The 71218-nt window shown below is 41.2% G+C and overlaps 4 protein-coding genes across 8 annotated transcripts; all 4 read right to left on the bottom strand.

The window, feature by feature from the left end:
• Positions 1–3652: 3652 nt before the first annotated feature.
• Positions 3653–4737, bottom strand: LOC131184084 (olfactory receptor 9G4-like). The gene has a single exon (XM_058155033.1). It carries the CDS (start codon positions 4601–4603, stop codon positions 3653–3655), a length of 951 nt encoding a protein of 316 aa, XP_058011016.1. The 5' UTR covers positions 4604–4737.
• A 13403-nt stretch (positions 4738–18140) lies between these two features.
• Positions 18141–31319, bottom strand: LOC131197227 (membrane-spanning 4-domains subfamily A member 15-like). The gene is made up of 7 exons (XM_058184950.1): positions 31263–31319; positions 26499–26738; positions 25495–25623; positions 24992–25048; positions 23080–23205; positions 21911–22024; positions 18141–19271 (listed from the first exon to the last, which is right to left on the bottom strand). Exons 2-7 carry the CDS (start codon positions 26712–26714, stop codon positions 19173–19175), a joined length of 741 nt encoding a protein of 246 aa, XP_058040933.1. The 5' UTR covers positions 26715–26738; positions 31263–31319; the 3' UTR covers positions 18141–19172.
• Positions 31320–34364: 3045 nt separating this feature from the next.
• LOC131185322 (membrane-spanning 4-domains subfamily A member 15-like) lies at positions 34365–52009 on the bottom strand. The gene is made up of 6 exons (XM_058157802.1): positions 51782–52009; positions 50679–50798; positions 48145–48201; positions 45765–45893; positions 34797–34913; positions 34365–34472 (listed from the first exon to the last, which is right to left on the bottom strand). Exons 1-6 carry the CDS (start codon positions 51992–51994, stop codon positions 34365–34367), a joined length of 744 nt encoding a protein of 247 aa, XP_058013785.1. The 5' UTR covers positions 51995–52009.
• A 9770-nt stretch (positions 52010–61779) lies between these two features.
• Positions 61780–70108, bottom strand: LOC131184060 (membrane-spanning 4-domains subfamily A member 12-like). Of its 5 annotated transcripts, none has more exons than XM_058154989.1 (7): positions 69495–69580; positions 68782–69023; positions 67561–67677; positions 66563–66619; positions 65151–65267; positions 63305–63418; positions 61780–62813 (listed from the first exon to the last, which is right to left on the bottom strand). In XM_058154989.1, the coding sequence occupies exons 1-7, from the start codon at positions 69508–69510 to the stop codon at positions 62703–62705; spliced, it is 774 nt and encodes a 257-aa protein (XP_058010972.1). In that variant the 5' UTR covers positions 69511–69580; the 3' UTR covers positions 61780–62702. The 5 variants fall into 5 exon arrangements, with proteins under 5 accessions (XP_058010972.1, XP_058010991.1, XP_058011000.1 ...); XM_058155008.1 differs by lacking the exon at positions 69495–69580 and adding an exon at positions 69651–70108 and having other exon boundaries at positions 61781–62813; XM_058155017.1 differs by lacking the exon at positions 69495–69580 and adding an exon at positions 69680–70108 and having other exon boundaries at positions 61781–62813.
• Positions 70109–71218: the final 1110 nt, after the last annotated feature.

Here is a 71218-nt window from a genome sequence, read left to right as displayed (position 1 = left end):
TTGTATCCTTATGATTTATATTGATATTGTTTCCTGATTGCTTATTTGTACCCCATGGCTATTATTAAGTGTTGTATCTTAGAATTGTTAATGAAGGTATCTTTTCTTTTATGTACACTGAGAGCATATGCACCAAGACAAAGTCCTTGTGTGTCCAATCACACTTGGCCAATAAAAAATTATATTATATTCTATTCTAAAAAAAACAGGTTCCAACTCAACCCTAGGAAGACAGAATGGCTATAAGTATTTGGACCATCTGGACACAAGGTTCTTCCACATTTAGTTCTGGATGAGGTTGTATTACCCTTGACAAACCCTGTGCACAATCTGGGGATCCTCTTAGATTTATGGTTCCTGCTCAACAAGCAAGTGACATTTGTGGCTAGGAGATCCTTTGCACACCTTTGGGTGGTACACCAATTGCGTCCATTCCTGGACTGGAAGGCCCTGCTTACAGGGACTCATACCATTGTAACCTCTCATTTAGACTATTATAACATGCTCTACATGAGGCTACCCCTGAAGAGCATTTAGAAACTTGAAGTGGTGCAGAATGTGCCTGTGGGGGTAATAAACGGTGCCAAATATACAGCATACATAACACCATGTCCATGTGAGCTGTATTGGTCACTGGTGTGTTTCCAGGTGCAATTCAAAGTGATAGTTAGCTTGGTAATTGATTACCTGAGCGATCACTTTTCTCCGAGAGACTTTACCCATCTAACTTAATGTAGCAGATCGGGCATGCCACAGATCCTGTCAGACAAAGAGTGTCAGCTGGTAGGGACTATAAGTCAGGTTTTTTCTGCAACGGCCCCTGTTCTATGGAAAATCCTCCCTTCAAAGATTAGAATGGCCGCAACCCTGTTAAGCCTTCATAAGGCCCTAAACATCCGGCTATGTTCTGTGCCCCGGGTGCTGAATGTATCAAGGCCCCCATTTCCTGGCTGAATTGCTAACTGGTCAAGTACAGTATCTCAGCTGCTATGCCATAGTTATTTTGGATGTTTTTTAAAACTGTTTAAAAATGTTTTAGTGTGTTAATTGGTCTGAGGACAGGGAGCCTAATTCCCCAGCAGGCCCAGCGGCTGGAGCTGGAGCAGTGGTGGGTTGCCCCCTGGTTCAGAGCAGTTTGCAAGAAGTAGTAAAGGTAAGTAGAACCCACCCCTGAGCTGGAGCTTCACTTGAACATCATGACAAAATCCTCATCAGTCAATTGCTTTATTTGGAACCATTTCTATCCTGCAACAACACCTTTAACCCCATCAAAGAATAACTTCTGCTATCCCAGAACTTTGGAAAAGACTTGGATAGGTGGACAAAAATGGCAAATCCAGTCTAAATATCTGGCTGACTGGATTTTGAACCATAATAATAATAATAACTAACATGATCCAAACAGAAATAAGTACCAAATGTCCAAATTAAATTCTAAAAAAAAATTCCAAATAGCAATATGGATCTTTTTATTCGTTTTGGCCTTTTTTGTGTATATGGGGTTTTTTTTAAATGAAAAATGAGGTATGAGGTATGCATATATATTAAATAAATACATAAATATAACAAATAAAAAAGAAGATAGTTTTTTAAAAAAACAATTTTTTTTTAGATTTTTAGAACAACAAGAGACAATATTTTAGACATGGTTTACTAGTGAAGCTGATATTGATTCAAACGTGGATTTGAAAAACAATAGGCTACAAAAAGGGAAAAAATTAAATATTGAATATCCAAATGAAAAAAGGGTTCATAGAAAAGGGGGAAAAAGCTCTTTTCTGCTTCAGTCAATGCAAAGAGTGCGACACCATGTTCAACAACAGACTGAATGACAGATTACTAGCACAGAGCACACCGTTGTCCTATCCTGCCATTCTGGTGAGTTAAAAGGTGGCTAATCCTGGTTCCCAGCTACCTGCCCCACTGCCTCCTTCAGTAAAGACAACCATTGCCTTTAAATTATCTCATATGCAATCAGTAAGGCCTATCCAGCCAGAATGCTGACGCAGGATAGGACTCAGTTTTGGGCAATGCAATTTAGGCTGGTACACTTTCTTAAATAATTAAATCAGTGGAGGAACACATTTGCGAACATGGCTGTGAGAAGGGCTCTAAGAGAAGACCCTTGAGGTCATTCCCAAATATTGGGTAGAGTTTGGGAGAGAATTAAGCACATGTTTCGTCCACACATGTCTATCATCATGCCTGCTGTGTTTCCATTCTATTTCCCTTATTGTAAACCATATTTTGGAATGCTTTCAGGTAGGAAAAGGGAAGGGGAAAGGAAAACTGGGAAGATCAGGGATGAAATGTTCCCGGTTTGGACCGGATCGACTGAACCAGTAGCGATGGCGGGTGGTGGTTCGGAGAACTGGTAGCAAAAATCTCTGGCCACCCACCCCTTGCCCATGCTCTGCTGAGCCACACAATCATCAGAGCCTTTTTTTAAACTTTTAAAAGCATTTTTTTACAACCTATTAAGCTGAATAGGTTGTAAAAATGCTTTTAAAAGTAAAAAAAAGAGGCTCTGAAGATCAGGCAACTCAGCTGGGATCGTCAGAGCCTTTTTTTACCTTTTAAAAGCCTTTTTTAAAAGGTAAAAAAGCTGAAGCCTGCTAGGCAAAAAATGGGGTGTGTAAGCAAAAAATGGGGGTGGGGGGTTCATTTTTGAGAGAGAGAGAGAGAGAAAGAGAAAGAAAGAGAAAAAGGGAGGGAGGGAGGGAGGGAGGGAGGAAGGGAGGAAGGAAGGAAGGAAGGAAGGAAGGAAGGAAGGAAGGAAGGAAGGAAGGAAGGAAGGACGGACGGACGGACTACAAACCTGGCACTAGACACAGCATTAGAGGATAATCCAGGGCTGGAAAAGACCTGGAGGTCATCTAGTCCAACCCTGCTCCAGTAGGACATTGTTAGTGAGTTTCTGTCTTTTGATTCCCAAGTCACATGGTTACATAGCCATCCAGTCACATGACCCCACCAAGCCACACCTACCAAGCCATGCCCACAGAACTGGTAGGAAAGAAATTTAGATTTCATCACTGGGGAAGATGCACACGTGGGAAACAATTCCCCACAAGAAAAATAAATACCGTATTTTTTGGGGTATAAGACACACTTTTTCCCTCCTAAAAGAGGCTGAAAATTTGGGTGTGTCTTATACTCCGAATGTAACCCCGTGCGGTGCCCCAAATGGCTACCTGCAATAGCTGCTGCCCTCTCTTACCCTTTCCGCGTTTTGCTTGCTTTAGCACTAGAGCTCTCTCCGATGATCAGCTGTGCTTTTGAAACTGTTTTTTAGCCCCAATGCGAGCAAAGCAATCTTCCGTTCCTTGCCTGCTTTTCTAATTGCTGCTCTCTCCAACAATCAGCTGTGCTTTAGAAGCACAGCCCTAACCAGCCCCAACCTCAAAACCAGCAAGCGAACTAATGTCCTGGAACTAGCCAGATGAATACCTGGTGGGCAGAATTTTTTCCCCCTATTTTCCACCCCAAAAACTAAGTCTTATACTCTGGTGCATCTTATACTCCGAAAAATACAGTAGATTTTAAAGATGGCTCCTTAGACCATCAAGGAAAGAAGGAAGGAAGGAAGACCCCAAAGGGAGAGGTTTAAAGTGTGTGAAGTACAATCTGGGAAAAGAGATGTTGATGGCCCTCATTTAGGTGCTGTGAATCTCCCCCAGACTTTCTTGAAGGCTGCCTTCACATCTTTGTTGCGTAAGCTGTAAATGAAAGGGTTGACCAGAGGGTTGACTACAGTATAAAACAATGCATTTGCCTTGTCCCAATTTGGAGTGTGATGAAAGTTGGGTGTGAGGTACATGATGAGAATGGAACCATAGAAGAGGGAAACAGAGATCAAGTGAGCTGAGCAAGTGAAGAAGGCTTTGCGTCTCCCTGCAGCTGACCGGATGTTAACTATGGCTGCTCCAATGCCAATGTATGAGCTTACAATGATAGCTGTGGTTACTAGCAAATTGGAACCCAATACAGCAGCCACAATGAGTTCATAGACACCTATGTCATTACAGGTCTTTTTAAGAAGTGGAGGCCCATCACAAAAGTAATGGTTGATCACATTATTGCCACAGAAATGTAGCCGAAAGGTGTTGCCAGTGTGTACAATTGCATTGGCAAAGCCAGCTGCATAAGCTCCTACAACCAGCTGGATGCAGAGTTTCTTGGGCATGGCAGTGTTGTAAAGGAGTGGGTTGCAGATGGCCACAAAGCGGTCATAGGCCATGAAGGCCAGTAAGAAGCATTCCGTGTAGGCCAAGCCAGCAGAGAAGAAGAACTGAGCTGCACAATCAGCTAGGGAAATGTGGTTGTTCTTAGACACACAGTCAAACAAGATCCGAGGAGTGTAGACTGAGGAATACCAGACATCCAGAAAAGAAAGGCTTCCCACAAAGAAGTACATGGGTGTGTGCAAACGGGAGTCTAGGTAGATCAGTGCTAGAAGGCCCAGATTCCCAGTCAGTGTTAGGATGTAGGAGACCAAAAACAGCACAAAGAAGATTATTCGTAGAAATGGATCTGTTGTGAATCCAACAAGGACAAAATCTGTAACAAGTGTTTGATTGCCTTCCACTCCTGTCATTTTCATAAGCACAATCTGTTTAGAAAAGAAAGAGAAGTCAAAAATTGGCACTTTTCAGAACTAAAGTAGAGAATAATTGCTAACATTTTGAATGATGTGTTGAACTCCCCCTTCTCTGACATATTTGGCATGAGTTTGACAATTTTGCCCCCGAATACTTTTACTTTTGCTTTTTTTAATATTCCAGTTACATTTACAGAATTTATCCTTTATAAGAAAAGGACAACATAAGGCCCTCATTGTTTAATAGCACTCCATGAGTCTGTTAATCCTTTCTGGAGGTAGACTCAGACTGTTAACAAGATTGGGGCTGATGAAAACTGGGTGGAAAATAGTGGTGGGCTGCAATTTTTTTAACAACCGGTTCTCTGCCCTAATGACTGGGTGGGCATGGCTGGATGGGCATGGCCAACTAGATGTCACTTACATTGAGGGGCGCTTCGCCTCGCCTGCCCTCTCATGACTGTAGGGATGCTGCAATGGTTCTAAGTGTGAAAAACTGTATAAGTCACTTTTTTCAGTGCCCTTGTAACTTTGAATGGTCACTAAATGAACTGTACAAAAATACAAAAAGCATCTTTGCCCTAAATAACAATCATTAGATTAGAAATGGGGGAATACACACTGAAAATCAATGAGTCACAGTGTCATGGAAAGCTAAACCATTCTGTCCGAATACCTTCCTTTTCCTCAGCAATACCTGCAACCCAGAGTTACAAATCAGGCAGATGCCAGAGCACATTGAGGAATTAAAATAGTTAAAATACAGCCAACTCTTGCTCATAAAGTGAAACCCTTTAGCAGAGAAGTCATTTAAGCTCTCCAGAAAGTGGGTGGCCAAAAAAATAGACAAATTAAAAAAATTAACATCTTGAGTGAGGGCTAATCCCATTCTGTTTTTGTTCAGGTAATGTTTGCCTATGAATTTATCTATTTATCTATCTATCTATCTATCTATTTATCTATCTATTTATCTATCTATCTCTTTATCGCTTAAGTGCTGACATCTGCTGTGGGCTATTAAGGAAGGTGGGGGCTGCTTTCTCCCTCTAAGAAAACATGTTTCTCCATTTCTCATCCAAAGAAATATATTCTTCTTTTTTAATATTTCTCAAAATATTTCATTCTTCTAGGAGAGGGGTAGGTGCTAACTTTCTACAATTGGTGCCATGTTACTATGCCATATTATCATGAGAGCAAACTATAACAAATTGGAAGGAGGATCCACTTATTATCAGTGAACAATCATATAGCTTGGCCACTCTGAAGCAATGCAAGAGACTCCTGTCCCAAAGGTGCTTTTTCAAGAGGCAACTGGACTTTCTGGAAACCAAGAAAGTCCAGTTGCCTCTTGAAAAAAAGCACCTTTGGGACAAAGAAGATGGGATGAGAAAACCTGTTAAATGCAAGGACCAGTCCAACAATTGCATTACCAGCATCACTCTATTTCAAGGACAGTTATATTAAGAGGTAACTGATCACATATGCAAGATTATACATAGGAACAAGAAACAAATTAAAATGCACTAAGAATTGGATAATGAAGTAGGAATCTACGCTAATTAATATGTTTGTTTTTAAAAATGGAAAATAAAGAGAAATCTCACAGCAGAAGAAAGGTTCTTGTGGAAAATGTCAGAGTTTGAAAGATTTATATAAAAAAATAAATAAATCAAGAACCTTGATCTCAAGCTACAATTTGTGGGAAAATTGATTCAACATGTTTGATAGTTGCTTTATAACTCTTTTACAGATTGCCAGGGATGAACAAATTGTACAACAATAAATATTGGAATTGTCACAACAAAAAATTGAACATTTAAATATGTGCAAAAAGGCTTAATAGTATGGGAAAGAAATACATCAATATATCGAGAAAATTCTGATAATAAAATTTTGAATTAAAACCACAAATATTTTTATTAGATATGCTCTTAGGCAATATCTCTCACAGTTTATGAAAAGATGTGCTGACAGTGGCAAGAGTCCCTCAGGGACAACACTGGAAAAGAGAAACCTTGCAGAGCAAATATGATTGGAAGACTAATATTGGAGAATACAGAGCAATGGAAAAAATGATAGTATATATTCATAGCAGAAGCTTAACCAAGTTTGACAAGGAATCTATATATCTGATTAATATATTTGTTTTAAAAAATGAAAAATAAAGAGAAATCTCACAGCAGAAGAAAGGACCTTTTTTCCATTCTGTGGAGCAGCAGGTAAGATCTGTCCTCCCTCCCCGTGTGCAACAGCACATTTGTTAGCCAAGGTTCTTCCTGAGACTCATCTCATCAGGAGGTTGCCATCTTCTGCTTAGATCTCCTTTCCTCCAAAGTGTGAATAGCTCCCTTTTCACTTCATGGAAATCAACAGTTTAGATAATTAAACTTTTTAAAGATGTACTGTGAACAGCTTTTCCTGTTGTTTCTCAGAGCTCTACCTGGACTTCATCTTTCAACTCCCATTCTAAGACTGATCACATATGCAAGATTATACATAGGAACAAGAAACAAATTAAAATGCACTAAGAATTGGATAATGAAGTAGGAATCATCAAGAGGCATGGTTGATTCCAACCTTCCTTTAGAGGAAGGGTTGGAAAAAGTGACTGCCATGGACATGACTGGTTCTGGAGGGAAGCAGAAAGTGAGCCACTTTTGAACACCTTTCTGTATTCACAGATAGAGAATGGATGGGTTGATGTATGGCTCTGAGACCCTTGACCATCAGAGGCAACACAAAAGGCCTTGTGAGCATTGGTCAAGACCTAATTGCGATAAGCATAGAATCCTGTTAGACATCTACCTAAATTATTCCCAGATATGCCAAACTTACCTGGATGCAGCTGAGTATTTTCCTGCTATGTCTCTTGGTCAAGCCAACAGATCAACTTATCTGGGAACATTGTGCTTTCGTGAACCAAGTGCTCACATTTCTCCTTCAAATTAGGCAGCCTCAATTCCCTATGGAAGCACTTAGATTAAATTATCCCTCTTGATGATATGAAGTAGGAATATTATAGTTACTACCAAAGGTGAGGGTTTTTTTGTTTTGTTTTTTGCTAAATCTTCCATAGGGTATTTCACCTAAGAAAAAAAAGTGAAAAACATCCCGAGGCTTCCTGAATTCTCCAGGTAAACAATCATCTTCCACCTTGAGGGCACTTAGCTGCAATCATCACTTGTCTCAGGGCCATTTTTGAGGGGGAAAAAAACCCTCCGAAAAGTACATTTGATCACAGTGAATCCTTTTAAATTATTATCATTATTTATTTACTTATAGAATGTTTACAAAAAAGCAAGAAAAGGAAAACAAACAGAATAAATAATTTTTGCATTAATGGGTATGCCATATCTTTTGGAGTATAAGACGCACCTTCCCCCCCCCAAAAAAGGGAGTGAAAGTTTGAGTGTGTCTTATACACCGAATATAGCCCCACCCACCCACTGGCCTCTGCTCCCAGCAATTTACCTCCTTGCAGCAAGATGCAAGAAGAAACAGCCCATTTCAGCTTTGGCACAGCACAAATTGATTGTCCCTTGGATTGGCCTCCCGACTCTCAGCTGTTTCAGACTGCATTGCCTTTTGCTGCACGGGCCTCTGCTGCTTGCTGCAAGGAGGTAAATTGCTGGGAGCAGATTTTTTTTTTCTTGTGCTAATCAAACTATGCTGAAAACAAAAATGAAAGTAAAGCAGGCTGTTTGCTGTTTGCTGCAAGGAGGCAAAATTGCTGGGAGGCAGAGGCAGATTTCTTCTTGTTGTTTTCCTCACCAAAAGAGGTAGGTGCATCTTATACTCTGAAAAATACGGTACTTGTCTTTTCAAAAACAAATAAGTTATATATCTCTTAAATCCTGCCCTTCATAATGAAATAATACCCGTTTTCCCGTTTTTCAAAATAATTCCCTCAGGAACAATCCAGGGCAAATAAACTATATCTCTTGAAAATAATTCTATCCCAAAATTTCGAGTTATAATTTAATATAACATATAATACATTTATCTATACTGTATATGTTAAAATATTTTTTTCCAAACATACGTGAATTATTCATAAGACCATAGGACTTGATGACGCCCACCAATATTTTTTATATTGCCAATTTTAAAAATCTGATGGTTATCCTTTAAAATGTATTCTTTTGATTGTCCCATATATTCAGAATATAATCTTTGATCCCAGAAGGAAAGGAGAAGCCTCACAGTTTATGAAGGTGTGTGCCAACAGTGTCAAGAATCCATATGGCTTGGGACCAGGTTCCATGAGGGACCTCTTTCTCCAAGACTTTCTATCCTTCCAGTAAGATCCAACAGATTGTGCCTGCTGCAGATCCCATCAGCCAAAGAGTACTGACCGGCAGGAACTAGATGTGGGCCTTTTTCTGCCTTACGGAATATCCCCTCAGAGATCAGAATGGCCCCAACCCTGTTAGCTTCTCACAAAGCTCTAAAAACTTGGCTATGTACTTAGAATGTGAGAAGAGCCTTGTTAGTTGGCTTCACTATTAGCAGACTAATCATCATGACTGCTGTTTATATTTGTATATATTTTGTGGCTGTTTTTATTGTTTTAATGTTTTTTTTAAAAAAAATAGTTATTAAATTTGTTTGCCACCCATTCCCACAATGCAACGACACTTGGAGATTTACAGCATTATTTGTTTTAATTGTTTTAAAGTTGTAGACTTGTAAGCTGCCCAGGGCCACTTGGTTGAATTGGGTGGGCATAAAAATTGAATAAGGAAATAAATGAATAAAAATAACATTTGAAAAGAGAACCCTGCTGAGTAGTACAGGATTGGGAGACTAAAATTGGAGACGATGCAGCAATACAAAACTAGTAGTATACATTCACAGCAGAAGTCTGTGTTGTAAATTCAAGCAGGAGTGCATCCAATAAGTACAACGTGTATCATATAACAAGGCAATCTTTGAAGCTGAGAATATGGTGGGGTTTTTTGAAGAAAGAGAGAAATTATTTTTTAAAATAATAATAGCAATAATAGCAATTAAAAGGATCCAAACTAAAATGAGTAACAATATCCACATTAAATGTTTTTTAACATTCAAACAGCAATATGTGTCTTTATTTTTGTTTTTGTCCTGTTTAATGTACCTTTTATTGAATGAATACTGAAATGGGACACATATACAGTACATATAATGAATAAATAATTAAATTTAACAACAAAAAACAATTTTTTTAAAAAATATTTCAATATATTTTAGATCTCATACCTTTCATGAGAAGAAATTAAGTGATATAGGTCTTTTATATAAATAAATATTTCTTTATTTTGATAGAAATACAATGTGGATTTCGATTCAGATACGGACTCCATCAAAGATGAGAACATTTCAGGTTTCTTGGAAGCAGCCAAAGCATGCAATCCACACTGAGCCATCAAAGGTTGTTTCCAGTGATTTTACTGCCAATATTGTGAATTAGGGTGGCAAAATTCTGTTTCTGGTAAAATAACGTAATAAGTATTAATAATGGTAATAACAAGAAATAATCATTGCACAATAATTGAGCTCAAATATGTATTCCACATTTCACCAACAATTTGCAGAAGAACAATTTGCAGATTCCTACTTAGAACTGAAGTTTTCTGATAAAGTTAAATATTCATGAACCTGAATACCAGCTATGAGCCAGCAGAGCTTAAAATGTCTAATGGCTCACAATCCATGACTAATGGCAATAACAATAATAAAAATAAAAACAGTAAGAACAAGAGAACAAAATTAAAAACTGCTAAAATAATTTTAAAGATCTGAATTGACTCAGATTCAAGATTCTTCATTATTCCTTTATTACTGAAGGTCTGAAAGAAGGAGAAAGGTTCAATGAAAAGGGAAATATAGTTCTTTTAAATTATCCCATGTGAAACCAGTAACGGCTGTCCAGCCAGATTGCTGAGGCAGGATAGGACTTGGTTTTAGGGCAATGTGATTAAGGCTGTATACTTTTTAAAATAATCACAAGTGTGGGAACATTTATATGCATGTGACTATGAGGAGGGCTTTAAGAGAAGAGCCCTTAGGTAAATTTTCAAATATTGGGTAATGTTTGGGAAAGAATTAAGCACACCTATAATCAATACATTTTCATTTTTCCCAAGGCTGAAACTGTGTGCCTAGTCTATCATTGTCCAATATTTTCATTCTGATCTTGCCTTCTCTGCTTCATTCTATTTACCTCCTAGGACCATATTTTGAAGATGCTTTTGGATAGGGAAAGGACTGCAAAGATATGTGTGGGAAACAATTGCCCCTCAAGAACAACAAATATGGAGATTTTGAAGATGGCTCTCTTGACCACCAGGAGAGAGGGGGAGAGGGAGGGAGGGAGGGAAGGAGGAAGGAAGGAAAGTTGATATTCTAAAGCAGGGGTCTCCAACCTTGGCAACTTTAAGACTTGTGGACTTCAGCTCCCAGAGTTCCTCAGCCAGCTTTGCTGGCTGAGGAACTTTAGGAGTTGAAGTCCACAAGTCTTAAAGTTCCCAAAGTTGGAGACCCCTGCTCTAAAATAAGGCTTAACTTGTTTGAAATTTGTCTGGAGAAAGAGAGTTTCAATGGCCTTCATTTGGGAGCTATGAATCTCCTACCAACTTTTTTTTAGGGCTGCCTTTACATTCTTGTTGCGTAAACTATAAATGAAAGGGTTGACCAGAGGGTTGACTACAGCAGGGTTCTCCAACCTTGGCAACTTTAAGACTTGTGGACTTCAGCTCCCAGAGTTCCTCAGCCAGCTTTGCTGGCTGGGGAACTTTAGGAGTTGAAGTCCACAAGTCTTAAAGTTCCCAAAGTTGGAGACCCCTGCTCTAAAATAAGGCTTAACTTGTTTGAAATTTGTCTGGAGAAAGAGAGTTTCAATGGCCTTCATTTGGGAGCTATGAATCTCCTACCAACTTTTTTTTAGGGCTGCCTTTACATTCTTGTTGTGTAAACTATAAATGAAAGGGTTGACCAGAGGGTTGACTACAGCAGGGTTCTCCAACCTTTGCAACTTTAAGACTTGTGAACTACAACTCCCAGAGTTCCTCAGCCAGCAATTTTAATTGGGGTATTTTTATGAATTTTATGGATCAAATTTGACGGTTTTAAATTTTCAGCCATTTATAGAATATGTTATTTTAATTTCGTTTTAATTTGTATATTGTACTGTTTTTAATTTGGCTGTATAAAAATCTAAATAATAAATAAATAAATAAAAATCATCCAGTACAGCTGATCAGGGTGGGATGGAGAAGAAGGTCTCTTGCTGACTTGGGAAACAGCAAAGCCTAAGAACTACTCAGGCTGCAACACCATGTAGGTGAGGGGTGGAATTCATGGCTGGGAGCATAAAACTAGGTTAAATCCACTGTCTTGTGGGATGTGATGAGGAATCGGGGTTTGGCAGGGTCTTCCACGGCTGACACAAAAAGAGATCATGCCAAAATACCTGATGAGTTCCAAAGGGCCCATTTGGCAAATAGGAATTTTACAACGATGGATGGAATTTCAGTCTGAAAGAAACAAAGAAGGGAAATGTTGTGTAGTGACCATTCAAAGTTATAACTGCACTGAAAAGAATGACTTACAACCATTTTTTACACTTATGACCATTGCAGAGTCCCCAGATCATGTGATCAAAATTCAGATGCTTGACAACTGACTCATATTTATGACGGTTCCTACTGTCCTGGGGTCACGTGATCACATTTTGTGATCTTCTAACAAGTAAAATCAACGAAGAAGCCAGATTCACTTAACAACCATGTTACTAACTTAATAGTGGAGTGATTCGCTTAACAACCATGGCAAGGAAGATCATAAAATGGGAAAAACTCACTTAACAAATGTCTCACTTAGCAAAAAATATTTTGGACTGAATTTTTTTTTTTTTTTTTTTTTGTTTACATTTATACCCCGCCCTTCTCCGAAGACTCAGGGCGGCTTACAATGTATAGGGCAATAGTCTCATTCTATTTGTATATATTTACAAAGTCAACTTATTGCCCCCCCAACAATCTGGGTCCTCATTTTACCTACCTTATAAAGGATGGAAGGCTGAGTCAACCTTGGGCCGGGCTCGAACCTGCAGTAATTGCAGGCTTTGTGTTCTTAATAACAGGCCTTACCAGGCAGAGCTAAACCGGCCCCTGATTTTGAATTATGGTCAAAAGTCGAGGACTACCTGTACAACTCTTTGTTTTTAAATATACTTATATCAGCACCTCACAAGACAAGTCAAAATTAGACTTTATACTAGAATAATATGCAATTTCTAACAAGGGAAGTAAAGTGCACTTGTTCAGACTTATAACTTTAGCCTTTAGGAGAAGAGCAAAAATGCTTCAAAATTGGCCCAACTGTTTTAAATTTTGCAAAAGCAACTGAACGCCATGCACTGTGACAACTGACCACCAGACCATTGTCCTAGAATTGACAAGACAACGATATGAATATTTTTTTAAACAGGGAGGCTTATCGTCCTAAAAATATTTTTGCCAGCAATTCATGTTTAGATTCCTAAAGAACTTGCAATGCATTCTGATGCGTTGGGATCTGCATAAATGAATCTGCATTTACCAGATTCTTACTTCATTTTATCTGTTGAGTTAAATTCTTTCCAATAGGGTCAAAGCAGTGCAGCTGGTTCCTCTCAATATATTTTCACTCCAGCATTGTAAAATAGGACAGATTAAGAGAAAGTGACAAGAAAAAAAAAGTGAAAGAGAAAATACCTTATGCCACCAGACTTGAAATCCTGGGTTTAGAAAATTTAGAACTCTGCCACCTTCGACATGACCTGAGTTTAACTCATAGAATCATCTGTTATAATGTCCTTCCTGTTGAAGACTACTTCAGCTTCAATCGCAACAATACACGAGCACACAATAGATTTATGCTCAATGTAAACCGCTCCAATCTTGATTGCAGAAAATATGACTTCAGTAACAGAGTTGTTAATGCCTGGAATGCACTACCAGACTCTGTGGTCTCTTCCCAAAATCCCCAAAGCTTTAACCAAAAACTTTCTACTATTGACCTCACCCCATTCCTAAGAGGTCTGTAAGGGGAGTGCATAAGAGCACAAACGTGCCTACCGTTCCTGTCCTTTTGTTTCCTTCAATTGTATCCAATTCGTATAGTTATTACATACTTATATATATGCTTATATATCGTATGGTTATTTCATGCTTATGCTTATATATAATGTTGTGACAAATAAATAAAATAAAATAAATAAATAAAATAAAAGTAAATCAGTGACTTTAAAACTGAGTAAAATCTGAAAGTGGCAACTTATTCCATGTCATGTACATTCAACTGAACTCTCAGATTGGAAGGATCCAACATCTTCATTGAGAGGGGATTTTCTCCCCTATACAGGGGATTTTTATTTATTTATTTATTTATTTTGTCACAACATCATACAAAAAGATTATATAGTATATAAACATATATATGAGTAAATGTTAGGAGGTATAAGCATATATATATATATAGGAAGAAGAAAAGAAAAACAATAGGACAGGAACGGTAGGCACGTTTGTGCGCTTATGCACGCCCCTTATGGTCCTCTTAGGAATGGGGTGAGGTCAATAGTAGAAAGTTTTTGGTTAAAGCTTTTAGGATTATGGGAAGAGACCACAGAGTCAGGTAAAGTATTCCAAGCACTGATGATTCTGTTACAGAAGTCATATTTTCTGCAATCTAGATTAAAGCGGTTGACATTAAGTTTAAATCTATTGGTTGCCCTTGTATTATTGCAATTAAAGCTGAAGTAGTCTTTGACAGGAAGGACATTACAATAGATGATTCTGTGAGTTAAACTTAGGTCTTATCGAAGGCGACGGAGTTCCAAGTTTTCTAAGCCTAGGATTTCAAGTCTGGTGGGATAAGGTATTTTGTTGTTTTCAGAGGAGTGGAAAACTCTTCTTGTAAAATATTTCTGGACACGTTCAATTGTATTGATGTCAGAGATCTGGTGAGGGTTCCAGACAGGCGAGCTGTATTCTAGAATTTTTTTTTCTATCTATCTATCTATCTATCTATCTATCTATCTATCTATCTATCTATCTATCTATCTATCTAATATTTTCTCCCCATTCACAAAACTGCGAACTTGCATCTAATTTGAATGTGAAGATGCTCCCAGACTTCAGTTTCAGCCTTGCTTTTTGGTTCAGGACTCTCCTCATCAAATCTGCTTGCAAAAGTTTAATATTGAATTCAGCGGGTTCAACCATATCACCACTGTTTTGTCATCAAAGTCCTCCATTTCATTCACTACATTACCATTATTACTGACATTTGTTTCTTCATGTTTAGCTACTTCCTAAGCAATAAATATATTCAGTTAAAATTCTGTTCTTCTACTCTTAGTTTTGTGTTATTGGAGAAGCAAATACTTCAACCAAACATTCTTAACCTGGTTTCCCCCTTCCCCAATATATTGGAGCCAGTTCCCATCATCTCATCCAGATCAGTCTAGCAGCCAAAGTGATCAAATGTGCAACACATATCTTATATATGATTGACAAAATAAATAAAATAAATAAATAAATAAACATCTGGAAGGCAGCTGGATGGGAACGGCAGACTTCATCAATTTGCTCCCTGGAATGGCTCCATCTGCTGGTTTTGGGGGGAAATTAAAAGTGTATCTAAACTGGTTTGTTTCTTTTGTTCGTTTGTTATCCTTTTATCTTCTTTCTTTTATCTTCTTATTTAATCGTGCACTAAAGCTGGAATCTTTATAAGATAAGGAGATTAATACTAAAATAGTATTACAATAGCAGCAGTAATACAATAGAGTAATGAACCCATTTTTGCTGAAGTTAATTACTTTGTTCTGGGACACCTTCAGTTTTCAACCTTTTAAAGCTTAGTTGCTTAATGCATTCAAACTCCTCAATAAGTACAAACTTCCTCAAACCCAAATTCTTCCCTTCAGTACTGTGATGTCCATATTATCTAACACAAGGATGCACTTCTTTGTTGAAAATCCCATACTTCTGGACCCTTCAAATCCTTCTCCAGAAAACAAGAGCAATTCACTATTTTTGGTATCTTCTTTGAAGTTTCTGTTTGTCATATACCCTCTAGCTCGCAAGATCACACTGTTATAACTCAGTCTCACTATCAGGCATCACTCTGTACAGGAAATTATAGAGAACAACATTTAATCCAAATTTTATTTGATTATCCCCAAAGATAAAGGTTCAGAAGTCAGTTTCCACCATGCATGGATCTGCTTCTTGGGGAAATCAGAAATTGGAAAAGTGAACACCTTGGAACTTCTTCTATTCTATTCTTCTTCTATAATGGACCCATGTGAGCCAGCCTCTGACAGCCTTGACAATCAGCTGTGAGAAGAGGGGCCATGGGAGGACGAGTATAGACCTAGTTCCTAGAATGGTAGAAGCTTAGGAGACATCTCCCTAAATGATGCCTCATGATGCCAAACTTACCTGAATGAAGCCAAGTACATGTTCCTGCTAAGACCCTTTGAACAAATACTGTAGATCAGCCTATATGGAAATCTTATTTTTTCCCCAAGTAAAATAACCTTCCTGAGATTAGGCAGCCTCAGCTCCCTACAGAAGCAGTTGCAATAAATCTGTCCTCTTGACAATCTGAAATGGGAATATTATTATCACGCCAAAATATTTTTTCCTAATATGCTCCTAAGGGAGCTTTTTTCTTTTATAAGAAAAAAACACTGTCCCCTGTGCTAGCCGAGTTCTTCAGGTAAATAATCAACCTCTACCTTGAGAGCACTTGGAAATTCAGCTGTAAACATCACTTGCCTTAGAGCCTTATCTAGAAAAAATCTGATTATTGGTAATAACCAGCCTTCTAGTTTATGATTAATTGTTTATTTAGACAAATTTTACCAAACAAGCAGTATGATTGTCCAAAGGAAAGAGGGGCAACTCCAGTTGGATTACATATCTATTGATCTTTATATGGCTTAGTTAGCAATGAAAGGGATCTCATCAATGGTGGGATTCAAAAATTTTTTACTACTGGTTCTGTGGGTGTGGCTTGATGGATGAGGCATGGCTTCGTGGGCATGGCAGGGAAAGGATACTGTAAAATCTCCATTCCCACCCCACTCCAGGGGAAGGGAAATGCAAAATCCCCATTTCCTCCCAATCAGCTGGGACTCGGGAGGCAGAGAATATATGAGGGCGAGGTCAGTCAGAGGTGGTATTTGCCACTTCTCTGAACTACTCAAAATTTCTGCTACCAGTTTCTCCAGAACTGGTCAGAACCTGCTAAATACCACCTCTGACTATCGTATTCAGAACTGCCCTATTAATCTTGCACAAGTTACAGAGTGGAACCCTGAATCAAATGAAATTCTGTTCCTCCCATTCATTTGAGTCCACTCCAAAACATCTATAAGCATACTTCTCAACGTTTGTTCTCAGCTGCACCCGCTGAATCCACCCACAAAAGCATAAGAAAGGAAGTAGAGTGACATCAATTTAAGCTGTGGCTAGATTCAGGATGCACCTGCTGAATTTCTTTTCCTTACTAAGTTTATTTCTGAGCTGCAATTAAAATGAAAACAAGCAGTTGCATTGGACAGGCTACTTTCAAGGCCTGAGAACAGTGGAGAGCAAGGCGGCCAACAAAATCTTAAAATTCACAAGCTTAATAAAAGCATAAATGCTTTAATAACACATTTTAATACTATATTCTATAAAATGTTCTGACAGGCCCAGCAACCCAAGCCTCAAAAACAGCAAATGTGCTTTTTGCACACCTGCAGAACTCATTGCAGTCATCAAACTTTTCACCATGCTAGTAGTGAATCTTTCAGAATCTTCTAGAAAATGTCAAGCGGAAGAAAAAAATCAAGCTCTTTGTGGCTTTATAAGTTACTCCATGTAACTGAACCCAACATATTCCTATGCATTTCTTAATTCAATAACTTATATCAGTTGGGCTCCTCAAATGTTTCTGTTGCTGGTCTCTGTATAGTCCAAGGTCAGCCACAAGAACCTTAATTGCTGCAATCTGTCTACAGTTCCTAATTTAAGGTCTGGAGAAGCTGAGCTGTATGAGAATGATAAGACTATTCCAATGGCTGGTTTCTCAAGGAAAAGGATTTACACGACTTAAGTTAGCAATGGAAGGGGTATCTTTTGCTCATTTTCTGAAGCACATTCACACATTTCAAACGAAACCCTGTTCCTTCCATTCATTTGACGCCACTCCTCACACTTACAGCACAATTTTCAGTGTGTTGGTTCTCAGCTGCACCCAGTGAATCTTACCATGAACTCAGAAGAAAGAGTGACCTCATTTCAACTGTGGCTAGATTGCATTCAGGATGTTGCCTATCAACCTAAACCTCGAAAATTCTGCAAATGTACATTTTGAAACCCTGTAAAAATCATTGCAGGGGTCAAACTTTTCACCATGTAATTATTGATAAGCAAGCAACTAATCTTCTATACATTGTGAGAGTTCAGGTTCACAGGATATAAAGGGATCATAGTTGCCCCCCACACACATACTTTCTCTGAAAGTATGAATGGCTTTGATTTTGGAAATGCATGTTTACACAATTGTGAAATCTTCCAGAATGCAGAAAATGAATGTGCTTATCACTTCCCCTTTTGGAGGTGGGAGAACAGTAAAAAACATGGTTTTGATCAATTTAAGTACCCTAACAATATGGAATATTTTAGTTATATACAAACGTCTTCTAATCCGTTTTGCGACCACAGTGATTATGCAACTGCTACTACAGGTAGTTCTCAACTTACAACTGGTTGTTTAATGACCAAAGTTACAACAGAACTAAAAAAAGTGACTTATGACCAGTCCTCAAACGTAACAGCATCCCCGTGATCATGTGATCAAAACTCAAGATGCTTGGCAACCAGCATGTACATATGACAGTTCTGGCATGCCAGAGTCAGTAATTGCTATGTGTGACCTTCCCAGCTGGATTTTAAAGTGAGTGTGGGAAATCAGATTCACTTAAGCACCATGTGAGTCACTTAACAACCAGAATAATTCACTTAATAAGAATGGCAAAAATGGTCACAATTCACTTACACTGCCTCACTTAGCAATGGATATTTTGGTCCAAATTGCAGTCGTAAGTTGAGAACTATCTGTATTGTGTCAATGACATGTTTTATTAATAATTTGTGTTTTAATGTTAGTAGCTGTTTTTCTATCTGCATCACATCTCCTACTTAATTCCATATTTGACACCAAAAAAAAAACACCAAACATCATCTAGAGTATAAACAAAATAAACAGCCTCCATCATCCACTGTAGGGAGTGTACAGTACTTCCTCATAAATACACTGATGATTTCAAGCACAAATTCTTGCTTCTTTGGAAGCATTATAACTTAGATATCAAGTAAAATAGAAGAACTTCCAAAACTTTTCACCATTTAATTTGGTGTTTAAAGGCTTTAATTAAAAAATAAACAAGCAAGCTGGAGCACAAAGTAAAGTAATATAAAATGCAATGCTTCTCCTGAAACCTCTTTTGCCAATAATTCTCATATTTCCTTCTTGTTTTACTGAGATTTGGTAATCAGTTATCGTAAGTCGGTGGAGGAGAAGGAGGAGGATTTGGTTCAGCTGCAACTTCTTCACCTCCGATGACTTGGTAAGGCACAAAAAGCACCGCTGGCTGTAACAGAAAAGAATAGTCAATACAAAAAAATACTCAGGAACCATCTGTTACTCTAGGTAGGAGAAATAGATTTTCCAGTTGTGTGTTTTTAACTGAGATGCTGGCAGTCTCACCAACAGGCTGAAATCCTTGATAGCTCAAAGTCCTGATAGAGAATTCTTTAAAACTATAAATTAACAGGCAAAGGGTTTAGGGCCTGGGCTTTTAAGCGACTTTTCCTGATTGAATCTGCCAGCTTTCTGCACACATTCAGAGAATGTCTGCTCAGAATCTCCCACCTACCTATCAACAGGTGTGAGAGGAAAACAAAACCCCTCGACCCCACCCTGGTGAGTGTTCCCTGTATGGAACAGATGCCCTTCTGAAATAAAGATGGTACCAACTGGGATGGTCCTCTGGAAAGTGGTGAGTGGTAACAGAAGTCAACTGGCTTCTCCTGAGGACCTTTGAGGACTGATTTTATTTTGTGCTTTAGTTTTTATTGCAGTTTTATATTGCTTATATTTTATGTTGCTGTACGGTTACTCATAAGATCCAACTTAAGAAATAAATGAACGAATAAACAAATGAATAAACAAACAAACAAACAAACAAACAATATTCTTGTGATTTATTCACAAAATCTATCAGATTATTAACTGAAGAAGATGCATTTCCCTACACGGGAGGTTATTTTTTGATTTCTGAAATGGCTCCAACTGATAAGTGCTGTGAATTGATATGGGTACCAATAAAGGACAATATTTGTAGCTCAGGGTAAAAATGATGGTCTCTGAGCTTGCTTGTCTTTTGCAAATGTTTTACTACCCAAATAATAAACCAGCACTGATGATGTTACTTAGTTTGAGTAATGAAACATCACCATGAAAACAACCAAGCTAGAGACCACCAAGGACCCCAAGACAGGTATCTCTGTATGATGATTTAGCTGCTTACAGTATTTTTAGAGTTCTTCTCTTTTGTTAGATCCAATAATATTCACCCCCTTCAGTCTTTGTTCTGTCCCATTTTCTGCCTCTCCAATTAATCTATAGCATTTCTGAAAGGTTGAGAGTAGCTTTGTACAAAAGGAAGCCAATTGTCGTTACTGTAGAACAGGGGTGTCAAACTCAAATTTCATTGAGGGCCGCATCAGGGTTGTGTCTGACCTCGGAGGGACAGGGGCATGGCCGGGGTGGGCGTGGCCAGGGTACATGACAGCACTCAGCCTCCTGCAGTACTCTCCCAGCCAAAACAGGGCACGGAGGTTAATTACAAAATGTGGGCTTTGCTTTGTGACATCCAGATCCAGTGAGCGAGGGGTGTGAACTGCACAAAAAATACACTTTTGTTTGGCTATGAAGAAATATCCCCAAAGTCAGATGTAGACTGACTTTTAGCTACACACCTTCCCAGCAAACAGCAAATTTTGAAGCTCCAGGTAAAGAGGATTGATTTTAGGATGAGTCACCACAGTTTGCATGTTGGAGGTTCCTAAAGGAATGCTGAGAAACTATTTTAAAGAACATTTGAGGGAGGGGTGCAGAATAGCCCTTCTCTGCCCGAGTTTATAGAGACCCTGCACCAATTAAAACACTTTTTGTGAAGCAACTGATCAACACTGACAGGGTAAGCCACTAGTATATGAAAATAAGAGCAAACTCCACTCCCTTCTAGTACTGATGATATTACCTAGTTTGGTAATGAAACATCTGCAAGAAAACCATCAAGCTCTGAGAGCACCAAGGACCCGACAGTTCAACCCTGAGTTACAAATAATCTCTTCTATCGATAAATACTTTTTGGTTAGAGGGACTCAGAGCCTGCCTTATATGAGATGGCTCCCGGTGGATTTCATTCTAAATTTTAATATGATTTCTGTAAATAAGGAATGTAGAATTATAATGAGACTTTGATCCTTCATACATCAAAAAAATACAAAGCTAAGGGATAAACAAATAAAGATTTGAAAAAAGAAAAGGCTCAGGAAAGAAAAAAGTGAAAGTGTAAGAAAGGAAAAGGAAAAGAAGGAAAACCGAAAAAGAACGACTTTTAACTTTCTTTGGTACAGATATAAGTAAAAAACATATCAAACTCTTACTCTGAGATTAACATTTGTCTACAATATTTCCATAATCCATATCTAATCTTCAAAGCCCCAGATCAACTTTTAATTTCAGTTTTTCACAAAAAATCCAGTAATAGTTCATATCTCTTTAATCACTATTTGTTAAGGAAACCACAACAGATTTATTTAATTGCACCAAACTCTAAATAAATCAGGAATGGAAAATCCTAAACTCTAGTGTAGACCCATGCTTCTCAACTTTGGCAACTTTAAGGTGCATGGACTTCAATTCCCAGAATTCACCCAGGCAGCACGAAGTTCGCCCATCTTAAACTTGCCAAGACTGAGAAATGCTGATCTACAGATAGGGATTTTTCCATTCCCTTTTAACTGGTTCTTACTTAGTTATAAATCTTACTGGGTACCCTGAGTAGCCAATCTCACTTATTGTTCAGGATAATAGCAAAGAAACCAGCAAATGGTCAGGGTTAGGTGGAGTGCAGATATAAAGAAGAAAAATTGACAATCTTATTTACATTCTTTAACAATAAGAACTGCTAAAGCTATTATTGGAGTATCAAATAGTTACCTGGGCATCACTACAGCACGTTGCCTTGCACCCGAAGTGAGCCAATGGAACAGTGATGCAAAATTCCAGCAGACTGAACAAAAGCAACACACTGGAGAGGCCACAAGTGATATACTGTAAAGTAGGAAGACATGTGGAAAGATAGTTATAATTTAAGTTGGCTAGTAGCCAAGCCCCCAAACTTTAATCAGGTGACTGTGGGGACACTGCAGTGGCCATGCATGCGAGGAGTGGTCATAGTTTTAAGTGCCACTGAAACTTTGAATGGTCACTAAATGAATAGTTGTTCATTCAGTTAAAGACTGCCTGTACAGCCTGTGTGTTATGAGAAAACCACATCAGGAAATATTAGAATCTCTTATGTTTTGTTGAGATGTTGAGTCTACTCAGAGCTGAAGAAGCTTCTTGGATGAGAAATGAAATGTCTCCACGGGAAAACAAAAAAGGTGAAAAAGCACTTCACACTTTGTGTGAGCACCCAAGCCCTACCCTAAAACAACCAAATGTTTACACTATACAGTGACATAAAAATTAAATAAAATAAATAAATAAATAAATAAATAGTCAAAAGCTATGTTTAAAACATATTTACTATTTTTTTTAAATGTCCCCCTCCCAATCAAAAAGAAAGAAACTGGAGAAGAAAGAAGAAATCTACTGTTAAGTGTGGGTCAAGGAAAAGGCAGGACTTGCAGTTAAAGCAATAGCTCGTTTATTGCATGCTGATGCAGGAAAAGAATAGCGGTAAGCTGTCCAGCAGCTCCCTCTTTTTAAAAGGAGCTGTCTGATAGCTCAGCCATTGACATCCCTTGAATTTCCCTCCGAAACCCAGGAACCAATCAATTTAAACCTTTGGTCCTCCCACTTGTCAGGCGGACCAGAGGGAAACCTTTGCTCACGGTTTACCTACTCATTACCATATTCAACATCTACAAAGTCCTAAGCCCTTTGTACCTTGATGATCAGAAGGTTGTTTGCCCTTATTTAACAAATATATTTATATTTAAAAAATTCAAATGAAACAGAACACATCTCTTCGGGACCGAGACTTATTCAAGGAAAAATTTCAAACAAAAGTCAAAGGGTCTGGGATATCCCACCTGCATATATAATCTCCTTCTGGATTCTGCACATGAAGCCAAAATGTAAGAAAATATTGGTTTACTTACATCTGAACATTCATTGGCATATGTTCTGAAAGCATGACTGTGGATTAGCAGATCAATTATATACAGGATGACACCAGTAAATGACATTATAGCACTTGTGATGTTCAGTCCTACACTGGATTTCACCTGAAACAGAAATACACCAGAAGGAGAGAAATTATAATTACAGTGTCAGTGTAAGTCTTATTAAATGCAAAGCATAAAAACAATTAGCCCCAACTATGGTAAAAACAGTGGCAAAGAAAGAAATTCTATGTGGGTGCTTAACGACACATAGCCAGTCAGTGGTGAAACCAGACAACATCCACTAAGATCATAGGAATCAAACAGCAGCAACAACACATTTTCCCACAATGGAAGTGCAAAGCCCACAACTCCATTTGAAGGGTTTTCTAAAACTGTCAAAATCCTTCTTTTTCTTTCTGAATGTCAGTCTCCACTGAAGACCAGATAGTTAAAGGTGACAGGAAAAATGATACATTTTTTTCATCCTTTAACACTTTGCTTAAAGAAATCCCACACTATTTATTGTAAGACATGATGTCCTCTAAGCATTAAATGTTAATGTTAAATGCTCTTTTAGTTATAAAACATTAGAGAGAGGCTACTAGATAGATGGGACTGGAGAAACCCTTGGAGCCAGTAGTAAGAACAGTCAAAATTTTAAAATTGCTCTTTTCAGTTCTCCCCTTTCTGGAATGTAGAATTTTTCTATCAAGATGGTCATTTTTCTTCTCTTGGATCCACACTGTGTTCCTTTACAAGACAAAAACATGTCTATGTTGCTATGAACACTCTTTAAATCAAAGAGAAACAGGCGAGACAAATGCAAGTTCTTTGTAGGAGGGCTACCATCAGCTCTCCTCCCTTTGATTCCCATTCTAGTTCCATACTTTTACTCCTAACATGCTGGGCTTCTTCCTAATGTTGCTTTCATGTCGCAGTACTTCTGAAACTGGACTCTCTGTAGAGGAGGAGGAGGAATAACGTTGGAGGTCTGCTTCAAGACTAGAGCATGCAAGAAGACACCTCTGCTCAGGACTAGCAATAGTAAGGTGGCCTGCAAATCCAGCTTGAGAATTAAGGTACGAATACAGGCCCCAAACCCTGGGTGAAACTTTGGTCAAGCATGACTTCCCCGCCTAAGGAAATGCCTTGTCAGCTATATTAAGGAAACTGCTTTCTCAGCTTGATGTATGGCCATATCGAGGCCAAGATACACCCCTAAATGTGCTGAGCTCAGATAGCCATATCCTGCTTTCAAGCGTTAGCTGCATCCTGGTATCGCTATAAAGAAGTCTGTGTTGCCTCCCCCATGTCAGGTATCGGTTCCCCAATATTTAGTTCTTGGAAATATAGCCATATATGGAGTGTAACATGCTAAGATAATGTATGCGCTGCCTATACGTAGCAGAACAGTATATAAAGCCACGTTGGAAGTCCCCTGACTTTGTTCAGACCCTCAGCTTTGTTCTGTTTCCTGAACCTGCGCAATAAAGTACCCTTCCTTCCCAGAAGAGCTGGCTTGTGTCTCATCTTTCCACAACAATAGCAATAGCACTTAGACTTTATATAGCGCTTCACAGTGCTTTACAGCCCTCTCTAAGTGGTTTACAGAATCAGCATATTGCCCCCCAACCATCTGGGTCTCAAGATGGGGACCAGAGGAGGCTCAAATTCTGGATGGTTGAACATTCTCTACTGTTGACATAGAACTTTCAATGGCAGCAAGACTTGGAAGCAAATGTGGAGCAAAGAAGGAAGACCGAGGGGGAGGGGGCTTTTGAGTTTGCTTTTCTTTCCTAAATGTTGGTTTAAAACTGAGCAGTATCCAAAGACAATAGAAAATATAAAAGGACTCAGTGCTTACAAAGAAATAGCATAAAAGAATACAAATGCTAAACTTTCTCACCAAACCACGATTTTGACGGTTCGCAGCTGATACACATAGTGATCCAGAAGAAATAAACTATGGAAAAAGAAAAAGAAAAACAGCTGATTGTAGTTGTTAAGTATGTGCGTAAATGAAGAGGCAGGACGCCAGCAGTAATTTCAGCACCTTTATTCAGACCCGTGATCAGAAACAACTCGCTGGCTGGCTGCTAGCACTCTTCGTTTAAAGAGCTCTGTCAGCCAAGCCGGCCACTGACAGTGGATTGTTTTTTCCCGCCGCTCAATGGACCAATGAGCGATGGGCATACAAATCCTCCTACTTCCACGGACCAGACTGAAAACTCCTGTGCTCCTTTATGTATATGTAACAGTAGCCCACTGGAAATAAAAGTAGAAAATTATCATAAAACTCTGGCACCCATTAGAAGCCAGATAGGCTCCAATGCAAACAGGACTTTTATAGGTATCCCTTAGCCATTACTACCATGCTGCATGACTCAACAAAAATTTGCACATACTTACAAATATCCCTCCCCAAAAGGGGTAACCTCCAATTGCAGACCAGACAAAATAAGGGTAAGAATAGGCAACTGGAGAAAGCAAGACAGCCCCAAAGCCAATGTGGATCAACCCAATCATGATTTGGATAGCCTGTGGAAGGAAAACAAACAAAGTAAGACAATTTTGCTCACTGAATCTGAGAAAAAACATTCTAATTTGTTATCACCCCAGGAAAGACATTATTTCTATCCATCTTTGAAAGGACCTTCAAAGAAGTTGGGGTTTCTAAGCTTGCAATACAGGTGTTGACCCAAGGGCTGGTTTCCTATGGTGAAAAATCCAAATGGGGAGAAGGGAGAGATTGAGACACAGTTGTCACTATGTACCGGACATTTACTCCAGATTATGATCTAGTTCAGGGGCCTCCAACCTTAGCAACTTTAAGACTTGGGGACTTCAACTCGCAAAGCTGGCTGAGGAATTCTGGGAGTTGAAGTCCACAAGTCTTAAAGTTGCTAAGGTTGGAGACCCCTGATCTAGTTTGACTCTCAGTGGGGCTGCTTTTGTCAGGAAGAAGGTCTGTAAGAATCTCAAGATAGGCCTTTAAGAGAGGAATGTCACTTCTTTCACTACAGATTCCTCTGCAGGAAGAAGTTGATCACGGTCATAAGCACAAAGTGACTTCAACCGGCTTGGGCTGGAACCAATCCATGACCAGGTTCTTCCAGAGAAATGCCCAACATTTCCACTTCTCAAAGGGAAGGGAGAAAGAGAGATCTGGCTGAAACCTTGGCTGAGCTCCACATTCTCAGTTAAAGAGCAAAGCAAAAGAATGTATATCCAAGTCTGAATGTTTTGTAGAAACACAAATGAAACTACCAGGAAGAACCAAGGTTTCGGGAGTATATTCCAGAACCAGACAACAGCCAAACCAACTTCTAGAACTTCAACATGGGGCTCTCAGGTCTCTACATAGTTCTAAAACCTTAATGGATTCAAACAGGCACACAGAAACACATGTGTACCCCAAGCACTTTGGGCTCAGCATTGAAGAATCTCTCCAAAGGACCCTTTTGTGGGACTTGCTGAGGAGCACTGGTGGAAAGTCCAAGTTGATGAGCTCCATACTGAGGATATGGAATTAATCCAGATGCCTGAAGAGCAGCACCGGACAATCCAGGGGCCATTTGGATTATGTTTGCTCCATTAGAGGGGATGACAACCGTGGTTCCACTGGCCATTCTTGCTGGAAGTGTTCTTGTTACCTAAAATTACATGAAAACATACAAGTGAGGAAAAGTTCATGTCTTAACATCAAGGAGACAAATTCTGGTGCTTCTCATTAATTTCAATTTATGAAATAACATTTGCCTTCAGTAAAACTGAAGAAGATTTCCAGAAGGGTTCAGGGAACAGGTAGTAAAAACATACAACTTTCTCAGGGATAGAAATCCTTCCCTTCCCCACCATTTAGCCAGAACCAAAGAAGCTTCTTGCTTGAGAAGTGAAATGTTTGCAAGGAAAAAACCAAGAAAGTCTAATTCCCTTTAGAAAATCATCTTTGGGACAACCATGACCTGGATGATTGCGAATCTCCATGTACATCAGTTGAGAAAATGTTAATCAGAACACAAAGAACGTAACATTTTTCAATGCAAAAGTTCTCTTTCTAATCTTAGCACCACCTCGGATCTCCCAGCTAAATGGCATTTCTCATTTGGGCAAGGTTTTATTGTACTTGCCCTGTGCTTGTCCTGTCCTGTTACTGGTAGATGGATCTAAAAGCATCAAGCATGGATGACCATGTTGATTGCCATCTTCCAGTAAGGCCATAGTGATTGGGACAGAACAAGTTACTGTGAAGGACACAAGAACAGGGATCTATATCCCAGCTTTACTTCACAGATGATTTATTTAAAAATCAGATTTTTAAAACTCTGACCCAATAGCCTGAATAATAATAATAATAATAATAATAATAATAATAATAATAATAATAATAATAATAATAATAATAATAATAATTATTATTATTATTATTATTATTATTATTATTATTATTATTATTATTTAATTTTTATACCGCCCTTCTCCCGAAGGACTCAGGGCGGTGAACAGGCAGATAAAATAATGCATATATTACAATAAAAACACTCTTTAAAAAACTTATTCAATGGCCTAAAATTTAAAATACAGTACAAAATATAAAATAAACCCCAATAAAATCCATATTTAAAAAAACACCGTTTAAGCCAGTCCTGCTCGAAAGAATAGATACGTCTTCATCTCTCGGCGAAAGGTCCGGAGGTCAGGAAGTTGTCGAAGTCCTGGGGGAAGCTCATTCCAGAGGGTAGGTGCCCCCACAGAGAAGGCTCTCCCCCTGGGGGTCGCCAGCCTACACTGTTTGGCTGACGGCACCCTGAGAAGATCCTCTCTATGGGAGCGTACCGGCCGGTGGGAGGCATGTAGTGGCAGAAGGCGGTCCTGAAGATATCCCGGTCCTATGCCATGGAGCGCTTTAAAGGTGGTAACCAGCACCTTGAAGTGCACTCGGAAAACCACAGGTAGCCAGTGCAGCCTGCGCAGGATCGGTGTTATATGGGAGCCACGAGTGGCTCCTCTATCCTGTGGCTGCATTCTGAACCAACTGAAGTCTCCGGGTGCACCTCAAGGGGAGCCCCATGTAGAGAGCATTGCAGTAGTCCAGGCGAGAAGTGACGAGGGCATGAGTGACCATGCATAAGGCATCCCGGTCTAGAAAGGGGCGCAACTGGCGGACCAGGTGAACCTGGTAAAAAGCTCTCCTGGAGACGGTCGCCACATGATCTTCAAAGGACAACCGTCCATCCAGGAAAACACCCAGATTGCGCACCCTCTCCATTGGGGCCAATGATTCGCCCCCAACAGTCAGCCGCGGTTGCAGCTGACTGTACCGGGATGCCGGCATCCACAGCCACTCAGTCTTGGAGGGGTTGAGCTTGAGCCAGTTTCTCCCCATCCAGACCCGTACGGCCTCCAAACACCGAGACAACACTTCGACAGCTTCATTGGGGTGGTCAGGGGTGGAAATGTACAGCTGGGTGTCATCCTCGTACAGTTGATAACTCACCCCAAAACCACTGATGACCTCACCCAGCGGCTTCATGTAGATGTTGAACAGAAGAGGCGAGAGAACCGACCCCTGTGGCACCCCACAAAGAAGGCGCTTCGAGGTCGATCTCTGCCCCCCTGCCAACACCGTCTGCGATTGGTCGGAGAGATAGGATGAGAACCACCGAAACACGGTGCCTCCCATTCCCAATCCCCCCAACCGCTGCAGCAGGATACCATGGTCGATGGTATCAAAAGCCGCCAAGAGATCTAGGAGAACTAGGGCAGAGGAATAACCCCTGTCCCGGGCCCTCCAGAGGTCATCCACCAATGCGACCAAAGCTGTCTCCGTGCTGTACCCGGGTCGGAAGCCGGACTGGAACGGGTCTAGATAGACAGATTCATCCAGGTACTGGAGTAACTGATGTGCCACCACACTCTCGACAACCTTCGCCAAAAAGCGAAGGTTGGAGACTGGACAGTAGTTGCCCAAAACAGCTGGGTCCAGGGAGGGCTTCTTGAGGAGGGGCCTCACCACCGCCTCTTTCAAGGTGGTGGGAACAACATCCTCCCTCAAAGAAGCGTTGACAATCCCCTGGAGCCAGCCTCGTGTAACCTCCCGGGTGGCCAGGACCAACCAGGAGGGACACGGGTCCAATAAACATGTGGTGGCATTCAGCCGCCCTAGCAACCTGTCCATGTCCTCGGGAGCCACAGGATCAAACCCCTCCCAGATGGTCTCAACAAGACTAGCCTCCGTCACCTCGCCCGGATCTACCCAATTTTGGTCCAAACCATCTCGAAGCTGAGCGATTTTGTCAAACAGATACCTGCTGAAATCCTCAGCACAGCACTGTAAGGGATCATCGCAACCCTCCTGGTGAAGGAGGGCGAGTCACCCTAAACAGGGAGGCTGGGCGGTTCTCTGCTGACGCAACGAGGGTAGAGACATAGGCCCGCTTGGCCTCCCTCAATGCCACTAGATAGGTCTGAGTAAAAGACCTAACCAGTGTTCGGTCAGCTTCAGAACGGCTGGACCTCCAGGCACTCTCTAGGCGTCTTCTCCGGCGCTTCATCTCCCTCAGCTCCTCGGAAAACCAAGGAGCTGGTTGAGACCTACGCCGGGTCAGAAGCCGCAAAGGCACGACACGGTCCAAAGCGCCTACCGCGGCCTGTTCCCAGGCTGCAACAAGCTCCTCGGCCGAGCTGTGGGCCAGATCGCCAGGGAGCGGCCCAAGCTCCATCAGGAACCTCTCCCTGCGGTGTTGAGTGGCGGTCCGAAAGTCCAGACGAAGGAGAGAGTGGTCTGACATGACAGAGGTTCAATGACTAATTCTCGGACTTCCAGATCACTCAACCACTGTCCAGAGACAAAAATCAGATCCAGTGTGCTTTCCTCGATGTCGGTGGGGCCGTCAATTAATTGGGTCAGGTCCATGGCCGTCATGGAGGCCATGAACTCCCGAGCCACCGTTGATGACACACCGGCTGATGGCAAGTTGAAATCCCCCATGACCATAAGCCTAGGGGTATCAACTGCCATCCCGGCTATCAACTCCAACAACTCGGGCAGGGCAGTTGCCACGCAGCAAGGAGCCAGGTACGTGATCAACAAGCCCACCTGCATCCTACGCCCCCACTTCACGTAAAGGGATTCACAACCGGCTATCTGAGGAACAGTGGCCTCCATCGGCTCCAGACTCTCTCTAATAACCACCGCCACCCCTCCACTCCTACCTTGGGCCCTCGGCTGATGAAACGCCCAGAAACCCGGTGGGCACATCTCCACCAGGGGAACCCCCCCTTCAATGCCCAACCAAGTCTCTGAAATGCCCATAAGGTCCGCAGCCCCCCCCCCTGTATAAGATCATGAATCAGGGGGGCTTTATTCACTACGGACCTAGCATTGCATAACATCAGCCGAAGGTCCAAGCCCTGGGGATACTGGCCACTCGGGGAACGGGAGAAGTCTGAGGAGCCGGAGCGCGCAAGCGCTCTCAAACAGCGCGTGCGCACCCCCTGAACATGATACGGCCCCCCCTCTTCCGCCATATCTGCCCCTCCCACTTACCGTGCTGATGGAACGACCCTCCGGAATTGGAAAATAAGGCTTCCCCTTCGCCTCCGAACCTGATGAAGTATCGCCGCGAGCAAACGCAAGGACTGGCTCCCTCCCCAACGGGTTTCCCCCGATACCCGTCTTTACCCTCCCTCCCCTTAAAAATTGTTTATCTAAAAAACCCCAAAGTTTCTTTCTTGACGCATGCCATCTCTCAGGGTCTCAAAACCCGTCACTGAGATAGGGCCCCGATAACGTAGAGGGCTATTTCTGCGAGGTGGCGAATGAATGAATTTGTAGGGTCCTTAAGAGGAAGCTACTTCCTTTTTGTACTGTATTGATTGGAAGTCAAAGTTAAGCGAAAATCGACCCACCCACCCTCCTTTTAACGGTCAATTTCAAATACTGAATCTTTGTTAAGTTTACATGGCGCCTTTCTGTATATTGGGCACTTCCATCATGGCAAGATTGACTACAAACTCCTTCCTGTCCACTAATTCTCCCCTGAAATCCTCCTATCTAGAAGACTGAAAAGACCGCGGGACGGTGGATGGCTGCAGGGGAGAACCGGCAGGAACGGGATGCCCACATATTAATTCCATTTATTTTTTAAACAAATAATCAACTAGAATTTACTCACGACAATCGCTCAGGACGATATACACCTAAGCCTCATGGGAAACGAAAGCAACTTAACGGGAAGAAGTGGAGGGCGGGGCTCCCCCTCGTACTAAAAGGAGGGATTTACTGATAGCTTAATCGAGGACTCCAGAAAAAAACAATCTTTCTTCCCCCTTTAACTGTAGCAACAAATAAGTTTGAGACCAGGAACCTTCTGCTTGTTCAGAGATGAGAGGAAAACTGTCCAAGTTTATAAAGTCCTGTTATTCCCAGGCTAACTTGTTATAACTTGTTGCTGGCAATCCTTATGATTTATATTGATATATTGATCATCAATTGTGTTGTAAATGTTGTACCTTGATGAACGTATCTTTTCTTTTATGTACACTGAGAGCATATGCACCAAGACAAATTCCTTGTGTGTCCAATCACACTTGGCCAATAAAATTCTATTCTATTCTAAAACGAAGCACTGAAATCAAACTTTCGCTTCTGTCTCCAAATACGCAAGTCCCTCGCTTGGAGGGGCTCATTTTCAACCCCTCGGGGACTTCCTCAATCTTTGCAGGAATCGCCAGAAATAAAAACAAGAGGACATGAATTGTGATCACACAGCCTTGCCGTCCGACCTCCACCCCACCCCCGCAACTCTTTAAGTGGCCCTTGTCCAGCGGAGAGGATTTTTTTCCCCCTTTCCCTCTATCGGCGCTCTCTCTATAGCTTTCGGTTTCCTCTTTTAGGCGTCTGAACCGGTAAAATCGCAACGGCGTGAAGGGGAGGCTGGTGGGAGTCTATCCCAGCCTCCGATTGCGCTCCTTGCGAAACTCTCCCTGGAAAAGCCGCTGAAATAACTGGACCAGATCGTTTTGCACAGAAGCAGATGCTAAAGAAGTCCCATCCGTGCATTGGCAAAATTATATTGGGTTAATTTATTACGTTTCCTTTTGCAGTTATTTTGCACTGAACATTTGCTTTTTGGTTGACTATTCCCTAGTATAGAGAGAATTTTCTCCTTATAAGATAATTTATAACAGAATTCGTCTTCATTGATGAGATAAACTTGTGCTCTATTGGCGAGTCCCGCATTCCTTCGCTATGTATATTACACGGGAGCGCCCTCTAGAATCCTGATCCTCCTATTGCTGTTTTGTATTTGCCTGTTCTACGAATGTCTATGGAGATGTGGAAAGCAGGTCGCTTCAATGCTGTAATAGTGTAGCCGGCTTCTGCCCCCTCCCCTTCTAGATGAGCTACACTATTCCCAGATTTCATCTTTTTAAAAGGCAGCTTACCGTCATCTCTTCTAGATCTCTTCTAGATGCCAAGATAATTTCTCTATATTATGACATTGGCTTTTCATGTCCTTAGTTCAACTCCTAATAGTTCATTTCAAGGGGAAATTAGACAGGTGTTTCAATCAATGGGATGATAACCAGCTGTGAGCGTGGCAGGTCCAGTTAGCTGATACAATATAATTCTGAACTTAAGAAAAGGCGAGAGGAAACCCAAAATGATTTGGACGAAATACAAATATGAGTTAAAGAATTTCCTAGGGAACATAAATTTGTCAAAAAATTAAGATTGATAGTAACAGTTATCCATGTTAACCACAAGAGAACTGGAAATAAAACTGAATTATGCAAAACAGACATTTTCAATTCATGAATACACCAGGGAAATTGTTATCGTATAAGCTGCAAAGTGAAAGAAAAATTTGAAAATACAAGAGGGAGATAATGTATTGATGGACAATGTGGCTATATAAAAAATATCAATATTTAATTTATATAAAGGACATGTTATTCCATTGGAGGAAATAACTGAATATCAGAAGTACTAATGCAGAGTAAAGAAAACAAAGAAAAAGATAAAGGCAAAAGTGCAGAAAAAAAGACAAAAATAGAAAACAAAAGCTTCCTACGTCCTTAGCATCAAATACAAATATAATTCCAAAATTATCTGTGATTACAAAAATGACCATTTTTTTATTATCTATTTTTTTCTAATCATCAAAATGTTTAGTTACAAATACATTTTTTCTGTTTCATGCAAAAAGTCTCTAAGGGGTTTCCAGTCAGTCCAGTCTTTTCTCTAATCAAGGAAGTCAATTTAGCCTTGTCTGCAAGTTCCATCATTTTCACCAACCATTCCTCAGTTGTGGGTTATGTTAAACCTTCCCACTTTTGAGCATTTTGTAATCTCCCTGCAACAGTCATATATAAAAAACAAAGTTCCATGACTTTTTTTCTCACTCTCTGTCCATTCATCCTGAAAAGCCTCCAGTTTTAATTGTACCCGAGTCTTGTGAATTTGTCTGGATATTTGTATCCTATTTTTTGGAGCTTTTGTTTTTCCCAACAGCCAGATGATCAGAATTGCAGATTCTACCAATAAAGTTAATGTTTCAGTTAAGGCTGGTGTGGAGGCATCAGGAAGGAGATTATATAAGCTTTGTTATGGTTTTTGATCCTTGTTCTCCATAACTTGTCTTCTAAATTCATCTTCTAGGGGAGGAAGGATACTTGAATATGCAATTGGAATATTCTTTCAATTAGTGGGTATCCAATTTCATACAGACACATTTCATTAGCATTAGCCATTCAGATTTATTGTACATGTACAAGAAATAACAGTTTCACAAAGCTATAGTGTTGGCTTTAATTTAACTTCTACAAATTTCTTTGGGATCAGAGTGATTTAGTAACTGCTACTATTGTGCCAATGACACATTTTATTAATAATTTATGCTTTACTTTTACTATTTTTCTTTTCTGTAGCCTCAGACCTCCTACTCAATTCTATATTTGCCATAAAAATTAAAAGCCATCCAGAATATAAACAAAGGACTAACAACCATTGTAGAGATTCTTCCTCAGACAGATGCCGATGATCTGTACCACAAATTCTTACTTCTTGGTAAGCATTATAACTATCATGTAAAAAGCATCACTTGTAAAACTTGCCACCATTTAACTTTGTACTTAAAGGTTATAATTGAAAAACAAACAAGTTGGAGGACAAAAGAAAAACAACATGAAATCCATTGCTTCTCGTGAGACATCTGGTGCAACGCTTCTCACAATTTCTTCCTGGTGTTGGTGTGATTCCCCAGCCCACCCCGCTATGGCTGAGTAATCACATTATCATAGGCTGGTGGAAAACGTTGATTGCGTTCACATGCGACTGTTGCATCTCTGTTGACTTGGTAAGGCACAAAAACCAAGGTTGGCTGTAACAGAAAACAATACTTATGCACAAAAATACGGGGGCATATTTTGGGGGTATTTTACTCCAGGGAAGAGGAATAGTTTCCCCAGTTGCATATTTTTAACTTTAGCACTGTGCTTGCCTGGAATAAACTGGGGCCCAGAACTAGAGATTGAAACCTGTGAGAGCTCAAAACCTTGATAGAGAATTTCTTAAAACTATGAATTAATATCCAAAAGACATAGCTTCTGGCCATTTAAGCACCTTTTGTACTGATCAAACCTGCCCATCTGGTCGAGACATAATAAGAACTGCTAAAAGTATTATCCAAGGATCAAATACTTACCTGGTTATCAGTACAGCAATTTGTCTGGCACCCAAAATGTGCAAATGAAACAGTGATACAAAATTCCAGCAGACTGAACAAGAGCAGCATACCGGAGAGGCCAGAGTCAATGGCATTCTGTGGAGTATGGAGACATGTGCAAAGATACAGTTGTTATTTGCGGAGAAATTAGTCCATGTATGTGTTGCACCATTAAAAGAGACTCCCAGCTGCTTTCTTCGACTCACTGAGTGGAAGAATTGTACCAGGAAAAATCGGGACAGTATACAGTGGATCAGGGAATACTAGCATCTTTATGTTTTGTAGTATTCCAAAGGAAAATGCCAGATGTCACTGAGAATCAAATGTGAATTAGTTATACTGACCTACTTATACATATTTACACAAGAGCACACATTTTGAGCCTACACACCACAAAAATCTGTTCATGTGAGATAAAGTAGAGAAGAACAATCCAACATTAATTCTAAATTGTTAGTTCTATAGATGCAGAAATTTACAGATGCCCAAAGTCATTTGCCCAGATATGTTTAGAACCAAGGAGCTTCCTCGATGACAGATATTTAAGTCAATCAGAAAACCATGATCCTCATTCAGAGGTGCTCAGATGAGACTCCCTCATTTGAAATTTAGGGATATAAAATTCTTTCTACTCATACCATAGAAATATATGAATCTTGGCAAGTTTTTATAAAAACAAGCAAACCAGACTTAACTTGCCCATTTGGTCTTCCCAATGTCAGTAGCTCTATCTAACATGCCAAAAACCAGGATAATTTTGCCTGCCATGTAATTATTAAATACGAGGGATCCAATTCAATTGAACTCAAATAAACTTAGAGTTTTAATATTATCACAATAAGGTTGTGCTTCATTTATTGCTGCAATCTTAACTTCTATGAGTTAGCTCAGGGTTTTGCAACTTTGGCCTGTTTAAGTTATGTGAAGTTCAACTCCCAGAATTCTCCAGATAGCATGGATAGGAAAAATTCTGGAAGTCAGTACATTTTAAAGCTGTGGAGCTTGGGAAACACTGATTTAGCTGATATCAATTAAGCATGTCCTCATTTAGCAGAATCTATAGAAATGTTTGTCAAAGAAAATTCTCCATTAGTAATTTTTGTAAATGTTTTTCAGAACAATGTTGTAATAGCAGATTTGATCTTAGAGGGTAGACATGAAAGCTTAGCTACTATGACTGGAACTTGATTTTGGAAACTAACAAATTAGTTAAAAGGCCAGATCAATTAGAAACAAAATTTTGAATGTAAATATATTTGGCAACAATGCACTCCGAAATGTCTCTTTAAGATTATCTGCTATCATAAAAATGGGTTTGGAGGAGGTGTTAGGAAAGAATAAAACTGAGGATCAGGCTCTTTTGGATACCAATTTAAAACATTAAAAGCTATAAGAATTATATAGAAAAAAATGTCACACAGGAGTTACAAATGAAACTGGGTGATGTTTCAAAAGCTAAAAGGTATACCGAGTTTTCCCGAAAAGAAGACCCTGACTTATATTTTTTGCCACCAAAAAAGGCACCTGGTCCTATTTTCGGGGGAGGTGGGGGGATGTCATCCACTGAATTACCTCACTTGCTCGCATCACCCCCAGCCTCCTTTTCGCTGTCAGAGGCCTTCAGAAACTTTTTCAGCTTTGGATAGTTACAGCCAGGCCTTGCATACCTCAACCCATTTCTTCTGCAGCCAGCAGGGCTTTCCTGAAGGCCTCTGTAGCCGATAACAGAGCTTTGGATGGATCCGGAACGCTGTTATCAGATACACCGAATGTAGCCCTGCCCAGCCTCTGAAACGGAGGCTTCAGAGACTGAAAAAAGCCTCTGAAATGGAGGTTTCAGAGGCTGAAAAAACAAGGCGCAGAGCTCACAACCAACGAACCTGTTGTTAAAATTCACCTCTGGGAATGGCTGATTGGGGGTATTCCGGCAGGCCGATTCCCCCCCCCCCAAGCTTTTTTCTTATTTTCCTCCCCAAAAACTAAGGTCCGTCTTATACTCCAAAAAATATGGTAAATAGTAAATTAGAATAGTATCTTGGTCAATTTCCTCATTTGGACTTAAAAAGGAGATGTGTTATGCTTAGTGTGGAAAATAGTAAAGTGTTGTTTTTGCACCAGCCATGTAGACGCGCTTTAGGAACATGTATGTGACCAACAGCGGTGGAAAGAGCAAAGGAAACATTTGTAGTCCTAAGAATGGTTGGTTTAACCACATTAGCTTGTAGGAAAGCACACATAGTAAAGATATTATCTGCTTATCTTAACTTCTTCTGTCTATGCTAACAAATGGAAGGAAACAGACCCTGGGAGTTTTGCCAAACTTTATGCACTCACTGCTAAGAAGAAAGTAACCTAAAAAGGGCAAAAGCAAATAAGGGGAAGGGGTGTTGAATAAAGGATGGTGGAAGATATAAACAGGAGTGAGTGGATATTGATTAGGGTTGATTAGGCATTTTGGATAGGGTGTGAACCTGATGTTCCTCCGCAAATGGGAATACAGGGGAGGGAACTGCGCTCGGGGCTAGGGAATAAAAAGTTGCTGAAGTCTATGGGTGGGTAAACCTACTTGCTGGTCACCTGCTCTTGCAAGAATGTATTTTACAATAAACTGCTTGCTGCTTCACTCTATGACTCTGTCAAATTTCTGAGTGGTGAGTGCATTTCTCACAACTGGGGGCTCATCTGGGATTTAAAGTCATCGTGGGGAGTGAGGCGGTCTGCCCCAGGGTCAGGAAGATGCATTGATTTCAATGATCCTGTGTGCTGCCAGTGCCCAGCTGGCTCCTCCAACTGACTGTGATCCCAGTATATGATCATAGGGAGCCAGCAGCCAGGAATCGATTATGAGAAAATAATAAGTGGGCACCATTGCAGCCAGGCAACTCTGTGCATGGACCAAGGTAAGAGAACTGGACTTAAGTATTACTTTGGTGCAGTGGTGAAATGTAAAATTTGTTACTACTGGTTTTGAGGGCGCAGCTTGGTGGTGGTGGTAGGTAATTTGACTGTGTGGGTGTGGCCAACTTTCTTTTCCTTTTAAAAGCATTTTTTTGCCTTTAAAAGAAAAAAAAAGCCTCTGATGATCACACAACTCAGCTGGGATCGCCAGAGGAGCCTTTTAAAAACCTAGGGAAATCTCGGCCGAAGAGGTTGTAGAAAAAATGCTTTTAAAAGGCTCTGATAATCCCAGCTGAGCCATGCGATCATCAGGGGCTTTTTTTTTTTTTTTACTTTTAAAAGCATTTTTTCGGCCAAAGAAGAAATGCTTTTAAAAGTTTTAAAAAAAACCTCTGATGATCGCGCGGCTCAGCTGGGCATGGGGGGAGGGCAGGAATTTTTGCTACCAGTTCACCGAACCATCCGCTGCCATCGCTACCGGATCGAGCAATCTGGTCCAAACCAGGAGCATTTCATCCCTGTTTTGGTGGTTGGGACATTCTGTGAGATACCTGTAAATGTGTGTGTGAGACGTACAGATAAGTACAAAGTGAGTGCAGAGTCTGGATCCATGGTTCTGTTATTCCACAAGGAAAACCACCAAAGAAGGACAAAGGGCAAGAGGGCAAGAGAAAGAGTTTTGGGTAAAACAGAATGGGGAACAGGAATTCTAGGTTTAGGAGAAATAACAGGAATGTGGAGTCAAACATCCCAGGAAGCATACCTCCAGATAGTCCATTGGGGAGGATGCTAAAATACTGGAAAAGTAATTCTTGTACAAGGGATAAAGATAAGAGGAATATGATTGGTAGGATACCAGAGGTGTATCTAAATACCTGGAAGGTATCAATGGGCAATGAGAATTTAGAGAGGAGGGGCGTTTCCCTGGCCAGAGTGCCAGCCAATAAGTCAATGTCTCAAACAGAGCATTTGGACAAAGGAAGGATGCTACATTACAGTGTATACATCTGGCCCAAGTATAAGTTCAGAGGCATTATATGGCTTCCCTTCGGTACCGATGATTTGGCTATAATATAGGACTTGAACATTAATATAAATGAGTCTAAGGCAGGAACAGAGGAATTATATTATGCAGCTGTTTGATTGGGACCACAAAGTTATCTGATGCAGATGTCCAAATAGGAACCCTTGGACAATCTTCCTCCCTATTCTGCCTAAAACAGGAGGAAGATGGCATTGTACCTATAGGTCCCAAATTAAGTCATTTGCACCAGAGGACCTACCAAAAGAAACCAAGGAATTAGTCAGAAATAATCAGAACTTAGAGAAAGAATAGGAAAAAAAAACCCATGGCTTTTCACGTATTGACGCAAGAAAACAGAAAACTCTTTCCCTATGACTATCATTAAGTGTTGTACCTTATGATTCTTGATGAATATATCTTTTCTTTTATGTACTCCGAGAGCGTATGCACCAAGACAAATTCCTTGTGTGTCCAATCACACTTGGCCAATAAAGAATTCTATTCTATTCTATTCTATTCTATTCTATTCTATTCTATTCTATTCTATTCTATTCTATTCTATTCTATTCTATTCTATTCTATTCTATTCTATTCTAAAAGGGGGACGTATCTTTATGGCACCCTTTAGACAGGTGCCTATGAGAGAAGGCAATGTGGGATGTGTTGAAGCCCAACAGCTTTTGAAATCAAGCAGTTCAAGAAAAAAAATGCCTAAACTAATAGGCATGCCCAATCAAAGGGTTAGACAGATGAAAGAGGCAACTACAAAAAATTAAAAAATGGACAAATGGACACTGACAATCCAGAGTACCAGATGATTTTGAACTATAAATTTGTGGGAAAGGGACATTAGGCATAAATTGCAGAAATTGGATGAATGGGAGACCAAAACTATGGAGGATTTCCTAAAGAGTTCAAAAAATGTACTCCAAACAAGAACAGGAAAGAGACAAGAGTAAAGTCAAAACGATGGCTCAGTTAGGACAGGATCAATGTGTCATCTGTAAAGAAAGTGTGCACTAGAAAAAGAAGTGCCCTAAGAGGTAGTAGGGGGAAGAACTTGTTAAATGGATGAATTTTGAAGATTAGGGGTGTCAGGGGAGGTGCTTGTTTTAAAGAACCCCTGATAAACCTTAAAGTTGGACCCCTGGAGGAGGGAGTGGTATTCTGGTGGGTTCCGGAACCATCAGATCTACCTTGAACTATATAGCTCCAGGAAAGCAAAGGGAAGGAAAGATTAAGACTCGGGGGATTGGGAGACATGTAGTAGAAGCATTGATATTTAAACTTGCTATGATCCAGGATCAGGGGTGAAATCCAGCAAGTTCTGACAGGTTCTGGAGAAACAGTAGCAGAAATTTTGAGTAGTTCGGAGAACCGGTAGTGGAAATTTTGAGTAGTTCGGTGAACCAGGCAAATACCACCTCTGGCTGGCCCCAGAGTGCGGTGGGAATGGAGATTTTGCAATATCCTTCCCCCAGGAGTGGGGAGGGAATGGGGATTTTGCAGTATCCTTCCCCTACCAGGCCCACCAAGCCACGCCCACCAAGCCATACCCACAGAACCGGTAGTAAAAAAAATTGGATTTCACCACTCTCCAGGATGTAGCAAAAGGATTTGGAATATGATGCAACTTTGTATTAGTAGAAGAGAGCTGTACTTTGGTTGGGAGGGACTTAATTAGTAAATTGGGGATTGTTATTATGGGGGAATAAAAGAATAATATTATGGCCTTAAGTGAGGAAGCTCACAGAAAATTGGACCCTCTTATATGGGCCCAAATGGGCAATAGACGAGGGGATCAGCCCCTCTTTCCCCAAGGAGGTGCCCCATGGGGGTGCCCAGCTATGCTTACCTCCTCCTCTAGGCTGTTGCTGCTGTGCTGACTCTCCTTGGCCAAGTTGCTCATGGTGGCTACAGGAAGGTAAAGTGTGTGAGTCAGAGGGAGGCCCACTCCCTCTCCATGAAACCTGGCTTTGTAAACAAACCATCTTCAGCAATAGGATGGGAGATCAGCAGGAGAGGCCAGGAGGAGGGGGCAAGGGGATGGCAAGAGGGCATTAGGACTACTAGTGGCTAAATACTAAGGCAGGACTTCCCTCAGCCCCTCCCTCCTTCTCATTCCAATCTCCCTCCCTCCTTCCTTCCTCCCTCCCTCCCTCCCTTTTCCTCCCTCACTCCTTCCCTACATCTCACTTTCCCTGCCTCCCATCTTCTCATATCCATCTCCTCCCTCCATCCCTCCCTCCCCCTCTAACTCTGATACCTCACCAAAAAGTGATCTCCCACTGATTCCTGGGGATAAAGCTCTCTGCTCTATAGTTTCTGTACTGATAGGAGACATTCCAAGTAAGAAACGCAAGAGCACTTAGATTTATATACTGCTTCACAGTGCTTTACAGCCCCTCTAAGCGTTTTACAGAGTCAGCATATTGTTCCCAACAATCTGGGTCCTCATTTTACTGATCTGGGAAGGATGGAAAGCTGAGTCAACCTTGAGCCTTGTGAGATTCGAACTGCCAAATTGCAGTAGCTGGCAGTCATCAGAAATAGCCTGCAATATTGCACTCTAACCACTGTGCCACCGCAGCTCTTAATTCAGCGGTTCTCAACCTGTGGGTCAGGACCCCGTTGGGGGTCGAATGACGATTTGCCAGGGGTCGCCTAAGACCATCGGAAATATGGGAAGTATACTTGCGAGTCGAAGAATCGCACCCCAATGGTTGACTCCACAAGCCAGCTGCAGGCTCTTCAAATCACTAGCCGAATTCGGCTTCAGGCGCGATGAATTAAAAAAGAGAGAAATCTTTGCTCTGATGTCTCCCTCTCAAGCCAGCTGCAATCACTCCCAATTGCTAGCCTAATCTGGCTTCAGGCGCGATAAACTTAATAGGGGAGGCGTCTCCGCTTTAATGCCTCCGTCCTCAAGGCAATCGCAAGCAGTTCAGATCGCTAGTCAATACGGTTTCAGGCACGATAAATTCAAAACGAAAATAATTTTATGGTTGGGGTCGCCACATCTTGGGGAATTGTATTAAAGGGGTCACAGCACTATAAAGGTTGAGAACCACTGTCTTAATTTCATACTTAAGAATTAGTATGAAAGTGCCTGATTTTTCTCAAAAAACTGCTTTGTAGCAAGGATTTTTTTTTCAAGAGAGAGAATCAGACTTGATGATGTTACACAGCTATAATACCTCAAAAAGCATGGGACAACTTGCTGTGGCCAACTCGGAGCAGACAACTTGCTGGGGCCAAATTGCAGTGACCAAAATTCACCATGGCCAACTCTCAGTGGCCATAACTAACTTGCCATGGGACAATTTGCTGCAGCATTCGCGTAATTCCTTTTATTTTCATTGACTATGTTTTCATCAAAATTATTTGATCTCTTGTATCAAAGGAAACTATCAGCTTTTGTAATGCTTTGATGATGAATAATAAAAGGAACTAGTCCCATAGTGAATTAATCTGTGGCGAGTTGTTACACAGTCCCTGAACACTCCTGTCAAAAGCCTTGCATTATGGGGAAATGTTAAAAGGGCAGCTGGACTAATGAGTATATGGGCTAGTTTGGTGTTTCCATGTCATTATTAGATGGATATTTTTCCTTGTTTTTTATACAGCACACGTCCGTCTGCATGAGGCCCCTACTTCTGTTTTCCCACAGCAGCGACCTTGGTAGGTGGGTTGGGCTGAGAGGAGAAGTACATGCCTCTGGGAGGACTAGAACTCACAGTCTCCTGGCTTCTAGTCCAGCACCTTAAATACTACAATAAAGATGTCAGGCCCCCTTTATCTCTAGGCTACACTTTTATTGGGAAAAGATGACCCGTAGCACTTTAACCAGAGTTGCTGAAGCTTTACAACCAGCGCAAGATTTAGACCTGGGATATGTATTGTAATTCACTTTCCAGTAAGAATAGAAATGTACAATGAGGCTTAAGAAAAAAAAACAGGAAAGGATCTTTAGTATTGAGTTTTGTTTATGATGGAGCCATTGCCGAGTTCTGAAGTGCAACTCATTAATGAGTTTTTGAAAAGTGGGTGGATCAAGGCTTCACCAGCATTTAAATCCCTGTATCTATTTTGATTAATTGCCCAACACCTAATCCTTTTTGCAAAGTCCAATGTAGTTTCTCTACCATTAGCTAAACGCTAAAAACAATAATGGGACCAGGTCAATAAATAAACTTTATGAGGGAGCAGGGATTTGAACCTTGGAGTGAGAAGGACTGTGAACCAACCCTATGATCAATAAGAGAGGGCTGGTCCTGTCATGCCCAGCAACTCTGTGGTGCATTTCAGCACTGGTACGCAGCTTTTCCCTTCTCATTAAATAACCAAAATTAATAGCCATCTTTTGTATCTCAATCTTGAGGAAATAGGGAGATTTTTGCAGCCTTTGAATATAAAGAACTACGCTTAATAGAAGGACTATGTCTAATATCCACACATTTTCACTTACCAGACTACTTAAGCAATGGTTGAAAGCGGGGTGAAATGTAAAATTTGTTACTACCGGTTCTGTGGGCGTGGCTTGGTGGTGGGGGTAATGTGACTGGGTGGGCGTGGCCAACTTTTTTTTTAACTTTTAAAAGCATTTTTTCTACAACCTCTTCAGCCAAAGAGATTGTAAAAAAATGCTTTTAAAAGCCTCTGATGATCAGGCAACTCAGCTGGGATTGCCAAAGGAGCCTTTTAAAAGCTTTTAAATGGTTCTGACAATCCCATTTAAGTTGCCTGATCGCCAGAACCTTTTAAAAGCATTTTTTTACAACCTCTTCGGCCAAAGAGGTTAATAGAAAAAATGCTTTTAAAAGGTTCTGATGATCCCAGCTGAGCCACGCGATCATCAGAGGCTTTTTTTTAACTTTTAAAAGCATTTTTTCGGCCAAAGAAAAAATGCTTTTAAAAGGAAAAGGAAAAAAAACCTCTGATGATTGCGCGGCTCAGCTCGGCATGGGGGGGGGCAGGGATTTTTGCTACCAGATCTCCAAACCACCTGCCGCCATGGTCCGAACCGGGAGCATTTCACTCCTGGCTGAGAAGCAGGATGCAAGCTTGGCACTCTGTCTGATTTTTTTACTGCCTTTCTGGGGGCATGTGATCCTTCCTTAAATCTGGATGATTTCCTCAGGATATCAAGTGAGGTGAGTAAGACCAGCCGGTATCTTTGCGTGGTGCAAATGGATTTAAGGATTGCTTCTCCTGGGTAGGAAACTGTGCTTTGTCAGTTCACTGAGCACAGGAGTCTCTTCTCTATGAGGATTCTTCAGTCATCCAGGCCATGGTTGTTCCAAAGGTGCTTTTTTCAAGAGGTTGCCTCTTGGAAAAAGTACCTTTGGGACAGGAGTCTCTTGCATTGCTTCAGAGTGGCCAAGGCACATGATTGCTTACTGATAGAAAGATTTTTAAAAAAATAGGAGGTAGGGGTGTGGATCCTCCCTCCAATTCATTTTAGTTTTTTGTCATGATAATAAGGCTTAATAACATGGCACCAGGCTTGAAGTTTCTTTAGATATCTGGGACATGTACTAATTTTATTGTGATACTGACAAGCTTAGGAGGGCAGAGACTTGAACCTGGGTTGCCTATATATTTTGTGTCTTTAGCTTAGCACTTTGTAGCCCAAGTATGCCCACCCACTTTCTTGAGAGCTTAAATGACCTCTGTGCTAAAGAGTTTCACTTTGTGAGCAAGAGTTGGCTGCTGATAGTTACCGTTGCATTTTAACTATTCTAATTCCTCAAGGTGCTCTGGCAGCTTGCCTGATTTGTAACTCCGGGTTGCAGATATTGCTGATGAAAAGGAAGGTATTCGGAAAGAATGGTTTAGATTTTCATGATGGCTGTGACTGTCATTGATCTTCAGTGTGTATTTCCCCATTTCTAATCTAATGATTGGTATTTAGGGCAGCTTTTTGCAAGCAAAGAAGGTTTCTGTATTTTTGTACAGGTAATCCTTGATTTACAACAGTTCATTTAGTGACCATTCAAAGTTACAATGGCACTGAAAAAGTGATTGATGACCGTTTTTCACACGACCGTTGCAGCATCCCCATGGTCACATGATCAAAATTCAGATGGTTGATAACTGTCACACAATTATGACAGTTGTAGTATCCCAGGGTGCTGTCATCCCCTTTTGCAACCTTCTAACAAGCAAAATGAATGGGGAGGCCAGATTCACTTAACAGCTGTGTTACTAACTTAACAACTGCAGTGATTCACTTAACAAATGTGGCAAGAAAAGTCGTAAAATGGGGCAAAATTCACTTAATAAATTTCTTACTTAGCAATATAAATTTGGGGCTCAATTGTGGTTGTAAGTCAAGGAGAGGTCAGGCGAGGCAAGGAGAGGCCGGGCATGACAAGGAGTGGCTGGGAGGGGAGAGGCGGGGCTGGGCCGGGCCAGGCATGGCGAGGAGAGGCCAGGCCAGGCAAGGCACCCCTTGACGTAAGTGACATTGAGTTGGCCACACCCACCCATTCACATGACCGCCCAGCCATGCCTACGCAGCCGGTCATTAAGGCAGAGAACCAGTTGTTAAATTATTTGAATCCCACCACTGATCTTATTCCTTGTAAATTCTTCATGGATTTTTGCTGATTAAGATTGAATGATGAGGCTTTATAATTTGTTCATAGATTAAAAGATAAAATATGGGAAGAAGAGGTCTTTCTTCAAAATGTTACAGAATCTAGTGAATTATTAGTAACTTTTTGAATGTACTTGTCTGAAGCGATTTTTTTCCTTAATATTTTTTCTTGTTTTCTTTCCTTGTAGTTTTATTTTTTCATTTTATATTTTTCTTAATTGGTATTGTTTTTATATTTTAAATTTTTAATAAAGTTCTTATAAAAAACATCCAAATGAAATAGCTGTCATGTCCTTAGAACTGAAACCTATTCAATGGAAGATTTCAAGCAACACACAAGAAGTCCCATATACTTCTCCTGCATATATAATCATTTGCATGATGCACATGAAGCCAAAATTTTAGAGCAGATTGGTTTACTTACTTTTATCTTGTAAGTCTGAGATAAACTCTGATCTCCAGAAGAAGTTACGGCCAGGTCAGCTATACATATCAGGATACCTATTAATGCCATGATAGCACTTGTGATGTTCATTCCTACACTGGATTTCACCTGAAACAATAAACCAGAAGGAGAGAAATTACAATGTCAACCTAGATATTATTAAATTCAAGCCATAAAGACTATTACACCCAACTATGGTAAAATCTATCTATGTATGTGCTTAATGGTGCCTAATCCATCAGTAGTGAAACCAGACAACTTCCCTAGACCCTCCCTCTCTCTCTTTCCTTCCTTCCTCCCTCCTCCTTCCTTACCTGCGTCCCTACTTCTCATTCCCATCTCCTTCCTTCCTTCCTTCCTTCCTTCCTTCCTTCCTTCCTTCCTTCCTTCCTTCCTTCCTTCCTTCCTTCTTCCCCCTCTAACTCTGATACCTCACCCAAAAGTGATCTCCCACTGATTCCTGGGGATAAAGTTCCCTGCTCTATAGTTTCTGAGCTGATAGGAGATATTCCAAGTAAGAATTAGTATGAAAGTACCTGATTTTCTCAAAAAACTACTTCACACACTTTGTAGCAAGGATTTTTTTATTATTATTAAAGAGAGAGAATCAGACCTGATGATGTTACATAGCTACAATACCTCAGAACAGCACGGGACAACTTTCTGTGGCCAACCCGAGGCAACCAACTTGCCGTGGCAAAATTCACCATGACCAACTATTATTAGATGGATATTTTGCCATATATATGTTGGTCTGCATCAGGCCCATACTTCTGTTTTCCCACAGCAGCGACCTTGGTAGGTGGGTTGGGCTGAGAGGAGAAGTACATGCCTCTGAGAGGACTAGAACTCACAGTCTCCTGGCTTCTGGTCCAACACCTTAAACACTACAATAAAGATGTCAGGCCCCTTTATCTCTAGGCTACACTTTTATTGGGAAAAGATGACCCGTAGCACTTTAACCAGAGTTGCTGAAGCTTTACAACCAGCGCAAGATTTAGACCTGGGATATGTATCGTAATTCATTTTTCAGTAAGAATAGAAATGTACAATGAGGCTTAAGGGGAAAAAAAAGAAAGGATCTTTAGTATTAAGTTTTATTTAAGATGGAGCCATTGCCTAGTTCTGAAGTGCAACTCATTAATGAGTTTTTGAAAAGTGGGTGGATCAAGGCTTCACCAGCATTTAAATCTCTGTATCTATTTTGATTCATTGCCCAACACCTAATCCTTTTTCCAAAGTCCAATGTAGTTTCTCTACCATTAGCTAAATGCTAAAAACAATAATGGAACCAGGTCAATAAATAAATAAACTTTATGAGGGAGCAGGGATTTGAACCTGTAAGAGAGGCCTGGTCCTCTCATGCCCAGCAACTCTGTGGTGCATTTCAACACTGGTATGCAGCTTTTCCCTTCTCATTAAATAACCAAAATTCATAGCCATCTTCTGTATCTCAATCTTGAGGAAATAGGGAGATTTTTGTAGCCTTTGAATATAAAGAACTAAGCTTAATAGAAGGACTATGTCTAATATCCACACAATTTCACTTACCAGACCACTTTGCAGTCTATTCTGTTCTAGAGAATCTCACCCTTGGGAAGTCTCAATCTATCTGTAAAATCCACGTACCCAGAGTTTGTTGTCTTTCTGGCCTTTTCAGCTTTGTTTTGAAATAGATTCAAAAGAACAAGAGGCAAAAGTTCTATTATAGTTTCTTGTTCCTCCGTCCCTCCCTCTGCACCCAGGAAGGGACAAGGAGAGGGGGAGAAGGTGGTAGCGCTGCTGGTGGATGTAGCTTTCCGACACGGGGTGGGATGGGAGGTCGGGTCAGGGGCCATCCTGGTGAAAGGGGAGTGCTTACAGGTTGTAACAGTAACAGAGTTGGAAGGGACCTTGGAGGTCATCTTGTCCAATCCCCTGCTCACGCAGGAGACCTATAGTAGAGATTCGAACTGCTGAACTGCGGGGGCAGCAGGCCCTGGAGGTGGTGGAGGCATTCGTAGCCCACCCAGGCTGGCTGGCATGCAGCTGGCCTTTGATGAGCACTGTCTTGCCCCAGTAGCAGTACTGATGGGATGGGAGGAGATGGTATGGGGATAAGGCCTGCTGCCTTGGTTCTCCAGGGCCGCCCTGCAGGCCAGATCTAAACATGCCGCAGGCTGGATCTGGCCCATAGGCCTTGAGTCTGACATGTCTGCACTACTGATAGGCCCTGCAGTACCGCAGGTTGCACATCAGGAAGGGAACTTAGGTAGAAGCCCATTGCAAAAAGGCAGGTTCTAATTCTAACAGTATAAGGATCTTGAGTGCTTTTTAAAAAACAACATAAAAGAAATTCAGACACCATATACTTTCTCACCAAAGCACGATTTCGATTGTTTACAGCTGTTATACATAATGATCCAGAAGAAATGAACTATGTAAAAAGAAAAAGAAAAAAAATTATTGTAATCCACTGCAAATTGTAAAGGGAAAAATATCAGAAAAACCTGGGACCCAAGGCAATGTATTATTTTATATATGCTTATTTTTTAAATGTTGTGAAGTCAGCCTCAATTGTTTTGGATTGGGCAGCCTAGAATATTCATAAATATCCCCCCCAACCCCTGCAAAAACAGACCTGCATCATCCTTAAAAGAGTTTAAGACTTATAGGAAAAGAGCTTGGATGTCAGGAATTTGTAGCAAACCCATAGCAAAATGGCAATCTTTGTCCTAAATGCACCAGCCAATCTCAACAGGTTGGGCAGGGAAGCTGCGCGGGTGATAGAGGGAGCCACTTGTAGCTCCCATATAACACCACTCCTGCGCAGACTGCACTGGCTGCCTGTCGTCTTTCGGGTGCACTTCAAGGTGTTGGTTACCACCTTTAAGGCGCTCCATCGCTTAGGACCAGGTTACTTACGGGACCGCCTACTGCCACCGTTTGCCTCCCATCGACCGGTGAGCTCTCACAGGGAGGGACTCCACAGGGTACCGTCAGCCAAGCAATGTCGACTGGCGGCCCCCAGGGGGAGGGCCTTCTCTGTGGGGGCTCCCACCCTCTGGAACGAACTTCCCCCAGGACTTCGTCAACTTCCTGACCTTCGAACCTTCCGCCGCGAGCTGAAGACATATTTATTTATCCGCGCAGGACTGGCATAGAATTTTAGACTTTTTATTCAGTTTTTAATTTTTTAAAAATATATTTTAATCTGGGCCAAACTTAATAAGTTTTTTAAATATTGTTTTATCTTGTATTTATGTATTGTTGTTTTGTTTTTATCTGGCTGTGAACCGCCCTGAGTCCTTCGGGAGAAGGGCGGTATAAAATTTTAATTAATTAATTAAATAAATAAATAAATAAACCCAAATACTGGAGGAACTATGCCAAGGAGAAAAGAGGGAGGGGAGAGAAAATTCCAAAACAGTCCGATGGAGGTGAGCATAATCAATCCTTAGGAAACGCGGGAATGAAGCAAAATAGGGGAAATCCTGGAGCTGGTTGCTAGGATTCCATATAAGAGAAAGTGCTTCAGCTTCCACTCAGATATGCCAACTGGGAACTTGGATGCAGCCCCTGAGACACTAGTAGAGACCTCGATATTTCTGCAGCTTATTTTTTAAAAAAAGTAAATCAGATCACTACATTTCCAAAATATGGCTTGCGAATATTATTTCATTCTTCAGATTCATTAAAATGTTTTCCTAATTTCTTTAGGCAATATTTGAGAGCCTAATATATTCTTGTGGGACAGTAATGAGTTGTTGTGCCTCGCTCGCCCCCCTCTCTGCAGCCGGGCCCCTCTCATCTCCTGTTATCTCAGCCAGAAACGGATAATGAAGACAAACAGCCTGGCATGCCTCCAGCCCCCAGTCCTGGCACCATGCCCGGACAGACCGAGCAAGACGAATGGCCTGGCATGCCTTCAGCCCCCAGTCCTGGCACCATGCCCGGACAAACCGAGCAGATAAACCCCTCCCCCACAGCATGTGAACATGAGGAATATGAGGCCAGTAACGAGCTGGGATTGCCGGCAGCCGGAAGGTGGAGGGATCCACGCTTCCGGAGAATGGAGTGGCGACGTCAGCAAAAGGAAGGGAGGGGCAGGCCTGGATAAGTGCTGAGTCATGGAGCCACACCCCATGGCCTATATAAAGGATCTGCTTTCTGGCATTCTTTGAGTCAGGCAAAGTCTAATTTGGATTGCTGAAGTCACATCTTGGACTCCTGCCTGCCCTGAGAACTCTGACAGAACTTTGGCAAAGCTGCAGAAGCTTTGTAGCCACATTTGATACAGACTTCCCTGACCCGGCCGTCAGAGGAGGAGTGGGACACGACATGAGTTCTCATCGGTTACTCAGATGTCTTTTTTTCATCCCCTTGGGCCATCTCTCATAATGCTTCCCCCACCTTGGGATTTCAGTGAAACATGAGGAAGTCAGGAAGGCTGCAGTGTAGACGGGACTTTGATAGGTACCCTCAATAAATAAATACATTGGAAAAGTCCTTGAGAATTGAGTCTGCATTGTAGGTATCTTTGTGTGTGACTTCATCTAAACAACAAAATTTTCTTAAAGAACGTTTACTGTCAGTATATCGATGAAGAGTCTCAGTCATCCAGGTAGAGTTGCCTGGAAGTTGAATCATGGCAACTGGACTTTTTTTTTTAATTACACTGCATAGCCAAATACTTTATTTAGGCTTCTTCAGTCTTTATTCATTCTGAAGAAGCTACTTGGATCAGCAGCAAAACATTTCAAACCAAAAGTTCAGTTAAGACTCAACTTCCAGACATTAATGTCAGTAGGTTAACTAAGAAAGTTAACATATTCACATTATGTGTGTATGTATGTATATATGTATACCACACAGAAATTGTGCGTGACTGGACAGGAATTTGCACATACTTACAAATACCCCTCCCCAAAAGGGGTAACCTGCAATTGTAGTCACACCAGCATTGGAAGAAGGAAGACTAATTACGACAGTCCCAAAACCAATGTGCAGCAACCCAATCATAATTTGGACAGCCTATGGAAGGAAAAAGCACAAAATAAAACAATTTTGTTCTCGGAATCCAAGAAATACAATCATTCTAATCTGTTAGCAACCCAGGAAAGGCATCACTTTCTATCCATCTTTGAAAGGTTCTTCAAAGGGGTTGAGGCTTCTTAGCTTGCAGTGCAAGTGTTGACCCAAGATCTGGTTTCCTAGGGTGAAAAATAACTGGGGAGAAGGAACAGTGAGACACCCGCAATATATGCTGGACAATGACTCCAGATTATGATTGACAATGGGACTGCTCTTGTCAGGAAGAAGGCCTGTAAGAATATCAAGATGGGACTTTGAGAGAGGAATGTCACTCTCTTCAGACTCCTCTGCAGGAAGAAGTTAAACATGGTTGCAAGCACAAAGCAACTTCAACTGGCTTGGGCTGGAACCAGTCTATGACCAAGTTTTCCCCAAGAATTGCACTTCTCAGAGGGGAGAAAAAGAGATCTGGCTGACACCATGACTGAGCTCCATGTTCTTAATTAAACAGCAAAGAAAAGGATTGCATATTTAAGTTAGAATTTTTGGTAGAAACACAAATGAAACTACCAGGAAGAACAGAGGTTTTTGGATTATACTCCAGAATCATACAATGCTCAAGCCAAAATCTAGAACTTTAGGATGGGGCCAGGGGTGAAATCTATTTACCTTCCCAACCGGTTCGGAAGTGGACACAGACCCTCTACACATGCGCAAACCCTTCTGCGCATGCACAGAGGGGAAAAAACAGGTTACTTCCTGGTTAAAACCAGGAAGTAATGATGACTGGGTGGGTGGGCAGAGCCTCACGCCGCCATTGCTACCAGTTCTCCGAACCACCCGCCACCACCGCTATCAGATTGGCTGAACCAGTCCAAACCGGTAACATTTCACCTCTGGATGGGGCTCACAGGTCTCAGCACAGCCTGAAAAATACTGATATTATATTGGATTTCGAATAGGTACATAGCACACATGCATACCCCAAGTACTTTGGTCTCAGCATTGAGGAAATCCTGCAAAGGACTCTTTTGGGGGACTTGCTGAGGAGCGCTGGTGGAAGCACCAAGTTGCTGAGCTCCAGGCTGAGGATATGGAATTGCTTCAGATGCCTGAAGACCAACATTGGACAAACCAGAGGCTGTTTGGATGTTCGCTCCTTTAGAGGGCATGACAACTATGTTTCCACTGGCCATTTTTGCTGGAAGTATTGCCACACCAAGTTACCTGCAAACAAACAAGCAAGGATAAGTTAAAGGAAGCAAAGTCTGGTCCTTTGCCTTAATCTCAGTTTACGAGATAACATTTGCCTGTAGTAAAACTGCAGAAGACTGCCAGAAGGTTTCAGAAAGCAGGGCAGTAAAAGCACAGAACTTTCTCAGAAAGGAAAAGTTAATCATGAGGATGAAGGATTGTCTTCTTGCTTACATTCCAACATTCAACACAAAAGGTGTCTTTTTCGTTTTAGCACCATCTCAGTTCCACCCAGCTAAATGGCATCTCTCACATTGACAAGATTTGATTGTGATTGCCTCCTGTGCTTTTAATAGCAGGTGAATTTAAAAGCTTCAGGTATGGATAATCATGTTCATTACCATCTTCCAGCAAGCTCTTACAGATTTGGACAGAATAAGTAACTATGAATGACAGTATCCATATCCCAGTTTTGGTTCTTGGATGTGGGGAGGTTTCTTACCAGAACTCAACTGGAGCATCAGCCTACGTTTCCTAACCAAAAAAAAAAAAATCTGGAAAACCCCAGAAATTAGTGAAGTGATAGAGTAAAGTCCTAACTGCTCTCAACATCTAGCAGCCCTCCAGATGTTTAAAACCCAGACCCAAGAGACCTATTCTTGAATACAGCTCACCTGTCTGGAACCCATACCACATCTCTGACATTAATACAATTGAACGCGTCCAGAAATATTTTACAAGAAGAGTTCTCCGCTCCTCTGAAAAGGACAAAATACCTTATACCACCAGACTTGAAATCCTGGGATTAGAAAACGTAGAACTCCGCCGACTCCGACAAGACCTGTGTTTAACACATAGAGTCATCTATTGCAATGTCCTTCCTGTTAAAGACTACTTCAGCTTCAATCGCAATAATACAAGAGCAAACAATAGATTCAAACTTAATGTTAACCATTTCAATCTTGATTGCAGAAAATACGACTTTTGTAACAGAATTGTTAATGCTTGGAACTCACTACCTGACTCTATGGTCTCTTCTCAAACTCCCAAAAGCTTTAACCAAAAACTGTCTACCATTGACCTCACCCCATTCTTAAGAGGACTATAAAGAGCACAAAAGTGCCTACCGTTCCTGTCCTATTGTTTCCTTTCTTTATATATACGCTTATATGTTGTATAGTTGTTTTATGCTTTTGCTTATATATACTGTTGTGACAAAATAAAATTTAAAAAAAATTAAGTACACGATTAGGATTTGTACATCCCTTAAGTTTGGTTAAAGCTTTTGGGAGTTTGAGAAGAGACCACAGAGTCAACTAGTGTGTTCCAAGCGTTAACAACTCTGTTACTGAAGTCATATTTTCTGCAATCAAGATTGAAGCGGTTAACATTAAGTTTGAATCTATTGTTTGCTCTTGTATTATTGCAATTGAAGCTGAAGTAGTCTTTTTATTTATTTATTTATTTATTTATTTATTTATTTATTTATTTATTTATTTATTTATTTTATTTTTACATCCCTTAAGGTTTAAGAGGGGACGCGGTGGCTCAGGGGCTAGGATGTTGAGCTTGTCGATCGAAAGGTCGGCAGCTCAGTGGTTCAAATTTCTAGTGCTGCCGTGTAACGGGGTAAGCTCCCGTTACTTGTCCCAGCTTCTGCCAAGCTAGCAGTTTCGAAAGCACTTAAAAATGCAAGTAGAAAAAATAGGGACCACCTTTGGTGGGAAGGTAACAGCGTTCCGTGCGCCCTTGGCGTTGAGTCATGCTGGCCACATGACCACGGATACGTCTTCGGACAGCGCTGGCTCTTCGGCTTTGAAACGGAGATGAGCACCCTCCCCTAGAGTCGGCAACGACTAGCCCGTATGTGAGAGGGGAACCTTTACTTTTATCTTTTAAGGCTTAAGAGGTAGCGGCTTCCTATTCTTGAGCTGTACAAAATTAAGTGGAAATCGACCCACCCACTTCTGAACAGTGGACTTCAAATATTGTATCCTTACAGATTTACCCAGTGCCTGTGTGTGTATTGTGTGCTTCCATCACACAAAGACTGACTGCAAATTCTTTCCCGTCCACTGACCTGCCTGACTGGGAAGATCACGGATGGCTGGCTGCAGGGGAGAACTGACAATCACAGCACTGGATAATCAATCATAGAATTAATTCTATATTATTATTATTTTTAAAATGTAATCGGAATCTACTTACCACAACCATTGAAAATGAAGCACACTGAAGCATCTGGGAAAATGAAAGTAACTTACGGGAACAAGAGATGGGTGGGACAGCCTCACCTAATAACAAAAGGAGGACTTTAATCAGACAGTATCTTAAGCGGACAACTCCCTTTTGCCCTTCAATTACCTGCTTGTTCAGAGATGAGAGGAAAACTTTCCAAGTTTACAATGTCCTATTATTTCCAGGGTAAAACAAAAAACTGAAGTCAAACGCAACCCTCAACATCTCTTTCGCTATCTCCCAAAGTAAGCAAGTCCCACATTTGGTGGGCCTCAATTTCAATCCCTCGGAGTCTTCTACGATCTTTGCAGGAACCGCCAGAAATAGAAAGGAGAGGGCGCGCGTATTGCCATCACAGCCTCCCTGTCTGTCCGTCCGTCCGTCCGTCCCCATCTCCCCAGCCCCACCCCGTTCACTGGGAGCTCTTTATCTAGACCAGGCATCTCCAACCTTGGCAACTTTAAGCCCGGGGACTTCAACTTCCAGAATTCCCAAGCCTGCTTTGCTGGCTGGGGAATTCTGGGAGTTGAAGTCCCCCGGCTTAAAGTTGCCAAGGTTGGAGACCCCTGATCTAGACCTCGTAACAGCGAGATCCCCCTCCCCCGCTTTTTTCTTCTCTTTAGCTTTTGACTTGCCGGTAGATCCCTGCCTTTGATCACTCTCCTCGCAAAGTTCTCCTCACGTTGAGCAGAACGTGTGAAGGAACATCTAAAAGTATCCTCAAGTCGAAAAGCGTAGAACTCGCTTCCCAAAGATTAGCCTGTCTGTACAGGGAGGTCGGAGGCAGAATTTCCATGCAGCCACTTTCCTCCGCTCGCTTTTCATTCTCGGGGAGCTGCAGATGGACCGGCTGAACCTTTAAATGCAGCGAAAGAAGAGTAAAACCTTTTTTGGGTTTCTTTCCTCCTTTTTTTCTAGCTTTCCGTCCATTAATCCTGAAGGAAAGGCTCCAGTTTTCATTGTATCTTAATTTTACAAATCTTTGAATTGGGGTATTTATAGGTATCTAAAAAATATTATTAGGGGACATGGTGGCTCAGTGGCTAAGATGCTGAGCTTGTCGATTGGAAGGTTGGCAGTTTAGTGGTTCAAATCCCTAGTGCCATGTAATGGGGTGAGCTCCTGTTACTTGTCCCAGCTTCTGCCAACCTAGCAGTTCGAAAGCACATTAAAAAATGCAAGTAGAAAAATAGAGACCATCTTTGCTGGGAAGGTAACAGCATTCCGTGCGCCTTTGGTGTTTAATCATGCCAGCCACATGACCACGGAGACATCTTTGGACAGTGCTGGCTCTTCGGCTTTGAAACAGAGATGAGCGCCACCCCCTTGAGTCAGGAACAACTAGTGCATATCTGGGAGGGGAACCTTTACTTTTACCTAAAAAATGTTGGCACTTTCACCATATATGGTAAAATGTCCCTTCATGAGCCATCCAGTATACATATGAAGTAAACTTTATAGCTTCTAGAGACAATTAATCTGGTAAGAAATGCCAACAATCCATTATTTTATCAAAATTTTCTTTACTACTGAACCATAATATGAATTTTAGTTCCTTCCACCTTATATTTTTTCATTTCGCCTTTTATGTATTGCAATTTAAAAAATTATCATACATTCCTTCACTTGTTGGACCCAGATTGTTGGGGGCAACAGGCTGACTCTGTAAACTGCGTAGAGAGGGCTGTAAAGCACTGTGGAGCGGTATATAAGTCTAAGTGTTATTGTGCTATTGTTCATCTGTCTCAAATTTCAACAAAAATTTATACTACATAGAAATAATATATTCATCGTTTGTATATGGTTTTATTTGAAAATCAGTCTTGTACTATTCAAAATCATAAAATCTCGCCAATTTCTTTTGGGAGATTTTGGGCAGAAGGTTCTTTTTTTGTCTAGAATATGCATGATCTTCATTTTTGTAACAAATTTACAAGCAACTATAGACCTGTGAACTGAGCTTTTCTATGATTAACTTCATCCATATTGGCTATCTGCATTTTAATTCTTAACAATGAAAAAGAGTGTTGATGGTAGCTAAAAGTAAATATTGAATTTATTTCCTATGAGATTGATTTATATGCCTGAGGGTGAGGAAGGGACTGGTCCTCTTGCCACCATGCCTCCATGCTATTTAATCTGAAAAGGGCACTATAAAAATGTATTTCAACATTTGTATTTTACCCTTTTAATTGCCATTTTGAACTGTTAAAGCAAATTTTTTTTCTAGATTTACTTATTTGCTTTGAAAACTGCATCTACTTGTTCCTGCTGGAGAGCGAATGCACAGCCAGTTTGTTTCATTAAACCAGGGGTGTCCAACCTTGGCAACTTTAAGACTTGTGGACTTCAACTCCCAGAATTCCTCAGCCAGCTTTGCTGAGGAATTCTGGGAGTTGAAGTCCACAAGACTTAAAGTTGCCAAGTTTGGACACCCCTGCATTAAACTGTGGAAACAGCTGGCAATGGCTGCTTCTAAAAAAAGTTGAAACAGTTGGAGGGGGAAAAATTGCTGCTTTAAATGGGTCAGAAAAGTTCTGGTGGATTTACATAGCCATATTGCTTTTAAAAAGCTATGTTGTTTTAAAATATGGAGAAACGTAAAGGAAATCTGGTAGCCCAAATGACCATACTGTTGAGTTTGGATTCTCTGGAACTTTTCCAAAAAAAAAAATGTGTGTGTGTGTGCTTTTTATGCAATAAACTTTACTCTCAAGAGCAACAGTGCATTTTATAAAGGCAATGAGCCAAAAATGCACACAAACCTAATTTACTCTTATAGATCCTTGGCTTCCTCTATGAGTGATGAGCTGTTACTACAGGTAGTTCTTGACTTACAATAGTTCATTTAGTGACTATTCAAAATTAGAATGGCACTGGAAAAAGTGACTTACGACCATTTTTCACACTTGCGACCGTTGCCGCATCCTCATGGTCACATGATCAAAAGTGGCAACTGATTCATCGTCATGATGATTGTGTTATCCTGGGGTCCTGTGATCCCCTTTTGCGAGTAGCTGAGAAGGAAAATCGATGGGGAAGCCAGATTCACTTAACAACTGGGTTACTAACTTAACAGCTACATTGTCTGATTCGCTTAACAACTGTGACAAGGAAGGTCGTAAAATAGGGCAAAGTTCACTGAGCTGTCTCACTTAGCAACAGAAATTTTGGGCTCAGTTGTGGTCGTAGGTTGAGGACTACCTGCATTAGTGGTGCTAGGTGTTTGGATAGATTATAGGGAGTTATCTGTCTTGTTACATGGGATTTAAATCTGAACCTCATCCACCTCTGCCATTCATCATATTTAGCAAATTCATCATATTTAGCAAAAGAACAAAGGGAAGCTTGTCAAAAGCTTCATGATCAAGTGTACCAATTGTCTCGATTTCCATTCAGCCCAATTTGAGCATCTGATTATCTTGATAAGCATCTGGAGTGTATGTCATTTAATCAATCCGAAGAATAATAGTTCAATATTTTAATATAATTACTTTTAAAATGTAGTTTATAGGAATAATCCTAAAAAAAGTACAATGGAATACTTCCATTTGAGAAGGAAGGAGTATAAAATTAAATTTCCTAAATTAAATGTTTTGTTTCATCTTTTTAATATGCAAATCAATCTTGTTATAGTTAATCTGAACGATTTAATTCCTTGTTCAAGCAAGATCTGTCAATAAATCTTTGGAGTCCCTTATCTCAAAAATACACTTGCTATCTTGACAGTCAATCCTATGAATAGTCCAGTGTGTAGCTTGGGTCACTGGCATACAAAAATCTTCTTTGTCCCATTGCTGTTGACTTGATTCATAAAATCTGCCCAATCAACTGTTATTAAAATCTATCGTTTTGAAGCACCTCAGTACCACAGATGTAAAGAAGTGGCTTCAATGAAAATATGCCTATGATTGGGTTAAATAAATTTCTGGTCCATTCCATGGCTGGGTAAAGGAGCACAGGATACTTGTTTGAAGTGGGGGTTGAATTTATTCAATATCAAAATAAACACACAATTCAACTCTTGATGGGCCATGAATCAAAGATAAACCTTTGAAATATTTATAGAGGTGTTCTGGGCTTTGTTAATACAGAATAACAGCATTGGAAGGGATCTTGGAGGTCTTCTAATCCAGGGGTCTCCAACCTTGGCAATTTTCAGACTTGTAGACTTCAACTCCCAGAATTCCTCAGCCAGCTTTGCTGAGGAATTCTGGGAGTTAAAGTCCACAAGTCTGAAAGTTGCCAAGGCTGGAGACCCCTGTTCTAATCCAACCCCCTCCTCAGGCAAGAAACCCTATACCAGTGGTGAAATCCAATTTTTTTTACTACTGGTTCTGTAGGTGTGGTTTGGTGGACATTGTGTTGCTTGGTGGACGTGGCAGGGGAAGGATACTGCAAAATCCCCATTCCCTCCCCACTCCTGGGGGAAGGATACTGCAAAATCCCCATTCCCTCCCCACTCCAGGGGAAGGATATTCCCTCCCCATTCTGGGGCCAGCCAGAGATGATATTTGCCAGTTCTCCAAACTACTCAAAATTACCCAAACTACTCAGAAACCAGGTTTCTGGTTCTCCAGAAACCTGTCAGAACCTGCTGGATTTCACCCCTGTCCTATACCATTTAAGACAAATGGCCTTCTTAAAAACTTAAGTGTTGTACTAGGTCAGGGGTCACCAACCTTTTGGACCTCAGGGACCACTAACTTCATAATTCTAAATCCAGCGGACCACTAATATGATCTGCCTAATGACCAGCAGGTGTGCATGGCTAGGTGGTCATGTGACAGGGTGGGCGTAGCCAACTTGATGTCACTTATGTGCCTCTACTCACCCCTCCCCTCCCAGCCACTCCTTGCCTGCCCACCCGGACTCCTTAGGGCCTCCAACAGGAAGCAGTTGTTGGAGCTAAGCAGCCACCATGAGGAGTTGGCAAAACAGCTGGCTCAGTTCTAATTGAATCTGACCGAGAAGGAGGCTCAGCAGAAGCACCTCACTGAGGATTACAAGCATAGGCCTTCCAAGCAGAGGGAAGTCCTGTGGGAGTACAAGGCCAGGTACCGATGCCTGGAGGCTCAGCGGGCTGAGATGGTCAGCCAGTTCTAAACCATGATGCAGTCCCACTCCGGCTCTTTGCCACCAGCAGCACTTCCCTCCAGCCTTCGCCCAAAGCCCCACACCAGGAGGCTGAAGCAGACCCCAAGTCAGAGATTCTGCCCCCCCCCTCCGACCTACACAAAAAGACCCCGAAGGGGAAGACTCTCATTGCACGTGTCTGCCCCAAGGGCTGTAGTTTGAGGACCCCTGATTTAATGCAATATAAAAAACGCAAATAATTTTTCTGTGGACCACCAAAATTTTCTCGTGAACCACCAGTGGTCCACGGACCACCAGTTGGTGACCACTGTACTAGGTCATGTCCAATACTTGTGGACTTGACCTACTACTCATGAATGTGACTTGCCTTGGGGATGTCCCCCCCCCCCTTGGGGACTTGCACTGAGCCTGAGAAAAAATGCCATCTTCTCACCTTGTGGGAGCAAGTTAATCATGAAGATCTATTGTGTGTTTATCTTAACTTGATCTGAGGGGTCCTCCTTAGTGCCCTCTGAACTTGCTTGTTTTCTTGCAGATGTTTCATTACCCTAACTAGGTAATATCAGTGCTAATAAGGAGTGCTGTTTGCTGTCAGTTTAGATTCTGGTGTGGGTGATCTTAGAGATTCTTTGGTTGGCCTGTTTACTGATGGCTCTTTGGCAGTTTCTTGATTGGGTTATTGTTTATTTGATTGTTGGTCTAAAGATGACCCTGCAGTTAATCTATGCTGATCAGGGTGCTGATTACTGGTGGAGAGGTGCTGGAGTCTTATTGTTCTCTTTGGGGCTGGTTGATTGTCTCTTTTGCATAGTCTATAGAGGTTGTGAATGCCTATGTTCTCTATTGATGGCTGATGTGTCAGAGTGCCAGGCTTCTAGAAATTCCCTGGCATCTTTGGACTTGGCCTGGTCTAGGATTGTCACGTTTTCCCAATTGAAACTATGGTTAAATCTGTCTATATGTTGTGAAATTAAAGAATTTTCATCAGATCTAATTGCCAGCTGGTGTTCATAGACGTGTTCTGCCAGTCTTCTGCCTGTTTGTCCTACATAGTGGTTGTTGCAGTCCTTACATTGTACGTTAGAGTGGCAAGATCCATCAAGAATATATTTTGGGATCGGGATCAGTATTTTTTAAAACACAAATCACCTTAATAGCAAGGTACCTGATGGGGGCAAGTTAATAATGAAGATCTATTGTGTGCTTAACATAACTTGATCTATTTGGGTGTTTTTGTTGATGGCTGTGGGTGATTCTCAATCATTGTCCTGTAGGAAGTTAGCACCCACCCCCCTCCTAGAAGAATGAAATATTTTAAGAAAATATTTAAAAAGGTAGAATATATTTCCCTGGATGAGAGAAATGGAGAAACATGTTTTAAGGACAAAGCAGCTCCCTGCAACTTCCTGCCACCCCCCACCTTTGTCAATGGGCCATTAAGGCCTCAGCCAAACTCACTCATTCCCCCCACCTTTGTCAATGGGCCATCATCTGCAACACAATAGGATCCATCTAGCAACAAAAACTCACCACATGACACCTGGGAAGATTACATCAGCCAGCAAGGCTAGCTAAGACCTCCACCCCCTGTGAGTCTGACAGCCAGTCAGGATACTCTTCCTGTGCCCTGGGAAGTTCAAAGCTTAGAGAGAACATAAAGCCAGGGCAGTACATAAAGCCAGTAGCCCTTTTCTGTTCAGAAACTCAAGCCATGTGATCCTGACCACCATTAAACCATCTTTCCAAGCAGTCTCCATGTTTCCAGTGTCTTTATCCCCACTTGGAACTGAACCCCGATGGACATTTCTTCCAACAGTCCCAAAGGTGCTTTTTCAGTAGGCAAATGAACTTTTTTGGGTTTTTTTCTTTTTCTTTGAAGACATTTTGCTTGTCATCGATGAAGCTTCTTTAGCTCTCACTGGATGGTGGAGAATGGAAGGATTTATACTCCTTGCAAACAGCTGGATGCAGACCACAGACTCATCCCCAACAGCCTGTGCCTGTCTTCAACAGTGAAGGAACACAGGGTGAAAAACATCCTACAGCCAAGAAGGCTCCACACCCATTTGCACTACTCAGGTGACCCTGAGGACAGATAAACCTCCAATGACTCTCTAAAAGAATGCAAATGACCAGCTGTCTGCAAGGAATATAAATCCTTCCATTCCCCACCAGCCAGTCAAAGCTGAAGAAGCTTCTTGGTCTTCAAAGAAAAAAGTCCAGTTGCTTCCTGAAAAAGCACCTTTGGTATTAGGAGTTAATGTTTTTAGTTCTTGAAGTAAGAAAGCAAGCTATGAATGAAGAATGTATAGCCAGATAAACCAACAGGTTGAACCAACCTGTTGGTTTATCTGGCTATACATTCTTCATTCATAGCTTGCTTTCTTACTTCAAGAACTAAAAACATTAACCAACAGGTTCAAAGCTGCCAAGGACAAGGACTTGAACTTTAGTGACTTTCAAACTCATAATATGCAAACCACATGTCCTGAATATTTAGATGAGCATTAACAAAATCATACTAAGAAATTATGGGATTTTGCAAGTTACATTCTAGACCTACTGCTCGGAAATGTGTCAAAATGACTATAACCAATAAAAGAACTCACTCCAAAGCCAATAGGTTTAAACTATGTATAAAGCAATTGGCCAGCTTTTTAAGCTTCTCTTTTGGCTGAGGGATCAGTGAGATGCCCTCTCTACTTATGGACATAAAAAAGAACTATTTTAATCTGCCTTTCTGGCTCGAACTCTATTTTGGCAAGACACCAGGCTAAAGGACTTGCCAACATTTACAGCTAACAAGTTTTCCTTGGAAGAAGGAGAGTTGAACATGCAGTTGGGGTATTATTTGAATTAGTAAGCAGGCAATTTCATGCACACACTCGATTAGCACTAATTCAGCTTTATTGTACATATACAGGAAGCAACAGTATCAAACACTCTACAGGCTTGACATTAAATGTATGCAAACTTCTACTAATCTCTTTGGGATCAGAGTAATTGCTGTATGTAACTGCTATTAATATTGCTATTGCCAATGACTTGTTTACCAATCACTTGTGTTTCAATTTTACTAGGTGTTTTCTTTTCCTCTTTTCTGTAACATCAGACCTCCTTCATAATACAAAAGTATTTCCTAAAAAAGGAAATGCAATCCAGAATATTAACAAAGGACTAATAAAATATGTGCATCAATAAAAATTCTTGCTTCTTTCTTATAACTATTATTTTTAAAAAGTTCCTTTAAAACTTGCCAGCATTTAATGTGGTGCTTAAAGGCTGTAATACAAAACAATATAATATAAATTGCTTTTCCTATGATCTCTTGTGCAACACTTCTCACAATTTCTTCCTGGGCTTTGTTGTTTTTTCTTACTCTGGTTTGGCAACATTATCATAGGTTGGTGGAGAGGATGAATTTGGTTCAGTTGCGAGTGGTGCAAATCCACTGACTATTTGGTAAGGCACGTAACCCATGGCTGCCTGCAACAGAAAATAATACTTATATGTAAAAATTTTACTTCGAGCACTGTGCTTGCCTAGAATAAGATGGGGCCTCATCTTCTGAAACCTTCGAGAGTTATAAGCTCTGATAGAGAAGTCTTTAAAGGTAGAAATTAACATCCAAATGACTTACAGCCTGGCCATTTAATCACCTTTCTCTGATCAAATCTACTCACCTGGGTCAGATATAATAAGCTAAAGTTATTATCAAAGGATCAAAGAGCCACGGTGGCACAGTGGTTAGAGTGCAGTACTGCAGGCTACTTCTGCTGATCACGAACTGCCTGTAGTGTGGCAGATCGAATCTCACCAGGCTCAAGGTTGACTCAGCCTTCCATCCTTCCGAGGTGGGTAAAATTAGGAGCCAGATTACTGGGGGCAATAGGCTAACTCTATAAACTGCATAGAGAGGGCTGTAAAGCACTATGAAGCGGTATATACATCTAAGTGCTATTGCTATTGCTACTTACCGAGCCATTAGTACAGCAATTCGCCTGGCATCCAAAATGTGCAAGTGAAACAGTGATGAAAAATTCCAGCAATTTGAACAAGAACAGCACGCTGGAGAGGCAAATGCCGACATTCTGTAGAGTAGGGAGGACACATATGGAAGATTGTGATTTGCTGAGAAATAAATCCATCTGGTGGATAGTACTACACCATTAAAAGGGACTCCCAGCTGCTTTCCTGGAAACATTGGGAGGAACCATTGTATCAGGAAAAACAGGGACAATATACAGTCTCTGATATTATGAGAAAACCAGATCAGGGAATATTGTAGCATTATTATGTTTTGGAGTATTTCAAATATACCCCAGAGAATCAAACGGGGATCAGTAATATTTCAGATCCATGCATAAAATCAAATATTTGCACAAGGGCACACACTTTACCTGAACCTTGTTACTCAGTTATGCACCATAAAAAGTTCATGTGGGACAAAGCAGAGAAGAACAATCCAACATACATTCTAACTCATTAGTTTTATACATGCAAAAATTCAAAGCTGATTCAAAATCTGCCAACACAGACAAACAATAATAAGTAAACAACAACCTAACCCAAGAACACACACATAAACACTGATGGGGAAGATACTGGTGTATAAACAGAGATCAGCCAAGAACCCCTTCTAAAAGTTTTTTTTTCATTCCTAGGAAATATGTGAAAACAAGCAAACCAAATTTAACTTACCCAATTGATTTTCCCAATGTCAGTAGCTCTATCTAACATGCCAAAACCCAGGATAATTTTGCCTGCCATTAAATGTGTGGCATCCATCAGAACAAAGAAGGGACAAATCAAATTCAGCTTTACAAGTTTGGCTGAGTGCATTAGGAATTTAGGATCCAGATTTTAAGGAGAAAATCTTACCAGTGTTGAACTGTTGAACCTTGGAAGGCTCCACAGCCTCCAGGCCAGTAGTGAAATTCATTTTTTTTTTTACTACCGGTTCTGTGGGCATGGCTTGGTGGGCGTGGCACCCCCCTGCGACCGGTCAGAAAGGAAGAGAACCACCAAAAAACGGTGCCCCCCACTCCTAACCCCTCCAGCCATCGCAGCAAGATACCATGGTTGATGGTATTAAAAGCCGCTGAGAGATCTAATAGGACCAGGGTAGAGGAACAACCCCTGTCCCAGGCCCTCCAAAGATCATCCACCAACGCGACCATTCAATGGGCCTGGTGTTGATTCCAGATTCTATCAGTCAAAAGATTCTTAGATAGAAATGACAGAAGGAAAGTTCAGGACTTAGCAGGCTTTTGGAGTTGTGGAAAGTTCCATAAGGAACCTCATGCCTGCAAATCTGGACTCCAGCTCTTTATTTGCTCCAGACCACACACGATCCCTGCCTAACCCTGTGATATAACAATGTCAATGTGATATAACAATGCTAAACAATGTCGGCTGGCAGCCCCCAGGGGAAGAGCCTTCTCTGTGGGGGCACCTACCCTATGGAACGAACTGCCTCTGGGGCTACGCCTTCTTCCCGACCTCCGGGCCTTTAAGCGCGAGCTCAAGACTTTTTTGTTTCACCGAGCAGGGTTGGCCTAGGGTAATTTTAATGGGTGGTTTTATTACTTGTTATTTTATTATTCGGCCTAGGGATTCAGATTTTTATATTTCAAATATTGTGTTTTAATTTGTATATGTCTTTTTAACTTGGCTGTAAACCGCCCTGAGTCTTCGGAGAAGGGCGGTATAGAAATGTGAATAATAAATAAATAAATAAATAAATAAATCTATTGTGTACATAAATATCCTTCTGGATTCTACACACGAAGCCAAAATTCTAGAGCAGATTGGTTTACTTACTTTTTTCCAATCCTCTGAATTTTCATTTAAAGAAAAACTAATCTCAAGTATATACTGCAGAATACCAATTAATGCAATTATGGCACTCGTGATGTTCATTCCTATGCTGCATTTCACCTGAAAGAAAAGAGCAATATACCAATGGAAGGAAAATGAAAGCACAGGGCTTATTAAATTCAAACCATTAAGAAAATTATAACCAACGATGGTAAAACCAGTAATAACATTTATCAATGTATGTATTTAATGGTGCATTATCCATCAGTAGTGAAACCAGACAACATGGAGTAATATCATAGGCATCACACAGCAGCACCAACAGGGCTTTTCCCACAGTGGAAATCCAAAGCCGACAACTCATTTGAAGGGTTTTCCAACAATGTCAAATTCCTTATTTTTGTTTCTGGATGTCAGTCTCCCTTGAAGACCCGATAGTTAAGTGATGGGAAAACTGGTAAGGTTTATCAAACGTTTTGACACACTCTAAGCATTCAATGTTAATGTTAAATGCTCTTTTAACTATACAACATCACAGACAGGCAACTAAAGAAATGGGAAGGGAGAAACCCTTGGAGCCAGTGGGAATACTGAAAATTTAAAAATTGCTGCTTTTGCTTCTCTCTTTTCAGAAATGTAGTATTTCTCTGATCACAGTAGTTAAAAAAAATTCTTCTGCTGAATCCGCACCGTTTTCCTTTACAAGACAAAACCTTTCCTGTGTTGCCATGAATACTTTAAACCAAAGAGAAACAAGAGAAAAGAAAGCAAGCACTTTGTAGGAGGGGCTACCACCAGCTCTCTCTTCCGTTTGATTCCCATACTCATTCCATACTTTTACTCCTAATAAGCAGGGCTTCTTTCTAATGTTGCTTTCAGGTAGGAACATTTCTGAAATAGGACTCTCTGTCAAGGCAACGGAGGAGGAGGGAGAAGGAGGAGAAAGAGACATGTTGGAGGTCTGGTTCAAGACCAGAGAATATAAGAAGACTCCTCTTTGCTCAGGACTAGCATTATTTCTGGTAGCAACTAAGGAAGCTCTGGTAGAACAAGAAGTGACTTCATGGTCATTGTCACTTTCAGGCTTCTCTCATTTCTGTCAAGCTACCGACAGATTGCACATCAGGAAGGGAATTTGGGAAGAAGCTAATTGCAAAAAGGGGAACCAGGGGAGCCTCTAATTCTGGATGGTTCAACTTTCTCTACTGCTGACATAGAACTTTCAATGGAACCAAGGCCTGGAAGCAAAGGTTGGTCAAAGAAAGAAGGTTTCATTTCATTTTTGTATTTGCTTTTCTTTCCCAAATGTTGGTTTAAGACCAGCAGCATTTGAAGACCATACACAATATAAAGAGTCACGAGTGCTTACGAAGAAATAGCATAAAAGACATTAAAAAGCCTTATAGCTTTCTCACCAAACTACGGTTTTGATGCTTCGCAGCTGATATACATAGTGATCCAGAAGAAATGAACTGGAAAAAGGAAAAAAAAAAATGATTGTAGTCCACTGGAAATATCAAAGGAAAAAACATCAGAAAAATCTGGGACCCATGGAAATAGTCTTTTACAACAATATATTATTTTAAATATGATTATCATTTTAATTTTCTGAAGTCAGCCTGAATTGTTTTGGATCGGGCAGCCTAGAATATTCATAAATATCCCTCCCAACCCTTGCAAAAACAGACCTGCATCATCCTTAAAAGTGTTTAAGACTTATAGGAAAAAGAGCTTGGATGTCAGGAACTTGTAGCAAACCCATAGCAAAATGGCAATCTTTGTCTTAAATGCACCAGCCACTCTCAGCAGGTTGGGCAGGGAACTCAAATACTCCAGAAACTATGCCAAGGAGAAAAGAGGGGAGATAAAACTCCAAAAGAGCCCAATGGAGGTGGAGCATAATGAATCCTTATGGAAGGTTGGAATGAAGCAAAGTGAGGAAATTTTTGGAGCTGGTTACTAGGATTCCATACCAAAAAAAAAATAGTTTCAGTTTCCATTGAGATAAGAGACCTCAAAATTTCCGCAGTTTATTTTTTAAAGTAAATTTGATTGCTATATTTTTCCAAAATATAGCTTCCAACTATTTTTTATTTCCCTTCCTCTTCCTCTACAAAAGAGGCCTTTTCATCTTTTATCTTCAGATTTGTTAGAATGCTTTCCTAATTTATTCACGTGACATTTTGGAGCCTATTATATTCTTCAAATGTGGGACAGTAATGAGTTCTCATCTGTTAATCAGATGACTTTTTTAAAAAAAAATCCCCTTGGACCATCCCCCATAATGCTCTTCCTTGGGATATAAATAAAACATGAGGAAATCAGGGTTCTGCAGGGCAGAGAGGACTTTGATAGGTGCTCTTGGCCATTAATTCAATAGTGAATGACTGAACAGGAATTCACACATACTTACTAAGATCCCTCCCCAAAAGGAGTAACCTATAGACCAGGCAATGTAGCCTGCGGAAGCAAGACAAATTGCGACAGCCCCAAAGCCAATGTGCATCAACCCAATCATGATTTGGACGGTCTATGGAAGGAAAACACACAAAATAAGACAAGTTAACTCTATGAATCCAAGAAAGACATACATTCTGATTTGTTAGCACCCTAGGAAAGGCATCACTTTCTATCAACCTAGGGTCCTTCAAAGGTGTTGGGGCTTTTAAGCCTCCAATGCAAGTGTTGACCCAAGGCCTGGTTTCTATGGTAAAAAATTCAAATGGGGAGAAGGGACAGTTTGAGACACCGCTGTCACTATGTGCTGCACACTTACTCCAGATTATGATCTAGTCTGACCTATAGTGAGGCTGCTCTTATCAGGAAAAAGGTCTGTAAGAATATCAAGATGGGCCTTTGAGAGAAGAGTATCACTTCTCTCACTACAGACTCCTCTGCAGGAAGAGGTTAAGCATAATCATAAGCACAAAGCGACATCACCTGGCTTTGGCTGGAGCCAATCTATGACCAGGTTCTTCTGGAGAAATGCCCAACAACTGCACTTCCCAGGGGGAAGGGAGAAAAAGATATCTGGCTGAAATTATGGCTGAGTTCCCAAGCAAAGAAATGCATATCTGAATCAGAATTTTTCTGAAAATGCAAAAGAAACTATCAGGAAGAACAGAGGTTTCTGGAACATACTCCAAAACCAGACAGTAGCCAAGCCAAGAAGTTCACAGCATGGTGTTTTGTTGGTTTTCAGGTGAGGTTCAGTATAATAAAGACAAGAGTTCTACTATTTACCTCGATAAGCTTTACATGTTTATTCATCTTAATAAAGATGCCCCCCCTCTCATTTGAGGAAGGTACCCTGAACACACTGTGACACTCATATTTATATGATTGTTAGATTATTTACTTCATCACCCAGAAAAGCTGGCACTCTATAGATAAGATAAAGAAGTACAGAAACAGTCAGCCACCTCCCAAGGACATTGAGTGCTACCTCAGGGATGTTGGATGTCTCCTGTGGACTTTGCAGGACCCTGAAGACCTGCTGAGCTAACTGTGCCAACTGCACATAGACTTTCATTTAAATTATTAGATTCCTGATCCAACAGTGGGGCTGTCACATCTCTACATAGCAGTAAAATCTTAATGAACTTCATTACAGGTACATTGTGAACATGCTTACCCCAAGTACTTTGATCTCAGCATTGAGGAATCTCTCCAAACGGCCTGTTTGGGGAACTTGTTGAGGAGCACCAGTGGAAGTTCCAAATTGCTGAGCTCCATACTGAGGATAGGGAATTGCTCCAGATACCTGAACAGCAACACTGGGGAACCCCTGGGATGTCTGGATTATGTTTGTTCCATCAGAGGGAATTACGTTTCCACTGGCCATATTTACTGGAAGTATTACCACAGCTAAGTTACCTGCAAACAAACAAGTGAGGAAATGCTCATGTCTTTAACATAAAGGAGGCCAAATCTGGTCCTTCTCTTTAATCTCAAGTTATGACATAACATTCCCCTCCAATTGCAGAAGATTGCCAGAAGGGTTCAGTAAGGAGAATAGTAAGTACACACAACTTTCTCAGGAAGGATAAGTTAAATCATATGCAGCCCCATTACTGAAAGAACCCCACTGGCCCTTTCTCCAGGCATTTGGCCTCTCCCACTGTCTTAGCTCTGTCAGCTGCCGGCCTGCTCGCCTCTCTTCTCCCACCTAGTCGCCCTCCTCGCTCAGCAGCCCCGTTCCCGGCTCCCCTGTCCATTCTCCCACTCCAACCTCAGCTCTTTCGTGGTCGCCACTCAGCTGATCGCTCTCTGACTCACTAGCTAGCTTAGCTCAGCTCTCCTACATTGCTCCGGCTCTCTTGGCTCCGCTCTCTCGCGCTCACTTGCCTCGCTGAGCTCTCATGCAGCCCCACCAAGCATGAGCCACGCAGTGAGAGCGATGATAGTACAAGCAGGTGAGCCCTTCTCCCCCTCTCCTCCTTCGCTATTCTGTCTCTTCTCCTTTCCTAATCCTGTGCTTTCCACGGCCTCTCCCCCTCCTACCCCGCTCTCTCTGGTTTCGTTTCAGCTACCCGCTTGCCTTTGTCGGCCGATCGTCCCGGCAAGTTCTTCCTGCGCCTATTCTTTTTCGTCGCACTTTCCTTTCACTTCTGTGTCTCTCGCCCTCCGCTCCTCGCGTATCGCTTTTTTCCCCCGTTCCCCTTCCGCTGCTCTCCTCCTCCTCTGTTCTCTGCCTCCCTTTCCTTTCTTCCTGTTTTCCCGCCAATTCCTCCCTTTTTAAACTTTTCTCCCTCTCTACAGCCCCTTCCTCTCAAATTTCAGGGCGATCTCTCCGCCTTCCGGGCATCCCGGAACGCTTGCATCCGGCAGGCGGGGGAGCATTGTTTCCTTCATCTCGCTGTGTGAGATAACATTCCCTTCCAACAGCAGAAGATTGCCCCAAGGGCTCAGGAAGCACACAAGTTTCCCAGGAAGAAAAAGTTAATCATGAATAAGAAGAAGGACTGTCTTCTTGCTTCCATTCCAATGCAAAATGGCTCTTTTAAATCCTAGCGCCATCTCAGATCCACCCAGCTAAATGGAATCTCTCCTTGTGGACAAAATTTTATTGTAATGCCCCTCCTGTCCTGTTAGTAGCAGTTGGATCTAAAGGTAAGGGGCATGGAAGATCATGTTGATTGCCATCTTCCAGCTAGCTCATACTGATTTGGACAGACCAAGTTATTGTGAAGGACATAAGAGCAGGGATCTGTATTCCAGCTTTGTTTCTCTCATGTGGTGAGGTTTCTTATCAGAACACAACTGGAGCATCAGGCTGGGTTTTTTTTTTTTAAAAAGTAGACAATCCCAGAAAGAAGTGATACAGCAAAGTCCTAAATGCTATGGACATCTAGAGGCTCTCTGGATTTTTAAACCCTGACCCAATAGCCCAAATTAAGTACATAATTGGGATTTTTACATCCCTTAAGAGGAAGCTGCTTCCCTTTAGAACTAGAAGGGACCTTGGAGGTCTTCCAGTCCAACCCCCTGCTCAAATAGGAGACCCTATACCATATCAGACAAGAGTCCAGTTTTTTCTTAAAATCTCCAGTGATGAAGGCAAGCTGTTCCACTGGTTAATTGTCCTCACTGTTAGGAAGTTTCTTCTTAATTCCAGGTTACTTCTCTCCTTGATTGTTTCTTGTCTTCCCTTTTAGTGCTTTGGAATGTAGGAATTTAGCACCCACCCCCCTCCTAGAAGAATGAAATATTCTAGGAAATATTTTAAAAAGCAGAATATTATACCTTCCTGGATGAGAAATGGAGAAACATATTTTAAAGACAAAGGAGCTCCCTGCAACTTCCTGACTCCCCCCCACCTTTGTCAATGGGCCATTAAAAGCCTCAGCTAAGCTCACTCATTCTCCCCACCTTTGTCAATGGGCAATTAAGGCTTCAACCAAGCTCACTCAATCCCCCCATGATTTGCAACACAATACAACTGAAACTCACCACATGGCAAGGCTCAAGCAAGCTTGAGAGACAGCCAGCAAGGCTAGCTAAGACCCCACCCCTGGGAGTCTGACAACCAATCAGGATACTCTTCCTGTGCCCCAGAAAGGTCAAAGCTC

The sequence above is a fragment of the Ahaetulla prasina genome, chromosome 1 (genome assembly GCF_028640845.1).
Source record: "Ahaetulla prasina isolate Xishuangbanna chromosome 1, ASM2864084v1, whole genome shotgun sequence".
NCBI classification, from domain to species: Eukaryota; Metazoa; Chordata; class Lepidosauria; order Squamata; family Colubridae; genus Ahaetulla; species Ahaetulla prasina.
This window is presented reverse-complemented; position numbering and strand designations above follow the sequence as displayed.

Bases quoted from the DNA above. Each gene is read 5' to 3' on its own strand.
- LOC131184084 (XM_058155033.1), bottom strand. From the start codon at position 4,603: ATGAAAATGACAGGAGTGGAAGGCAATCAAACACTTGTTACAGATTTT.
- LOC131197227 (XM_058184950.1), bottom strand. From the start codon at position 26,714: ATGGCCAGTGGAACCACGGTTGTCATCCCCTCTAATGGAGCAAACATA. The intron at 25,049-25,494 runs GTAAGTATGTGC...CTTTTTCCATAG, and splicing joins CCTTTTGGGGAGGGATATTT to TTTATTTCTTCTGGATCACT. The intron at 19,272-21,910 runs GTAACTATTTGA...TTTCTGTTACAG, and splicing joins CGTGCTGTAGTGATGCCCAG to CCAGCGGTGCTTTTTGTGCC.
- LOC131185322 (XM_058157802.1), bottom strand. From the start codon at position 51,994: ATGGCCAGTGGAAACATAGTTGTCATGCCCTCTAAAGGAGCGAACATC. The intron at 50,799-51,781 runs GTATGCATGTGT...TTCCTTCCATAG, and splicing joins CTGAGACCAAAGTACTTGGG to GCTGTCCAAATTATGATTGG. The intron at 34,473-34,796 runs GTAAGTATTTGA...TTTCTGTTACAG, and splicing joins ATTGCTGTACTGATAACCAG to CCAACCTTGGTTTTTGTGCC.
- LOC131184060 (XM_058154989.1), bottom strand. The intron at 66,620-67,560 runs GTAAGTATGTGT...TCCTTTTTCCAG, and splicing joins CCTTTTGGGGAGGGATCTTA to TTCATTTCTTCTGGATCACT. The intron at 63,419-65,150 runs GTAAGTAAACCA...CCTACTCTACAG, and splicing joins ATTCAGAGGATTGGAAAAAA to AATGTCGGCATTTGCCTCTC.